The 72,089-nt window shown below is 36.7% G+C and overlaps 1 protein-coding gene across 1 annotated transcript; it reads right to left on the bottom strand.

Moving 5' to 3' along the window:
• Positions 1–37,420: 37,420 nt before the first annotated feature.
• LOC147604180 (uncharacterized) lies at positions 37,421–38,192 on the bottom strand. Its single transcript, XM_086795417.1, has one exon. It carries the CDS (start codon positions 38,091–38,093, stop codon positions 37,587–37,589), a length of 507 nt encoding a protein of 168 aa, XP_086651543.1. The 5' UTR covers positions 38,094–38,192; the 3' UTR covers positions 37,421–37,586.
• Positions 38,193–72,089: the final 33,897 nt, after the last annotated feature.

The following is a 72,089-nucleotide window of genomic DNA, read 5'->3' as shown; positions in this document are numbered from 1 at the left end:
TTATAAACCTTGGATGTCCAGCTATCAGGCTATCATGGGCTTCTCTCGGGATTCTTCCCTTTATTCCCTCATCATTGGGGATACATAGTCGATTATTATAATACATGCATCCTTCATCCGATTTGTACCCAAGAACTCGACTCAATTCTTGAGGAGTCGATTATTATAATACATGCATCCTTCATCCGATTTGTACCCAAGAACTCGACTCAATTCTTGAGGAGTCTTGCTTTTGATTGCATCATAAGGGTAGCAATAGGGGCAAAGAATTTGTCCTGCATGATTTTCTCCTTTGCTTCACTGAGCAGTGGATTTGACACCACTGTAATTGCAAGCAAGGAGGCTTTTTTGCTGAGCACATCTGCAACCACATTTTCTTTCCCCGGTCGATACTTAATTTCAAAATCAAATTCCTGTAGGGTCTGCATCCATCTCCTTTGACTCATGTTGAGATCCCTTTGGGTGAAGATCCACTTCAAACTTTGATGATCTGTCATCAAGGTGAACCTTTGTTCCAAAAGATAATGTCTCCACAACTTCAAAGCATACACTACTGAGAGTAACTCCAAGTCATGGACAACATAATTTCTCTCATGTGTTCTGAGTTTTCTAGATTCATAGGCCACTGCATGACCTTCCTTCATAAGAGCACCACCTAAGGCAAACCCATTGGCATCAATAAACTACCTCAAAGGGTTTGGTAAGATCTGGCAGCTTAAGGACAGGGTTGGTTACTAAGGCTGTCTTCAGCTTGTCAAAGGCACTCTGACACATTGCAGTCCACTGAAAAATTTTACTCTTCTTGAAAAGATTAGTTAAAGGGGATGCTATCGGAGCATACCTAGGTATAAAGATCCTATACCATCCGGTTAATTCTAGGAATCCTCTGACTTCCTTTACAATCTTGGGTTCCGGCCATTCTATGACTGCTTGGATCTTTGCAGGGTCAGGAGAAATCCCATCCTTTGACACTATGAATCCCAAGTATTCCATTTGGTTGGAGAGAGAAAGAACACTTGCTCTTTTTTGCAAAGAGTTGGTGCTTCCTTAGGACTTCCACGACCTTGCGCACATGATCTTCATGATCTGCAGCATTCTTTGAGTATACCAAGATATCATCAAAGAAGACAAGAACAAAATCATCCAAGTATTCTCTCTGAGAATATCCTGCATAAGACGATTAAACATCACTGGGGCATTAGTCAATCCAAACGGCATGACTGTGAACTCATAATGCCCATAGCGAGTATTGAATGTTGTCTTTGGGATGTCCTGCTCCTTGATTCTGATCTGGTAGTACCCGGATTTGAGATCTATCTTTGTAAACATTTGGTTCCCACTTAACCAATCCAGAAGTTCATCAATCCTAGGAATAGGATACTTATTTTTAATTGTTAATTGATTTAATCCTCTGTAGTCAATACAGAGGACTGAAGTCCTCTGTAGTCAATACAGAGTCTTAACGTTCCATCTTTCTTCTTTTGAAAAGAGAACGGGTGCACCCTAAGGTGAGACACTGGGTCTGACGAATCCCTGCTCTAGCAGTTATCTTATCTGCTCCTTAAGTTCTATGGCTTCAGGGACTGGCATTTTGTATGCACGCTGGGCTACTAGCTGAGCTCCGAGGGTTAATTCGATCTCATGATCTACTTCTCGAGATGGAGGCATCTCAGACAGCTCTTCAGGAAAACACATCTGCATACTCACTTAACTCTGGTTCTTTAGCCTTGCATTTTATATATACTGGATTCATCTTAACAACATAAACAGCTTGCCTCTTTCTGAGCCCTTTTAATAATTTGGAAGCCTTGACTAATTGTAGCACTGGGGATCTGGAAATTTCAATTCCTTGAACTTTATTCCTGTGAAGGTGAAGGAAAGAGATGGTTCCTTTGTGACAATGAATGTCAGCCTGATTCTTATGGAGCCAATCCATTCCAAGGATTCCATCATAGACTCCCAAGGGTAGGACTCTTAACTGGCACTCTGTCACGTTCCCATTTAGGCTAAACTGAATAAGATTTGTCTCAAGGTGTGTGAAAAGAATCTTTCCACTGGACAATTCCACTTGCATAGGTTTCCCTAATTTTTGATTTAGGACTAATTTACGCAGACATCTTGGGGAAATAAATGAATGAGTATTGCCTAAATCAATCAAAAGCTTGAATTGCTTACCTTGGTACTCTGTTGGAGTTTGGAGGACTAAGAATTGACGGTTATTCCCCTGATGCGGACCTTGGTGTCTCTTTAGAGGCGGAAGGTTGGAAGAACTTTCCGGTGTCTAAAATCTCTTGAAGGATGAGGGAGCTAGCTTTGGCGGGACTTTCACGCGATGAAAGCTTTGGCGGGACTTTCACGATGAAAGCTTTGGCAAAGTCCTTTGCCATTTTGATAGCTTCTGCCATGGACACTGGCTTGGCATTCTTGACCAATTTATCTAAAGGTTCGTTCATTCCTCAAATGAACCTGGCCATGAGTTGCTCTTCATCTAGAGGTGGTGAATACTTGAGTAGAAGAGCAAATGCCTGGTGATATTCCTCAATGGTTTTGCTCCCCTAATTTAGCTCTAAGAATTCATTCATTTTGGTTTCTAAAAACCTGGGAGGACAAAATCTCTTCCTCAAATAGGTTTTAAGGTCATTCCAAGACTGAGTATTCCTATCCAGATGGTTAGTGTCACAATGGTTCTCCTCCATGCCACCCTGGCTGTTTCCACAATTTTCAGCCTGGCAAGAGCCATTTTTCTCCACTCATTGTAGCCTGTGACATCAAAATACTCTTCCATAGCTTCCACCCATTTCTCCACAGCCTCACCTAGGTTCTCCCCTTCTCCTTTGAAGGGTCCTGCGGGCTGAGTTCTTTGAAGAGCCTTGCGAATGTCGGGGTCAAGCTTTTCATCTTCAAAGAGAGGGTTTGGCTGACAGCCACAGTTTCCTCGTCTCATGATTCGGCCAAAAATGATATATTATTAAATTTTTATTTTGATATCGTCCACGAGATCCTAAGACTTAAGAGATTCAGAAAATAATTTCTTAAAAACAAGATAAATGATCTTTTTGGAGATCTATGACATATGTCCGATAACAATTTCTACTTTATCAGTTCGTCCATAAACAATCACTTATACAACAGGGAATTTTTCTCCACAAAACATTTCTTTATTTATAGAAAGGTTGCAATATGTACATAGAGCAACTCGTCTCCAGAAGTCAAAATCTCCTCGGAAGACACATAAGATGACCGTACTAAGACTATAGACATGCCCTGATACAAATGTTCCCTTACTGCCAAGGGAGCTACTATCTTCTCCTTAGGGAATAAAGTGACTAAGGAGTCTATAGATTTGGCAGGAAAGTCTAAAATTTTGAGGCCTGGGAGTGATATAAAATGACACCATGTATCACTTTCAGCTTCATCAGAATCATGGCTAATGAGAGATTCTGCCTCAGCATCGCACGCTGGTCGCAAGAGGCGTGGACATACTGCCCTCCTGCAAACCACTTGTGCTGCCATCTCTCCGTTGGGTCAGGAAAATATAGATCCTCAAAATGGCGTGCGAGTCTGACTCGGCTTGTTTGAGTTGTAGCGGAAGAGATGAGGTGCTCGAAGGTGAACGCAATCATGTCTTGTGAGACTGGGTGAGGTCGTAATACCAGATAAGTGTGGAACTTCCATCTATAAAAATAATTTCTTTGATTATTCTTCATTAATGAAGCTTACGGAATGAAAATACAATATGTAAATTCTTTTTTTGAGTTTTTATTTTCAATTTCTAATAAGAATTTGGTTGTCCTTATTAGCTTTCAACAAAGCCCTGATACCAACTGTGAGACCCCTATCCCCTCCGCGTGGTTCCCTGGCGACGGAAGCGACGTCGGCCTCCCGCGCGGGGCAGGGATCCACACTCGGGGCCTCGTCCGCGGATGTCTGGACGAGAGACTAGCTCGGCGGTTCCTTTGAAACCGAGGTCGGAAAAACTCCCCTTGCCTGGAAAGGCACGGGCAATTCTGCCATGGGAAAATCTTCTAACGGGGGAATTACTCTAACGAGTCAAAGTCTTAACTAGTTAAACTGATCTGACCAAACCTGAAGTCACATGGTCAGATCAAGAAGAGACTTGCACATGGTCCATGGAATCACCACTTTTTTCCTCCTTTAACGAGGCACAGCCGTTGATCCCCTCCCACAAAACAAGGTCTTCTTAGGACTTAATCTAGCTATCGTAAACTAATCGCATCTAGTTGTTTCGCAAGAATCCTTCGTCGATCCACCCCAACCGGCCCATGGGTTTAGCCAACCACCCGACCACTATATTGGTGGGATTCCTTTATAAAGATTTGATTGTGTTTTGCTTGGGTACTGAGAAAAAGAGTTCCCAGGCCCCCTAGCCGGCGATTCATGCAAAAATTAAGGTAGGCATACCACATACACACCCAATATGAAATTGCCAACTATAACAGATTCGGCTGGCTTTAAACAATAGAAGTCATAATATTACTAATCATCATCCTCCAAAATTTTGAGTCCATTGTATTACAAAATATATCCTTTGGACTCTCCGTTGAAGACCAGCTAGCCAACCAACAAGATCCAGTATCAAAATGTGATTCACAAATATCTTTCTTTTTAGTCCATCCAAATCTTCCTTGACATACACATGGGTGTCCTAGCAACCGCGAGCCCGTGCATCGCCAAGTCAGAACCCTCTAGGATCCTCCTTAGGTGTCCTAGAACTTCACTCAGGGACCACTTCGTCGGTCCTCGCCCATCGTACCAGAAGCGCACCATTTTAACCGTACCAAGACTAGTCAAGACCTCGGCAGGCTTTGCCGCGAGCGACATCCCTTGACGACTCCCCGCCAGTTGTTCTAATGAACCTCATCTTAGTAAAACACATGCCAAATGCTTCCTCTAGCATTCTAGCGTAAAATAGTCCTTTAAATGAAAAAGAGAGGTTCCAATGCAAGTAAAATTTCCAGTTTGAGATTGGTTCCACAAAACCCCTTTTTCCATAATTCTCAGTTTCATAATGAGGATCCTTGATCTTTGATTAGGGTAATCTACCCATCGTCTAACTGATTGTCCAACTAGATTCTTGATGAGTTCGGTCAAAGGAAAACTAGTTTAGGTAGTCTATTCTCTATATTTAGGAACTAAAATTGGTTACGAAGTTTTTACTTAATTCAGATCGAGAGATAGACAAGTAGGTTTATTGTCCGTCTAACCAAATTCATTCGGTTTAGTTCAAACAAGGATTCTCTTCAGATAAACATCTATTTTTGGGTAAATACCGATTCAGTGATTCAACCAATTAAAATATATAAAGATATTCTTTCTTCCACATAGTTTCTCGATCTTAATTCCTTGGGTAGAATTATGGTGGAAATTCATCTTTTGACATTAATTCAAATCCTTCTTTTCTTAAATATCATAAAAATTCTTCTTTTGACTAAATACCAATTCCAAATATGGTGGGAATTCCTCTTTCATCATTTAAATCTATTCATGCATAAAATAATTTCTCTTAAAATGTACATAAAAATATCCATTAATTCCATTATACTAGAAATTAAACTTTTCTCATTTAAATGATTGAATTCCAAAAAAGGTGGGAATTCCTCTTTCATCATTTAAATCTATCTATGCATAAAAATAAATTTAACTGAATTTTCTCTTAAAAATTTAACTAAATTTTCTCTTAAAAATTAAATAAAAATCCCCATTAACTCCTTTACACTAGAAATTCCACTTTTCCCATTTAAATGATTGAATTCCAAATATGGTGGGAACTCCTCTTTCATCATTTAAATCTATTCATGCATAAAATAATAAATTTAACTAAAATTCTTGTTTAATTTTTAAATAAAATATCCATTATTTTAATATTCCATATTTTCTCTTTCTTCATTGGATTAGATGGATTTCCATCGTCATGGGAATTTCTCTTTTATCATAAAAATGAATTACTAGAAATTCCTCTTTTTCTCTAATTAACTAATTATGCATAAACATTCAAATCAAATTTTCCATGGTTATAATGAGAATTATTCAATTAACCTAGGATGACTAATCCTAGAATATGGTAGGAAGTCCCCTTTTCAAATTATGCATGAAATTGATTTATGTGTTAATGTTTAAACAATTTTACCATAGCCTCGCTGCTGCTATTACTGATAATTTTTAATAATTTTAAAAAGCATAAAGTTTAATAATACAATATGATAGACTAACTATCATTTGGATCAATATCCAATTATGGACTTGATTCTTAAGTTTTTCATAATTTAAGTAGCATAAAAGCATAATTTAAGTAGCATAAAAGCATTAAAAAGCCACTTCTTTGGCCTCTAATTTGACAAGCATAGAGTTTACTCTTAGAATTAAGAATTTCTCCATGAGAAGCATCATTTGAATATAGAATAGGTCATAGGAATGACCATTCTTTGGGGGGGAGAGAGATATGCTTAAAAAATATTTTAATTTAAGCATAAATGTAAACTTTATGTTATTGATCATTAAAATTCATTAGAGAACTTCATTTATATTGAAGAACCATTCAATTGAATACTTCTCAAGCTTGAGAGGGGTTGAGAAGTGAAAAACATTTAGAAGAAGAAAAAAATCATAAAGTCACACTTTACCTCTTGTTTTTCTTGATTCTTTAGTCTCTTTGGAGAGGCCCCAAACCAATCAATTGGTTTAGTATGTTGATGAAGACTCCAAAGAAGGTTGAAGAGAGAGAGAAGATCCAATCCCTCTAAATTGTAGAGGATTTTTAGAGGATAATAGAAAATATGTTTATTTTAGAGTATAACTAGCATGGTCTAGTTCACATATGAGAATACAAAATAATGAGGGTCTATTTATAGGTGAGGGAGGCCACTAACTGAGTCCTACTAAGTTCTAGAATTTTCCAGCTTTAGTTTGGTTGAATTTGGACAAGATTTGGACCAGTTTGGCTCCCTTTTTGATCCAGGAGAGAGGAGAGATAAAAATATCTTAATATTTTAGAGTTTAAAACTCCTTCACATGTGTGAAATAGGTGCCTCCTGGAAGGCTCCCCCTTTCCTTTACCAAGGTGTCAAAAATGAATGATTACTGTAAAATATCTCATTTTTTAGTAATATTTCATAATTTTTAACTAATAAATCTTGTACTCAGTCAACTCTTTATCTTATGTGGGCATTTACTCATTTTTGGGTATTTTCTTTTATTCATTGTGTTTATCTCATCCCAACATTTGGATTAATCTTATTGGTCCATAAGAATCTTAATTGGACCATAATCCAAATTTTTTAGTAAATCTTGACCCTTAGGCAAAGGTCTTTTAAATCATTTTTAATTAATTCCAATTGCACCTTGGAAGATTTATTTTGATTTTTTGTTTTAGGGAAATATATTTTTGATATTTTTAGAATTTATATATCCAAAAATATCTCAATATTAATTTACCACTCTCTAGAAATTTTCATCTCACTAGACAAAAGAAGGAAAAAATAATATTTTCTTGTATTTAGAAATAGGGAATGATTACACAGGATTGAAGTAGAGGCTTATTCATTATTCAGGCTAAGGAGGAATCTTAAAATTTTAGGGAAACGAGTACAAAAATCCTTGTTCCTATCTCTTACACTCAAAATAGCTTAAGACTTACCCAAACTAGGGCCAACCCCTATTCCAAGAGACATCGCAGGTCTCTCTTCCTTCCTCTCTTCTCTCAAGTCCAAATCCCTATCAACACCTTGCTCCAAAGTAGCCCAAGTCTATGGAATGATCTAAAGGATTGGATGGAAGGATGCCTCAGGGCAGGCATGCACAAAACTATGGATCCTAACAGATCTAATGAATTTTAGGAAGAAGAAATTCGTACACCCCTTAAGGTAACTGGGACCCCTATGATTTGAGTGAATAAGCTTGGAAAATAATTCAAAGGTGATGAACTCAATGTAGCTTTGCCAATAACCTTTGATGGCCTCCAAGTTATAGAAATCTTGGATGAAGGAGGAGGAGTGAGCTTTGCTACAAAACAATGCTGGGAAAAATGGGGAGCACCCACCTTGGATACACAACCTTGTTGGTTAAACTTTTTTGATGGAGCCATAGCTAGACCCATTGGTCTACTAAGGGATCTTAAGATTAAGGTCATGGGAACTACTTACCGCCACACCTTTGTGGTGATAAAATTTGGACGTCAGCGAGTCTCTCATGATTTCATCCTTGGCAAACCATTCATGAGAGAGTCAAAAAGATTCATGATTGGGATACCAATCACATATACATTCAACGATAAGATCTAACATTCAAGATCAATCTACGGACGTGGAAGGTCCACCCCATGAGCAGCATACCATTCGCATAGGACTCTGTCACAATGACACGATCTACTGCAGTCCACCTATGCCAAGCATGCCATAAGTTACTTAAAGATGAAAGGGAGAGTGAGGGGTGTGCACCACTTCTCCAGAGCCTGAAGAGTCTAAGAATTGGATGCATGTCCTTGCTACCCTAAACATTTTGCCTAGACACATTGGTACAAGGTTTGCTATGGCAAACGGGCAAGAGATTACATTGTTATACATGCTCAATTCAGCATACTTGCCCAATGTTGCCACCCAAGAACTTGAACAAGCTATTAGAGGAAAGTCATTAGGGGGTACACGCTCCCATAGAACACAGAGGCCTAAGGGATTCCCTGGGCTAGAACGATATGTCTTCCCAAACAATTTATATACCCATTGGTTGAAGTATGTGGGGGCTATGGAAGCACATAACCACTTCAATGACGTGGCAAAAAGAGTTTGCAAACAACTCTCTTTTGGTCCACTCTACCATCCCACAGCTAGCAGAACCCACTGAACCCAAACCAGAGACTCAGAAAAGCTTTGTCGCTCAGCGTGCAAATCACGCAAGAAGAAGCTAGCAAAATCTAAAAAAGAAGTTAAAAGGCTAATTTATGAATAAATTGCTAAAGCTAAAGATACCAGACAGGTACCTAAACATTTCAAGACCTTCTAGAAGGCTAACTGATTTGTCCAGTATGATTCGGCTCAAAGGTCTGACAATGGGCTGACAATGGGCAACCAAGGACCTCGTATGATGGTCCACCAACTAAAGTCATGGAGATAAATTTGGCATGCCGAGGGGAAGACCCGAGGCCGGTGTATATTGGTGAAAACATCTCTACAAAGGAAGAGACCAAGCTTATCGCTCTACTCATAGAATTCTAGGATTGCTTCACTTGGAAGTACATGGACATGAAAGGTGTACCTCCAAAAGTTGTCCATTGTAAGATTCCTCCCCCCAGCTTTTGAGGTGTATGAGTGTAAGAACCTCCCCTTATGATATTGTAATTATTCCCCCCTCTGAAATAAAAGAAAGATTTTGTTTTATCTTGTTTTGACCTAGAGAGAGAAAATGTCTAGAGAGAGATAGTCCAAAAATGAGATATTTTTGGATATAAAAATCCTCCTAGTATCTAAAATGGTTTCCCCTGAAACAAAAATTCAAAAAGAACTTTCCAATGTGCAATTGGAATTAATTAGAAATGGGTATAAAGGACCTTAGCCTAAGGGTCTAGATTTTCAGAAATTTTTGGATTATGGTCCAATTAAGATTCCTATGGGCCAATAGGATCAATCCAAGTGTGGGGAGGAGATAAATACAATTTATAAAAGAAAAATACCAAAAAATGAGTAAATGTCCTCATAAGATGAAGAGTTGACTGAGTACAAGGTTTATTAGTAAAAAAAACTATGAGTATTACTAAAAAAATGAGATATTTTTGGTATAATGATTCATTTTTGACACGTATAATGAAAAGGGGGCCCTTCAAGGAGGCCCTATTTCACATGTGTGGTTGAGTTTTAAACTCAAAAATATTGTGATATTTTTATCTCTCTTCTCTCTTGGATCAAACCAAATCAAAAGGGAACCAAACTAGGTCCAAATCTTATCCAAATTCAACCAAACTAAACCTGGAAAATTCTAGAAATTAGTTGGACTTGGTTAGAGGCCTCCCTCACCTATAAATAGATCCTTAGCTCTTTGTAAAAATATATGAGAACTATACTATGCCAGTATTATGCTGAAATAATGATATTTTCTATTATCCTCTAAGAACCTCTACAAAATTGAAGAGATTGGAGCTTCTCTCTCTCTTTAATCTTCCTTGGTGACTCCTACAACATACCATGTTGAAATATGGAAGCAAGAGCTAGAAACTAAAAGACTAGAAGTAAAATAATAAGAACAAGATAGAAGGACAAAGAGTTACCTTGAGATGAGTGTAGACAAGACACAAGCTTGATTGATTGCAATGATGTGACCCATGAATATATGGGCCAAAGTACAAGACATAGAGCAAGAGTGCTTATGGGATAATTGTAGAGGTGCCACATGGCACACACTCAAGACACAAAGACTCAACTGAGACTAGACAAATGTAGACTAGGGAAATAGTACACCTAGTGTGCACTTATCTCCAACACCCTCCTTAAGTGGACACTAGGAGAAAGACAGAAAGACAAGACTAGAAGACGGACATAAAGACCGATAGACTGAGAGACAAGACAGAAGACATGACAGACAAAGATCCTGAGACACCCCTCCTCAAGTGATATCCTCATATGGGTCCACAAGGATAGGGACAAGATGGATCTAAAACAAGACACAGTCAGATTGATAGACAAATAGACAGACAGACAAGACTAGATAGACAGAAGACTGACTGTAGACAAACAGATGGACCTTGAAGACATCCCCTCCTCAAGGGAAATCTCTGCCTCTCGGGGGTAGGGACAAGAGAGAGGTCCTAAAGCAGAATGAGTAAGACATAGAACCCCTTGACCTACATCATCGGTGGTCAAAGTGGTAGACAAGGAAGATGAAGTAATCAGAAAGCCCACTCCTCCCTATCTTTGGCTACCTTTATATCTTTACGGATTGATTGCATTTGCTGGTCCATGTCATCAAGCATTTGTTTGGACATCTCGACTCTGATCAATGGGTCGGACTAAGTCAACGGTGTAAGGCAATCTTGTCCATACAAAGCTTTGAAAGGACTCATCCCAATGCTTTGATGATAAGAAGCGTTGTAAGCAAATTCAATTAGATGCAAATTCAATTAGATGCAAATGGCTTAACCACTTCTTGGGTTCCATGCTGCAACATGACCGAAGGATATCTTCTATTACCTAGTTCACTCTCTCAGTCTGGCCATCTGTTTCGGGGTGACAGGTTGTGCTGAGATCCAAGAAAGTTCCTACTACTTCGAAGAATGTAGTCCAGAATTTTGATGTGAATTTGGGATCTTTGTCACTTACTATCCTCCTGGTGGGTAAGCCATGCAATCTAAAGATCTCTTTAAGGAAAACTCTGGCAACATCCACTGCAGTGTATGTTTCTTTCATTGGAATCAGATGGGCAACTTTGGTTAGCCTGTCAACTACCACAAAAATGGAGTTGTAACCTGATTGCACTGAAGGTAATCCAGTGACAAAGTCCATACTGATACACTCCCACTTCATTTGTGGAATGTCTAGAGGCTGCACTTTCCCTGGCATCTTGACTCTCTTTGCCTTGGCTCTCTGACACATTAAGCATTTCCACACATGATCAAGTACATCCTTTTTCAGTCCTGGCTAGAAGAAGCTTTTCTTCACAGACATATAGGTTATCAGGCTATCATGGGCTATCATGGGCTTCTCTCAGAATTCTTCCCTTAATTCCCTCATCATTGGGAATACATAGTCGATTATTATAATACATGCATCCTTCATCTAATTTGTACCCAAGAACTCGACTCATTTCCTGAGGAGTCTTGCTTTCCTCCATTAGAAGGGTAGCAATAAGGGCAAAGAATTTGTCCTACATGATTTTCTCCTTCGCTTCACTGGTCAATGGATTTGACACCACTGTAATTGCAAGCAAGGAGGCTTTTCTGCTGAGCGCATCTACCACCACATTTTCTTTCCCCGGTCGATACTTAATTTCAAAATCGAATTCCTACAAAGTTTGCATCCATCTCCTTTGACGCATGTTGAGATCCCTTTGGGTGAAGATCCACTTCCGACTTTGATGATGTGTCATCAAGGTGAACCTCTGTCCCAAAAGATAATGTCTCCACAACTTCAGAGCATAAACTACTGAGAGTAACTCCAAGTCACGTGGACGACATAATTTCTCTCATGTGTTCTGAGGCTCACAAAGGGGTCACAACATACGATAAATAAATCCTAAAAGGTAATTCTTCTGTACATGATTCTTGCACTAATGTGATGAGTCAGTTTGTCACTGTGTACCATAGTCCATGGGTGCATGTGACATAGACTTTGACTTTGATTGCTCAAAAGATGCAGCCTTAGAAGGCTACCGCTAGGCCTCAAACAGGTTGCTCTACTAGTTGTTAAATTTGCAGCAATGTGATGAGCTATGGCCCTCTAGGATCCTTTGCACGTCACCTAGCACTTCACTCATAGGCCGCTTCCTTGGTCCCTCATCCACCGTACCGAAAGCTCACCATTTAAATCGAACCGAGGCTGATCAAGACCTCGGCCGACCTTGCTACGCGAGACATCCTCCGTTGACTCTCCGTCAGCTGTTGCAACTTTATCAGTTAGGTCTCCACGACCTTGTGAATAAGGTCTCCACGACCTTATTCACAAGACGGTCAAAATGCTTCCCCAACATTCTTGACATAAAAATAGTCATTTACAAATAGGTCACAAATACAGTTTCTATAATGAACTCTCGTCTTTCCACATTGTTCCACATCAATCCATATTACTTAATCCACATCCAATTCATATGTGTACCCATTCTCATCTAATCACATCGTTTTCCATCTCATCACATCAGATTCATTCACATCACATATCATCCATTCACATCCCATATCATTCATTCACATTTTGATTCACATGACATCACATCTCATTCATTCTCATCCCGATTCACATCACATTACATCTCATCCATTCACTCACATCGACATCACATCCTTTCGCATACACATCCTCATTCATTTTTTCCACATACACATCCAAATCCATACATCCACATCCATATCCACATGCATACATCCACATCCATATCCATATCTATACATCCACATCCACATCCACATCCATACATCCACATCCATTCTTCCATATACACATCCACATCCACATCCATACATCTACATCCATATCCACATACACATACATATCCATACATCCACATCCATACATCCACATCCACATCCATACATCTACATCCATGTCACATCCATACATCCACATCCCACATCCGCATCCATACATCTACATCCATATCCACATCCATACATCCACATCCACATCCACATCCACATCCATTCTTCCACATACACATCCACATCCACATCCACATCCATACATCCACATCCATATCCACATCCATACATCCACATCCACATCCTCATCCATACATCCACATCCATATCCACATCCATACACCTACATCCATATCCACATACATACATATCCACATACACATCCATACACCTACATCCATATCCACATACACATCCACATCCACATCCATACATCCATATCCATACATCCACATCCATAGCCACATCCACATCCACATCCACATCCACATTAATATCCACATCCATACATCTACATCCATATCCACATCCATACATCCACATCCACATCCACATCCATATCCACATCCATACATCTACATCCATATCCACATCCACATCCACATCCATACATCTACATCCATATCCACATCCATACATCCACATCCACATCCACATCCACATCCACATCCACATCCATACATCCACATCCACATCCATTCTTCCACGTACACATCCACATCCATACATCCACATCCACATCCTCATCCATACATCTACATCCATATCCACATACACATCCACATCCATATCCACATCCATACATCCACATCCACATCCACATCCACATCCATACATCCACATCCATATCCACATCCATACATCCACATCCACATCCACATCCACATCCATACATCCACATCCACATCCATACATCCACATCCACATCCACATCCATACATCCACATCCACATCCACATCCACATCCATACATCCACATCCATACATTCACATACACATCTACATCCATACATCCACATTCATACATTCACATACACATCTACATCCATACATTCACATACATCCACATCCATACATTCACATACACATCTACATCCATACATCCACATTCATACATTCACATACACATCTACATCCATATCCACATTTATTCATTCTCATACACATGCATACCCTTTCTTTCACATATACATCCGTATTCACATCCAATCACATCCCATACTCATCTTATCGCATCTGTTCTCATCCTATCACATCCCATACATATCTTATCGCATCCCATTTACATCTTATCGCATCCCATACACATCTTATCACATTCATTCACACGCTATTCCCATTTAATAGCTTTTTCTAGATTGATACCGATAATAGGACTTTTTCTAAATTTTTACCAATTGCTTGGCCTATTTAAAGATTCTTTTTCTGACAACTATTTCCATATTCCTTCTCAATTCCTCAATTGAATTATATTCAATATTCTTCTTTTGAATAAAAGAATTCATGGGATTTGTAGAAATCAATTCTACCCATATTTCCACTTTTGGTAAATAATCATAAATCAAATTATACTAAAAATTCCTCTTCTTCCCATTTAATTTCTTGGATCCCAATTACCATGGGAATTCCTCTTTTTGCATTTAAATATTTACATTCCATTGTCATGGGAATTCCTCTTTTTCCATCAATTATTTCTCATAAAATAAATTTATCTAAATTAAAATATCCATTATTTCAATATGCTAGAAATTTCTCTTTGCCCGTCTAAATGATGGAATTCCAAATGTCATAAGAATTTCTCTTTTGACATTTAAATATTTCTCATAGATAAATAAATTTATCTAAAAATTTATCTTTGAATTTAAATAAATTATCTTATAATTCCAATGTGATAGGAATTTCTCTTTTCCCATGCAATTGATGGAATTCCAAATGTAATAGGAATTCCTCTTTTAACATTTAATTATTTCTCAAAGATAAATAAATTTATCTAAAAATTCATCTTTGAATTTAAATGAATTATCCAATAATTCCAATGTGATAGGAATTTCTCTTTTTCCATCCAATTTATGGAATTCCAAATGTAATAGGAATTCCTCTTTTATCATTTAAACTTATCTATGAAAAAAGATAAATTTAACTAAATTTTCTCTTGAAAATTAAATAAAAATTTTCATTCATTCCTTTGCACTAGGAATTATACTTTCCTTATTTAAATATTTGAATTTCAATATTGTGAAAATTTCTCTTTCATCATAAAAATTTATCTATACAAAAAGATAAATTTAACTAAAATCTTTCTTTAATTTTTACATAAAATATACATTATATTAGTATTCCAATTTTTTCTCTTAATTATTTGGAATACATGGATTTCCATTATCATGGGGATTACTCTTTTAACATAAAAATAAATTACTAGAATTCTTCTTTTTTCTAATTTATTAATTAAGCATAAACATAAAAATCAATTTCTCCATGATTTCAAAATGAGAGTCATTCAATTAATCTAGGATGATAATTCCTAGAATATGGTAGGAAGTCCTCTTTTCATATTATGAATGAAAATGTTTTATGTGTTTATTTTACATAAATTTTACCATAGCTCCGCTGCTATTACTGATAATTCTCAATTTAATTGAAAGAATGAAGTTTAATATTATTGATATGATTAGAATGACCACTAATTGGATCATTATCCAATTATGGATTGATTCATAATTTCTCTATGAAATAAATATCTTAAAAGCATTAAAAAGCCATTATTTTGGCCTCCAATTAGACAAGCATAGAAATTACTTTTGGATTAGAGAAATGCTTCATGAGAAGCTTCATTTGGATATTGAGAATAGGTCATAGGAATGACCTTTCTTTGGGGGGAGAGAGAGAAATGCTTAAAAACCATTAAAATTAAGCATAAATGGACATTTATGTGTTTCTTTATTACAATTCATAAAAGAACTTCAATAGTAATCAAAAGCCATTCAAATTGAAGCTTCTCAAGCTTGAGAGGGGTTGAGAAGAGAATCATTTGGAGTTTTAATAAGAAAAAGATAATAATCGACACTTTACCTTCTAATTTACTTGTTTCTTTGATCATAGTAGAGGCCCCCAACCAATTAATTGGTTTGGTATGCTGGAGATAAGTGCACACTAGGTGTACTATTTCCCTAGTCTACATTTGTCTAGTCTCAATTGAGTCTTTGTGTCTTGAGTGTGTGCCATGTGGCACCTCTACAATTATCCCATAAGCACTCTTGCTCTATGTCTTGTACTTTGGCCCATATATTCATGGGTCACATCATTGCAATCAATCAAGCTTGTGTCTTGTTTACACTCATCTCAAGGTAACTCTTTGTCCTCATATCTTGTTCTTATTTTACTTCTAGTCTTCTAGTTTCTAGCTCTTGCTTCCATATTTCAACATGGTATCAGAGCAAGTTGCTCCTGCCCTGTGTTGCCCACCATAGCTTCAGGCCACCATCTCCCTAGCTGCGCTCAGCTTTTAGGACCAGCCGCACCTATTCTACTTCAGTTCTGCCCTGCTGCCTGCTGCTGCAGGCCTTTCTTTTTACCTCAACCTATTCACATTCAGTTTTTAGGACCAGCCGCACCTATTCTACTTCAGTTCTGCCCTGCTGCCTGCTGCTGCAGGCCTTTCTTTTTACCTCAACCTATTCACATTCAGTTCAGGCCGGGCCTGTTCAGTTGCTGTCCGGCCACTTTCTTGCTGTCGCCCTGTTCCAGAGGCTGTTCCGGTCTGTTTTCCAGCAGCTGCTACGGACTCCCGTACATGTTCAGGCTCATACAGCTCTTGGCCGACCTGTTTTTGACATTGCAGCCCGACTTGGACCTTCGTGGGTATTTGCTATAGCTGTCTATTTCTACAACAGTCTGCTCACGCCCTGATTACAGCCGCTATCTATTTTTTCCCCTTCAGGCCCGCCTAACTATTCAGTTCTGCCATCGCTTCCTCTTAAAGAGTCTACAAGGTACTGTGCATTGTCTCCTTTTGTTCATGCTCATATCTGCAATTTGCTGGTTCCTCATGCTTCGATGGGCTGTCACATGCTATGGCCTTGACAAGTGGTGAGAGAGCCGGCTTCTAAAAACAATTTTGGATCTCTTCTTTCATTCATTTCTACAATCTTGTAAGGGAATAGACACTGCCCTTGCATTTTAGCAAGAGGTAAGACCTTCCCACATGGCCTCTTCTACTCATTCTCTCATGTCTATCAACAAATTCAATGGGTCCAACTTTCATACTTGGCAAATCAAAATCAAGTGCCATCTTATGAAAGAAAGTCTTTGGGACGTTGTTCACCATGCTGCTCCTGAAGATTTCGACATTGAGCAAGTTGTCACTTATGTTCCCACTACCAAGAATGACAAAGCCTATGCTATCATCTTGCTCGGTCTTGGAGATGATTACATTCATCACATCTCCGACATACAGTCTGCTTCTCGAGCATGGATCACTTTGGATACCCTTTTTGGACCCTGCTTTAAAAACTCTAAGATTGCACTTATGATCTCATTCTTTGATCTATATATGCAGGAGGGAGCTACTATAGCCTCTCATGTCAATTATCTTCGCAGTCTTATGGTTTAGCTTGCATCAGTGAAGTCCCCCATCTCCGAAGATATTGCTATTGTTGTGCTTCTCAAAAGCTTACCTGACACCTATGCTACTCTTGTCACTACCTTCAAGTATCACAATAATCCTACTCTTGAAGGTATCATCAATGCTCTCCAAGAAGAGGAAAGAACTCAACTACAAAAGGTAACTGACACTGCATTTTTAGCAAAGAAAGGAAGTTCTAAGGTAAGAAAGCCTTGCACCCATTGTGGCAAAACTAATCATATGGAGAAGGACTGCTTCAAGGCTCATCCATGCACCATTTGTGGTCGTGATAATCACCGGGAGAAGGACTGCTACTCTAAACCCTCTACATCAGCCCCTACATCTACCTCAACCCATGTTGTTGCAGCATCTCCATCAGCAGATCTTGCTGTTCATTCCTCATATGATTACAAGGGATTGAAGTAAAGCTTATTCATTATTCAGGTTGAGGAGGAATTTTACATCCTCTCCCACTTGCAAAATGCAAGATGCCTCATCTCGCAAGGTGGAGGTAATCTTTCGCCAACTCTTCTTCTTTCTCCCAGGTGGTCTTCTAGAGGGAAGAACTTCCACTTGACTAAAAATTCTCTGAGGACTCTGCTCCTGAGATAAGCAAAATGACATGGAATACATTATGTACCTTGAGATGGGGAGGCAGAAGAAGTTTATAGGCTAGATTGCCCACTTTCTTTATAACAGCATACGGTCCACAGTATCTGGGAGAGAGCTTCTTGTACTTCCCTAAGGATAAGGAGCTTCTTTTTGGTCATAACTCGACCAAAAAGAAGCTCCTTATCCTTAGGGAAGTACAAGAAGCTCTCTCGCAGATACTGTGGACCGTATGCTGTTATAAAGAAAGTGGGCAATCTAGCCTATAAACTTCTTCTGCCTCCCCATCTCAAGGTACATAATGTATTCCATGTCATTTTGCTTATCTCAGGAGCAGAGTCCTCAGAGAATTTTTAGTCAAGTGGAAGTTCTTCCCTCTAGAAGACCACCTGGGAGAAAGAAGAAGAGTTGGCGAAAGATTACCTCCACCTTGCGAGATGAGGCATCTTGCATTTTGCAAGTGGGAGAGGATGTAAAATTCCTCCTCAACCTGAATAATGAATAAGCTTTACTTCAATCCCTTGTAATCATTCCCTATTTCTGAATACAAGAAAATATTATTTTTCCTTGTTTTTGTCTAGAGAGAAGAAAAATTCTAGAGCGAGATAATTAAATATTGAGATATTTTTGGATAAACAAATTCTCCTAATATCAAAAATATATTTCCTTGAAACAAAAGTTCAAAATAAATTCTCCAAGGTGCATTAGGAATCAAATAAAAATGATATAAGTGACCTTAGCCTAAGGGTCAAGATTTTCTAAAATTTTTGGACTACGGTCCAATTAAGGTTCCTATGGGCCAATAAGATTAATCCAAGTGTTAGGATGAGATAAATCCAATGAATGAAAGAAAATACCCAAAAATGAGTAAATGCTCACATAAGATGAAGAGTTGATTGAGTACAAGGTTTATTAGTTAAAAATTATGAGATATTACTAAAAAAATGAGATATTTTGGAGGGATGGTGAATTTTTGACACCTTGGTAAGGAGGGGGAGACCTTTGAGGTAGGCACCTCCTTCACATGTGTGGGGGGTTTTTAATTAAAAAATATTAAGATACTGGATCAAAATGGGAGCTAAACTTGTCCAAATCTTGTCCAAATTCAACCAAACTGAAGCTGAAAATTTCTAAAACTTAGATGGACTTAGTTAGTGGCCTCCAACACCTATAAATAGGCCTTCATTCTTTTGTATTCTCATCTGTGAGAGCTAGACCATGCGAGTATTACATTAAAATAATCATATTTTCTATTATCCCTTAAAAATCCTCTACTTTTGGAGAGATTGGAGCTTCTCTCTCTCTCTTCAACAATCCTTGTAGCTTTCCTCTCAACACACTAAACCAATTGATTGGTTGGGGGCTTCCTTCTAAGAGAAAGAAGCAGCAAAATCAAGAGGTAAGATGTAATTTCATGGTTTTCTTTAATATTCTCAATGATTTCACTTCTCAACCCCTCTCAAGCTTGAGAAGTTTCAAATGAACTATTTTTTAATGCAAATTAAGCTTTCTATAAGAATTCTAATGATTAATTACAAAAAGTTTATATTTATGCTTAATTAGGATACTTTTTATGTAAATCTCTCTCTCCCCAAAAGAATGGTCATTCCTATGACTAATTCTTATTCAAATGGATGCTTCTCATTGATAAATTCTTAATTCAAAAATCAAACTCTATGCTAGTTAAGCTAGAGGTTAGAAAATGATATTTTTTTGCTTTTATGCTAGTAAGCTTATAGTTAACTTATGATTTAACTCCATAAATTGGATTTAGGTCCGATGATAGTTAATCTATCATAATTGTATTATAAAGTCTTATTCTTTCCAAAAATATTAAAAATTATCAGTAATAGCAGTGGAGCTATGGCAAAATTTTTAGAAATTAATACATAACTCATTTTATGCATGATGTGAAAAGAGGACTTCCTACCATATTCTAGGATTAGTCATCCTATGCTAAAAGAAGAATTTTTGTAGAACTAATTTTTAGTATTCATGCGTAAATAATTAATTGGAGAAATGAGAATTTTTTTGTATTTCTATTTTTATACAAAAAGAGGAATATTTTTAGAAGAATTGTAGATAATTTTATTTTTATGCATGAGAAAATTTAAATGATCAAAGAGGAATTCCCATGACATTTGGAATTCAATCATTTAAATGGTAAAAGTGTAATTCTTGGCATAATTGAATTAATAGATATTTTTATTTAAATTTTAAAGAAGAATTTTGATAAATTTATGCATGAGAAAATTTATTTTTTGATAAAAGAGGAATTCCCATGACATTTGGAATTCAATCATTTAAATGGTAAAAGTGGAATTCTTGGTTTATTTGAATTAATGGATATTTTTATTAATTTAAAAAGAAATTTTAGATAAATTGATTTTATGATAAAAGAGGAATTCCCATGACAATTGTAATCCAATCATTAAATGAGAAAAAAGAGAATTTTAAGCTTATTCAAAAAAATAGATATTGGTATTTAGTTAAAAGAAGAATTTTTATGGTATTTAAGTAGAGAAAGAATTGAATTAAATTTTGGTGACAAAAGAGGAATTTTCACAAAAATTCCACCTAGAGAATTAGGGTCGATAAATTAAGTGGTAGAAAGAATATCTTTAGATATTTTATGTGGTTAAGTCACTAAATTGGTATTTACCCAAAATTAGATTAAATGGAAGAAGAGTATTTACATTAAAATCGGATATTCTCATATAAAACCAATTCTTAATCTATTATGGTTAAGAAGGAAGAAATTCACAAAGTTGGAATTTCCTTACGGTTAGAAGTTCAGTAGATGTTTATCTGAAGAAAATCCTTGGAATCAAAGCTAGAACTAAACCGAATGATTTTGGTTAGACCACGACTATGAGAGGGACGGTTAGCAAACTACTTGTCCATCTCTCGATCTGAATCAAGCAAAAACCTCGTGAGACCGATTCCAGTTATTAATACAAAGAATATACTACCATTGAATTAACTAGTTTTCCCTTAATCGAAATCACCAAGAATCTAGTTGGATAGTCAGTCAAATGATAGGTAGATTACCTTGATGAGAGATCAAGGATTCTCATTATGAAATTGTGGATTAAAGAAAAAGGGTTTTTGTGGAACCAATCTCAAAGAAGGAATTTTACTTGCATAGAACCTCTGTTTTCTTTTAAAGGACTATTTTACACCAGAATACTAGAGGAAGCATTTGGTATGTGTTTAATCTAAGAAGAGGCCCATTTAATAGCTGCTGGGGCGGGGAGTCGTCGAGGGACGTCACTTGTGGCAAAGCCTACCGAGGTCTTGACCAGCCTCGGTACGGTTAAAATGGTGTGCTTCTGGTTTGATGGGCAAGGACTGACGAAGCGGTCCGTGAGTGAAGTTCTAGGACACCTAAGTAGGATCCTAGAGGGTTCTGACCAGGTGATGCATGGGCTCGGTTGCTAGGACACCCATGCGTGCGTCGAGGAAGATTCGGATGGACTAAAAAGAATGACTTTTGTGAATCAAATTTTGATATTGGATCTCGTTGGTTGGCTAGCTGGTCTTCAATGGAGAGTCCAGATGATATATTTTGTAATACAATGGACTCAGAATTTTGGAGGATGATGATCAGTAATACAATGGACTCAGAATTTTGGAGGATGATGATCAGTAATAATATGATTTTCATTAAAAGATTGTTTTAAAGACAGTCGATTCTGTTATAATGGCAATTTCATATTGGGTGTGTACGTGGTATGCCTACCTTAATTTTTGCATGAAACGCCGGCTAGGGGGCTTGGGAACTCTTTTCCTCGGTACCCAGGAAAAACATATCCCACCAATAGAGTGGTCGGGGGCGGTTGGCTAACCCATGGGCCGGTTGGGCTGGATCGGGGGATTCCTGCAATACCATTAAGTTACGATTAGTTACGTTAGATAGATTAAGTCCTCAGAAGATCCTTGTTCTATGGGAGGGAATCAGTGGTTGTGCCTCATTAAAGGAGGAAAAAGCGGTGATTCTATGGACCAAGTACAAGTCTCTTCTTTGATCTGACCATGTGACTTCAGGTTCGGTCTGATCAGTTTGAATAGTTAAGACTTTGACCCGTTAGATTAATCTCCCGTTTGAAGATTTTCCCTGGAGGAATCACCCGTGCCTTCTAAACAAGGGAAGCTTTTCCGGGTTCAGTTTTGGAGGAACCGCCGGACTAGTCTCTTGTGCGGACATCCGTGGGGGAGGCCCCAGTGTGGATCCCTACCCTGCGCGAGAGGCTAACCCTGCTTCCACCATCAGTGCCCTCAGAGGGGGCACTGTGGAAGAGGCGGGGGTCTCATAATGAGGAAATTGATGAAGAGGATGTTGATGCAATGCAAGTAAGGTGGTGCTATGCATTGTCAATACCTAGTGGTGGGGGAGAAATGAGCACTTCGATGTCCTTTAGGCAAGATTTCTTTGATACAAAGATACAAAGATCTCAAGAGGGGACAAGTGCATTGAGGATTCCTATGCAATAATGTGGGACAAATGAGAATGATATACCCATGTATCAAGTTGATGTACATGATGAGACACATAGTCAAATTTTATTTTTTTTAAAGGGAGTGATTGGAAGAAGGAAATGTGTAAAGATTGATGTTAAAACCTCCACAAGTGAAGCTAAGAAAAACAAGGTAATATTTGTGAATTGTTGATACTACCTACACTTGGTTTTCCTCTTGCTTTGAGTGGGGATAGAAGATCTACTATGCACTCAATGTTGCAATATTTTGGCTTGAGAAAATGCAAAAGAATACTTCCATTCACTATCACATTTGGACATTGCATAGAGTATGACTATGTGGGTCTTTATGCACACATTGTGGGTGTTGAAGTGGATGAGACACTTGTTGTAATTTATGGATAGCAAGAAGATGAAGATACTTTGTTGCCAAATCTTTCTTGACAAATCACCAATGTATCCATGGTGGTTAAAAGGGATACACAAGCTAAAAATGGGTATGATTGGAAAGCTTTCATAAGTGCTTTGATTAATGAATTTTCAGCTCATGATATGACACCACGAGATTATGAGGACATGGTCATTGATGACATTTTGGATGAGTACTCATTTGTTGAATGATAAATGGGATGATGACTCATTTGTTGGTGATACATATGATGACCCTACTTTGGATGATCATACATTAGGTGACACATTGAGTGGTTCGTGGAAGATTCATGAGAATGCATTGTATGATCCATTTTCAAGTTCATCTTGGAAGACATATGATTGTCTCTTGTTTGATTATGAAGGCTTAGAAGATGTGGATCATGATGCATACAATAAGTTTTTTCCTAGTTTATCCTAAGTTTGTCTTCATATTGTGCTATGGCAAGAGATCATGGAGTAGTATTTACTTTTGCATGTCCTATTCATGGTGGATACATAATTTGGGTGGCATGCTTGATTGAACAACCAAACAAGTATGCCAATTTAAGTGTTGAGAAGAAATATTTATCAATGTTTATATCCTCTCATTTCTTCCTTATTTATAAAGCATTACTTCTCATGAACTTATGTTTTGTTGGGATGATGGATCAATGAAGAAACTAGTATGTTGTTTGCATGCACGTGCCATGGAGAGACTAACCTTGAAGGGATCACCAAGTAAGTTTGTAGTAGCAAATTTTGTTTGGGCCGATCTACCAACATCATTGATACCCTAACAGCTCCACATTGAGGGGGGCACTCCCTTATGGAATATTCAAAGTAGAGAGATTGTGGAGTTGGTTTTTCGATTAGAAGATTGGTTCTTGTGTGACCAGGGTGGTTTGTGGTGGTCACCACCATTATGGAGCATGTGTCTATGGCCTGTTGGGATTTATGGTACCTCCTACAAGAAGCTAATTAGACTAATGACACACTTAGAACACACTAATGACACATGGTTAACTTAATCCTAAGGTGGATTATGCTTAAGTAAGATCATGATGAGAGTATGTGAAACAAAGCGATGATCACAAGCTATGCAAGATAGATTAACTTGCACTCATAGAGAAACTTGAGATGTGCTTGTACTTTCATTGCTTGAAAATGATCGCTTTTATATGGCTAGAGTACATATTTGCTTATTCCATGCATGTGGGATAATCCAGTTTTGACATATGGCTTCATGCTCACCTACTCACTCCATGCCTCTACATTTGCTCTATGGCACCACACTTCTCAACAACCTCCCTTGGTGCTATATCTTTGGGCTCCTCAAGGTGGTTGGATGTGAGTTACAAAACAAACATTACCTCGCCTAGGTTCTCAACTAGCTACTCTCATGTGGCCAGGTAGATACACACAACAAATAAGATGAAATGATAAGATGGGTGTCTACTCATATAGTGACCCCTCTTTTAAAATAGATGGCTAGGGTAGTGGTGGTGTTTTCATCCTTGCTCTTTAGAAGAGATGATCACTAGGGGTCTCTTTGTACTTGGTGGTTGAAGTAGTCCCCCCATAAAGTTTCCTTTACTTTTCTTCAATCTGCAATATTCTTCTTTGTGCCCAAACTTGTTGAGCAATAGTTACACTTTGGCTTGCCTTTAAACATGCATTCATTTTGAAAGTGTCCTTTCCTACCAGAATTGTGACACTTCACATTGCTTTTGTTGAACAATGCATTCTCAACGGTGTTGAGATTGCTTCTTTTAATTCTCTCTCCTTCTCCAAAAGGGAGGAGACACATCCATCAAATGTTGGCTCTAGTAGATTCCTCAAGGTTGCAAAAAGTGCATTATATTCCTTTGGCATGCTTTTTAAGATTATTGCAGGTGCATCTTTATCTCTAATCTTAGCATCTATGCCATCTAACTAGGTCATGATGCTTTTTATTTTACTAACAAATTGAGCCAAAGATTCATTAAAGTTCATTTCTAGACCATAGAACTCAATCTTCAAGTGAATTTCCTGGTTCTTTGCCTTAGCCTCCAAACATGAGATTCAATGTATTCCATGCATCTTTTGCATGCTCCTTAGAGTTAATGTGATGAATAAGACTAGTTCCTAGGTGTAAACCAATAAGTAATAATGATTGCTCATCTTTTTCAATCTGCCCTTCACTTGGTTCATCGGGCACATTTTCCTTAATGATTTTCCATAATTTCTTATGCATTAGAAGATACTTCATCTGTGTAGCCTAGGTGTGGAATCCTTCCCCATTGAACTTCTTTACATGCAAAGTGATGGTTGTTGATGTTGCCATAATGAGAAGGTCTTACCAATGATCTTATTATTTTTCAATTGGTAGTGTCTATTCTCGTACAACTTGGCAAATGTGGGTGCTTTAAACAAGATGAAATGCAAGTAGTGCATGTACTTCCAATTTTCATTTTTTTTTGCTTCTAGAGCTTCCTGAGGATAGGGTCCTAATACAAAATTAGTGATTTTGATGTGTAAACACACTAAATGCAACCCTAATTGCTTAATTTTATCGCCAATTGCACCAACTTTCTACAAATTACCTATTAATTTATCTAGATTAGTCTTAATCATAATGATTAATACTAATCTACCCTCTACTTTTTTGACTGCTTAGTGATTAAGCGGTCAAGAAAGTGGAGGCTCAAATTGAGCTTGTGGAATTGAAGGGGGTTTTTGCATGGGGGTGATGTAATTCTCCTTGAATTATAAGCTTGAGGATTTGTAAGACAAGGACCTTGATTCTTAACCCAACCATATCCCAAATAGTCCCTTACCTCATGGTTATATAGGCCTAGATGGTGCATGACCTTCCAACTTTAGCCCCTTGACCTATCACTGTGGCTACACATTGCCTTTTCCTTGTCCAATGCCTCTTCAACTATCCCTATGTCCCTTGGGCTCCAATTGTGCACCATTTACTTCCCTTTTTACTTTAACTTTAATGCCTATTAACCATTGCTTAGGTATTTCCTATTTGAAATCCCCTGAACCTTATTTATATGCGACCTTTTATATATAAATAATCTTTCCTAGTATTACCTTTTAGTATTACTTGTCAGTCTCATAACATTTCCTCCCCCTTGAAAGAAATGTTTTTGTCCTCAAAAACAAAACTCACTAACTTCTTTTTTAGTATGTCAACCTTCTCTTAAAGTTTAATCACACTCAATCTTTTAAGTATCGTCAAATATCTCAAAACCTTCAAGCACAATACTTTGGAGAAAGATTAGAACCTTTCCCCCTTTTAAAAGAAACAGAGTTCTCCTGAACTCATTGGTTTACCTTATTGCTATCTCAGAATATAATCTTCTCTTTTTTAAGGTCTCATACTTCACTTCTTTTCAAGAGAGTACTTTTACTCTCTTATACTAGAGCATGCTTATAGTCATAATAGAAATCTTGTTTAAAGATTTCTAACTTTTCCTTTTAAATCAAACTTAAACAAGTCTTTAACTTGGAATAAGTTCTCTTTTATAAGTATTTCAATTAGAGAAACACTTCCTTTAGTGTAGAGGAATATTACTTCGTCATTCATGTGCCCTTAAACTCCCTTTCTACTATGAGAGAGTATCTTTTTCTTTTAAGAAAACCTAATGTCCATGTAAGTGTCATTACATCATACAGACTTGACACGGTGTTGAACTTTATATTATCCTTAAAATAATGAGGTTGGCTTTAACACATTGTTCTAAGATGAATACTTTATTTTGGTTGACGCTAAACATGAGGACAAACCAATATGATTATGTCCACCAACTTTTCATATGTCCTTGATTAGAGACTTGTATGTAGTTAATGTTTCATTTCTCTTTTTTACTTCTCGAGTGTCATGATCACTCACAGAAGCTTTACTTGGTTACCATCAACCTTTTTCTAGTGTACACTTGTATACACTTAACTAGAACCATGTCTACCATTATGGAATCCATGAGCATAACCACTTTTTTACTTCATCAACCTTTTTCTAGTGTACTCTTGTATACACTTAACTAGAACCATGTCTACCATTATGGAATCCATGAGCATAACCACTCGTAATTGTGCCTCTCTTTAATATGGTTAACTTTTGATTTCACAAATGAGTACGTCATCTCATTACAAGCACATACTTATACCTTTACGATGTGGCCGAAGGAGACATCACTTTATTATGTCACCACCATGAGAGTTTATAGTCTTTCCTCTTTTCCAAGGAGTTAGACTCTAATTTGTAGATAGACATGCCATTTTTACCAAGAATTAACTATCTTTACTGTCCCAAATCAACATTGGTAACATGTTTTTATTCATGACCCAAAGTGGTACTTTTTGATAAGTCATAATTTTAAACGAATCTAAAAAAGATTACGTTTGAAGCACCATGTGACCATTCATTAAGGTTAAACTTTGTAAATGAAGTTACCTAATAGTATATGTGAGTTGTACTGCATTATGAACCAACTCACCTAAATCAAGATCAAATGCTTCAGTTATAACCAACCTTTAAGCGCTTGTACACTACATAAACACTAGAAGAATTCAACATTAAAGTGCTTATATGTGCAATAATTAATCATCAACATTTATCTTTAGATAACATTTTAAAATCAATGAAAAATAAATGATCAAAGGAATATCCCCTTAAGTAACAAACTTCTTTGGAAAGGTAAGACCACATTGGAATATGTTCGTTTTGAGCACATGACACATAACTTTTGATATTGAAGTCTGTTATACTAACTAACAACCTCGGGGGGGTCACTCGTATAAATATGTAAGTATCACGTGGGTTCAACAGAAGGACATTTTAAATATTTAAAACTTACAGAAATATATTTACAGAGGGGATTTATTTATTGTATTTTTTTAAAAAATTTACAGATTTGAATAGGAAAGGATACATTATATTCACTAAAAAATTCACAGATAAGGGACTTTTTAAATAGGCCTTGAATGCACGTGATATAGAGGATTTACATATAGTGACCCCCCCGAGCTAACAACAAACACAAATTGTGTTTTCTCAATAAGTTAGCCACATAACATTGTGAAATGTCCTCGACCATAAGTTTCCAAAGGAATATGATCGACACAATAGGATCTTATGATACAAATTCACAAACTAGCTTATTTGATGTGAACTCAACATAACAACACAAACATACATGTGATATGCATACTTTAGGGCCAACAACTCTATGTCCCTTTGAAAACCCTATTGCATTGGTTTCTCAACCATGCAAAAACTCGTTTACTTTTGTCCACTTGCAGTTAGATCTTGGCTCTTTGCACTTACATCCTTGGCAGTTTAATGTCTTAGTTTCAACCATGCAAGCCATTCCTTAAACTTTCCAAAAGCTTGAGAGTTTTTCTTAAGAAAATACACCCAAATCTTCCTATTGTAACCATCTATCAATGTAGAAATTTAGGAAAAACTTCGAAGTGTAATTGTACTCATCTTTCCACAACGATCAACATGTGTGATCTGAAGAGAAGCCTTGGCCCTAAAATTGACCTCTTGTGGAAAGGGTTTCCAGTGTTATTTACCCATCATGTAAGCCTTATATAATTTTAAAATATCAAAAATTAGTGGAAAATGCTTAATTAATTAGCTTACCTTTCGAGAGTTTAAATACTTAGATGATGTCCATATCTCTCATGCCAAAGTTTATTGCTATCCAAATCAACGTGGATTGCAAATGCCGACAAAAGCTCATACACGTCGTTCCTCTGAATTCCCTTTACAATGACCTTATCGTCTCCAAGAAGAATTATTGTACCATTCTTGTCAAAGTGAACCTCCAAGTCATGGCATGTGATGGCCAAGACAGAAAGGAGGTTCCCCTTCATATGTAAAACAAAAATAATATTTGAAAGACTTTTTATAGAACCTTATTCAGACAGAATTAAAATAGTACATAAACCTTTTCTTGGAACCTTTTCATCATTGCTCCACTTCCACCATGATGTCGTCTCCCATACATAGGCTTTAGGGATGAATACCAATCCTCACTAGTCATATGCCTAAAATCCCCAATATCGATGATCCAAGAATCATTATCCTGTGATACAACATTAGCAATCTCAACTGCATAGTTCTTCAATGTAGTATGATTGTATTTTTCCTTGGTCTTTATAGTGTGTAAACATCAATGCCAATAATAGTTTCCCATAGCTTATAGGAGAAAAGAATAGCATTAAGCTTGAACTTATAGAGAGGATATATGGTTATGTTAAGCTTTCCATTAGCACCGGCTGAGAGATACCATTGCTCTAAGGAGCTGCTATAGACAACAAAGAAGTTTTAAATTGAGAAGTGAAGCTCTGGTACCATGTAAGAGGATGCAATGTGAGGTGTGCGTACAAGAGAAATAAGAGAACACTCACAAAGTAGAATCTTTCATAGCACAAAACTTTAAAATACTCAAATATATAATTACAGAGATAGACAAGAACATTGTATTACTAAATTGATAATGCCTGCACCTGTGTGCTCTTGTGAAGGGAGCTTTGATGGCTAATCTGAAAATTCTAAGACAAAGGTTGTATGCTAGTAGAAACACTAATGAACTGTGTGCAAAAGGAGCCTCGCGGTGTATATAAGCTTTTATACATGGGGTGACCATGACTATGACTATATAGGTCCATGGTCATAGTTGGAGCCACCATTTGTGATGTAGAATCAGCCGATAAGGATGAACTAGAAACTATATAGTAGATTCCCCACCTCCCATGCCCTTCTGAGATCATATTGGGCCCTGTCGAGACCAAAATGTTAGGAGAGGGTTTCCAAGAGTAAACCGGAAACTACGTAGTAGGTACCCCACCTCTCATGCCCATCCGAGCTCATCTTGGGCCCCATTTAGGCCTTGCAATGTTAGGACAGTGTGTCCCAAGAGTAAAATGTACCTACTCTATGTGTGGATTGTTATGATATAATGGTCTAGTATAGCATGTAGCCTATTTGGTATTGTGCAAAATCTATTCCAAGCCCTCTCTAAACCATCTACCCTCCTAAGCCACGTTCCCATGTGAATATGAGGATACCAAGCTACTCAACCATGGCTATTCCTCATAGTGGGGGCCCTATAAACATGAGCCAGCTGGTATAATACTAACACGAGGGTGTAGCATTGATATCCAACATAAGTTTCTCATCCACATGATTAGTAAGCCAATAAGCCAAAATAGGATCCACATGATCAACAAGCCAACAAGTCTACTTCTACCAAGGATCCCAAACTAGGTGAAACCTAAAGGAAAGGCATAGAAGGCCAACTGCCACCGCAGCTTCCACCACCACCACCAGATCTTTGGGCATATTTTGTTTTAAATCCTACAATGGATTAGTGTGGAGAAGGGGGGAAGAGAGAGGGGAGAGGGAGAGGAGGGCTTGAACGAAGGGCGTGACTAGGTCGGGATGGAAATGGGTGTGAACGGAGGTGTTACTAGTACGCCTCTACAAAGAGACCTTGCAATATAGTATTGTCTACAAACAAAGATTTTAGATAAAAACTTGGATTCATTGTACAAAATAGCATATTAAACACCACATCATACCAAATAGCATATTGTTTCCAATAAAATATTAAAGACATATACATGAGCACCGCACATGGATTTCTTGTGCATTTTAAAAGTAACTTTATGGCTTTTCCATTGGTGACCCAAACACTAGTTCCGTATAGTTGTGTACTAATCCCCCAACCCGTCCTTCAGACAGGGAGGAATTGATACCATGGAGGCAGGCCCCTTAATTTATAGCCCATAGAGCACTTGTGCTGCTCTTTTGCAAGCATCATTCATTTGATATGCATGTCCACCAAGGCATTGCCCAAGAATCCTTGACAGACAATTGCATTAGGAATTTGTTTGTCCTTGTCACTTGCTCCTCTACCGCCCACATGGCTAATATGCAAGTGACATTGACCATGTCTAGACGAAGGCCCTCAAATTGTATAACCATTAAAAAAAGTTCACTTTTCCTTGACCTCCTCTTGTTGGGCACATTGTGCAAATAGTGCACACCACCCAGCACTACATTGAGTGGGTAGACCCGTCTATAAAGGGGTAAAAGTACACATGTTATCTACTAATAACAACTATTAAAATGAGTACAAATATGTGGGTTTGGTCCTACTAGTCTACCACCGAAAAAAACATGCACATGTGTATACATAGGAAGAAAACACACACACACACACACACACACACACGCACACACACACACGCACACACACACACACACACACATGCACACACATTATATCAACTTTGGTATTTAAAAAAAAACCTAATGGGCGTATCGTCCATAACAAATCTGTCACCACATCCACACACATCCACACACACACACACACATACACACATTATATCAGCTTTGGTATTAAAAAAAATCATGATGGGCATATCGTCCACAAAAAATATGTGTCACCGCATCCACACCAACGGTCCAAAAATAAAAAACAAGTACAAAAATAAAAGCTTCAAAATGTTTAAATATTATTTTGCCAACCAAATGCACCTTTTAAAAAAACCCAACTTTAATATTGAAAAAAAAGTACGTTTAAACTCCCCAAGGACTATTTTGATAGCTCAAATGAGATTAAATTACTCAGCTAAAAAAACCCAAATAATATTATGTGATATTTTTTTATTCCTTGATTATCTTAATATACTCGGTATGATTATCTAATTAGAATAGTAATTACTTAATGATCATCAAAATAGTGCTGGGTACAACACCCAATTAGCGTTGTGTTAATCTAGCATAAATTGCACTCTTGCGATAGCCCAAGATCAAGAGGATGAGAGACATGTTGTGATCATGTCTTGCAGTTTGATGTCATCTTCAAGATTTGTTCAATCGACGGAATGTGTTGATGTTCTGTTGATCCTCCCATATGTTACCTCCGTCTCGCTGCCTTCACCCTTTTGTTGTCAAAGAAAAAGCAAAAGACACCCACATCACAAAACAGACATAAATCCATGCAACCTTTAAAGGGTGTACTTAGCATTCAAAAAACCCAGAGAGAGGAGCCCTAACATTGGCGGAGAGCTTTTGGAGCATGTATTCCATGCATTCTATCAGCTTCTCCTCCTCGCTCAACTGGTTGGATGGCGGAGAAACCAAAACGCTCAACTTTTAAAAAAGCTCTCTCTCTCTCTCTCTCTCTCTCTCTCTCTCTCTCTCTCTCTCTCTCTCTCTCTCTCTCTCTCTCTCTATGCTAACATTTTCTACTTTTATTATTAAGAAAAAAAAACAAAAACAAAAACAAACTAAAACATGGCAATATTTTTTTACTTAACAAATCTAACAAATCTAAAAAATCTAACAAATCTAAAACATGGCAATATTTTTTTACTTAACAAATCTAAAAAATCTCTCTCTCCATTAACATTCTCTATATTTTATTATTGTTAAACAAACTAAAAATGAAAAAAAAGCTCTCTCTCTCTCTCTCTCTCTCTCTCTCTCCACCACTAACATTTTTTGTTTTTTATTATTAAACAAACTAAAAATGAAAAAAAAGTCTCTCACGCTCTCGTCCCCCAAAACTATTCTATTTCTTAATTACTAAACAAACTTTTTAAAATAAAACAAATATATCTCTCTCTCTCCACCCACTAACATTTTTGTTTGTTGCTATTAAATTAAAAAAATAGAAAATATTATATATAGAGAGAGAGAAGGCGTAGAGTAGAGCAACTGCATTTAGAGGGCACAGAACAGGTGACTATAGGGGATAGAGCAGCAGGACGAAGTCTATCTACAAGATGAAGCAACTCCCTTTTATTATGGATACCCCATCCGAAGGCCATAGCTACACAGATGCGAGTGAAGCTGGCTGCTAAGAATGCATTCTCCCACCGATAGCCCACTCTTAGAACCCAATGCTGGCCTGCACCTCTTGACGTCTTGTGCACACTGGCTTCCTCTCTACCATTCCCATCATCAACATTTGCATCAATAGAGTGCCAACCACCCTGGCTCGATACGGATACCCCATCCGAAGGCCATAGCTACACAGATGTGAGTGAAGCTGGCTGCTAAGAATGCATTCTCCCACCGATAGCCCACTCTTAGAACCCAATGCTGACCTACACCTCTTGACGCCTTGTGCACACTGGCTTCCTCTTTACCATTCCCATCATCAACATTTGCATCAATAGAGTGCCAACCACCCACCTTGCAGCCTTGATCAAATAGGTATTTCCTCCTCACCTGTGGTGGCTAAAACAAAACCACCATGCTTGCACGTTAAACATGAACCCAAAGTATGCAACAATGTGCAAGCAAAGAGCTAACTAGGCAAGTGAAGTGTGCAAGTGAAGAGAAAACCGACCTTCTCAATATGAAGTGGTCATTGTAGGAGGTCCAGGAAGGGGAAGGCCGCCGCTGCTAAACCTAAAGGGGATGGAGCTGTGTGCGAATGTGGGGAGGTGTACGGGAAGAAGAATCAAATTGGACAACGTCTCTCTCTCTCTCACGATCAGAGTCCTCATTATTGACTGCCACCTGACACTGTTGAAATAAAGTTTGAATTCAAAATTCGAATTCTTAAGGCTAGTCTACTAAGATATCTAAAATTTTTTCCACGTGTCTCCTAGCAAGCAAAGCCCTATACTGTATATATAGATGACATATTTTCAACTCTTACTTCTTATTTTTATATCTTTAACACTAGTACCAAAACAGGACACTTGAGTGTCCTTTTTTGGGGGTTGCAAAAAAAAATCAAACTCCTAATGTAGGCTTTAAAAACCAAAATGCTTCATTGGGCATGTAGAACATAACCCTATGCTTATGTAAAAAATGCTAAACATATAAAATGCCTTTTTATTTGAAGTACATAAGCAACAAAGTAGCATATCTCTTGAAAATGAACATTTTTCAAGATTTTTCCAAATATGCAAGCATCATTCTCTCAAAAAAAAAATCCAATGATATCAATAGCATTTTTCCCAAGATATTTTGATAGCATACATCAGTCCAAGGAGGTAGAAGTTCACCAAAAAAATCATTTTCCTTTCCTAGAATTTTTTCCAAAAAAGTTACATAAAATCAACAAAAGTAACGCGTATCATCAAAACTCAATCACGCCACTAAAAAATAATGTAGCCCTATCAATGAGAATGTTGATTATTGGTTTTCATGTTTGAGATGAGATAAATAAGCCATAATTTGATGTGTATGACACTAACTTAGCCTCCACTTAAGTAGGTTCTTATCGCCTAGTACTAAAAAAAACTGTAAAAAATAAAAATATAAAATTTGATCATCTTTTATCAAAAACTAATCATAACTATGCTTGCACAAGTAGTCTACACCTATAGTTACAACAAATAATGCACTTACACAGCTTTTCCCTTTGATGAAAATCAAAATTAGGCTCATAATTAGACATTTTATGTATTAAAAATAGGTTGCACAAAAGGCCATGTATGAGAAGAGGCCCAAAAAGTGGCTTTAAAGTTTTGGAAAATTTAAAACAAAGTAGTATTTACCCTATATAATATGGGTGCACCTCAAGTTTTACATTATTAGCTTGCATATGGAAGGGAAAAAATTCATGCTCCACCTGTATAAAAAACGTCATTTCAATATTAGCGAGTCAAAAATTTATCCAATAATTGTCGTTTGATGATTCCAGGATTTAGTTTACATCATGGGATTTCCATCAAGCCAAGTTTCATGATCAAACTATGTCCCTTCTAAAAGTTATGTCTAAATTACTACTATTTTGAAAACAGCAAAAATCATGCATTTTATCAGCATGTGTCTAAGAAAATTAAAATATTGCCTTGCAATAGCTAAGAAAAGTGCAATTTAAAAAATCTCAAGGATTTTTTGGGTCTTGAGGAACATCTGTGGATGTTAAGCATTTCAAAACTCTTAATACATTGCCCACAAAAATTCAAGAAAAATGCTAACTTTTCAGGATACTTTAGTGTCCAATTAGAACTAGTGTTAAGATAGAATATTCTTTTGTACTTTTTGTAAAGTTTTCTAGTGTTACTATAATAAATACATTTCTCTAAAAAACAAATATTCTCAAATGCAATTATGCACTCAACATACACACACTTTAAGATAGAGATTTATCAATTGTAATTATGAACTCAACACACACATACTCTCTCTCTCTCTCTCTCTCTCTCTCTCTCTCTCTCTCTCTCTCTCCATAAAACATAACACAAAAACCTGTACGTGTCAATAACATCTTCTAACAAAAATAATGATAAAGAGTATACAAAACCTGTACCTATGTGTGTGTGTGTGTGTGTGTGTGTGTGTGCATGTGCGTGCACGTGCATACGCGCACATATATAATATCTATGTGTGTGTGTGTATATGTATATGAATGTATGCGTACGTGTGTGTGTGTGTGTGTGTGTGTGCATTGTAAAAGTGTAGCTACATGTTGCAAGTTGTACGCACTCTTTAGTTATCCCAATACTCTATGCATCAATCGTATATCATAAGGAAGTTGACTTTTAAGACTAAACAACTATGAAAGCCTAAAAGAAGAGATAGGCACCCATGGTAAATTACTCTAGGCATCAAAGTGAGACTAAGTACATAAGCTAGTCTTTGATGATGTAAATAGTTTATTTCTATTTATGTAATAGAACTTAATGTTCTCTCTACTCTCTCTTACCACTCTATGCTAACATGTGTGGATATATATGCCTAGAGGTTGAGAAAAAATAGTATAATTTCATAACTTGGTTGTTTCTCTCTTCACCCTTCTTGTTCTTCGTCTCATTGTAATCCAAATTAGCACCATAGCCAGTACATAATAAAACTTTAGTAATGTGACAATATATGATGTTATAAGAGTGGTAAGGAATATTAACACCCATTAATAGGCTAGTTAAATCTTTGAGTTTTGGGAATATGGTAGATTCTCAACAACACCTGTTTTTCATCAATGTTTAACAATCACCACTTTAGAAATTTTATTGTTAAAATAGTACTTCCATTGTATCTTTTGTGGTGTCTAGACCTCAAATAATTGTAATCAAATAATTACCCTTGAAAAAAGCTACCTAGTTAGCTATCCCTATTATTAGCCTCTTCATTGTGATAGCAACGAAGGATTATTTTTAACTTCAAGTAGTTGTCAATCAAGAAATCGTGTCTTCAAAAAGTTTCTCATTTGGCTACCCAATTAGCATTACTTCATTTTTAGGTTAGTTTTCAAGCCTTAAGCAGCCGTAGTCTAAGAAGCCAATACTTATAAAAAGCTACATATTTAGCTACCCCTATTAGCTTCTTTTTAGTGATAACCCTCATAGTTATTTTTTCACCTCATGAAATCACATAAATCATGCCTCCAAAAGTAACATCATTTGGCTCCTTGATTAGCACTTCTTTAATTGTGGCTTTTAAGATTATTTTTATACTTCAACTAATTGTAGCCCTAGAAATTGCATAAAAGTTACCCATTTAGCTCCTCTTATTTAGGTACTCACTTAGTGGGCACCTACTCACCCTCAAGGAGCATTGAAGAAATGTTTGGTACGTCGCGTGGAGAGTGGAGAAGGTGAGGAAACAAATGTGTTATAGCACTAGGCAAAATTTGGACTCAGAAAGAGACCCTCTCCGAATTACTATGTCAGCTTTTCTTAAAAATGAGCAAGTGATTAAATTTTTACAAATCAAACCAAAATTTGTCAAAGATTAAAGATTGAGAATCTACTCTTCGAGATCTTTTCAGTGATATATAGCATGATGGACAATTTTGCATATTCAAGAAGTTTCTAAATTAGTGGTGATCTTTCCAATGATGTCACTGCAACAATGTCCACACTAACCATAGTGCCTAATGTGAACTACAAAGGCATGTAGGACAACATTTGACTACCACTTTGCCGATGCAATAGGCTACAAGAGAAATCAAGGCGACTACCTCTCAAAGATATGAGGTAGCTAAAATCACGTCGGGAGAGGAACATGATGCACCTCTACCAAAGAGGCAACATTAGAGAACACTGAGGAGTTTGATAAAGAGTCATCAACATTAGAGAACACTGAGGAGTTTGATAAAGAGTCATGCATGCCATGCCATTGGGTGTAACACTGAGGAGTTTGATAAAGAGTCATGCATGCCATGCCATTGATACACCAGATCCTTGATATGATGTTCATAGAAAAGTAATATGTAATCAAAAGTTAACACAAGGACTGGAGCAGTGCTTGTCAAATAAATACACCACCTAGCAGAACTACCTTACTGATAAATACAGGGAGATCAAAGCGAGATTGAACATTCTCACACGCCTTACATATGATTTCACTCGCAGCTCACAGCTTGGATCGACGCCCCGGAAGTTGAGAAGCCTTAGACAAAGTGATGGCCACCACACCTGCAACCTTGGCGGCAGCCGAGGCAGTGACCTGGGCTGCCTTGGCAGCAGTCGGGGCGGCACGATTCGCTCCAGCACTGACAGCTGAACCAGCCGCGCGCCCAACGCGCGCAAGGCCCGCGCCAGCGCCCTGTGCAGCCTTTGCAGCCAGTACTGTCGAGCTGGTGAGCTTCACGCCGGCTGCGATGCCGGCGCCTGCTGCTGCACCAGCCAACGTCCCGGCGGTGGCGATGCCTGCGGCGCCTACGCTCTGCAGAATGGCGCACGTGCTGCCGGCGCCCACCGCCCCGCCGTAGCTGCTCATAAAGCCGGCTGCCCAGGACCCCGCAGCTATGCCCCCTGATGTGAAGCCCATGGCATGCACTGCCGCCGGTATAACAAGGGGAGAAGCGAGAGCTCCAACGGCCGCCGCAGCTCCCACTGCCACCACCAGATCTTTGGACATATTTCGTTTCAGCTCCTACAATGGCTTAGTGGAGAAGGGGGGAGAGAGAGATGGGAGAGGGACGGGGCATGACCAGGTCGTGAGGGCTGTAAATGGGGCGTGAACGGAGGCGTGACCATTACGCCTCTACAAAGCGGTATAGTACTAGTTGTCTACAAACCTTTGGATATCTACACTAGACAAAAACATGGATAAAATAGCATATTAAACACCACATCATACCAAATAGCATATTGTTTCCAATAAAATGTCAGACATATACAAGGAGCAGATTTCTTGTGCGTTTTAAAAAGTAACTTTATGGCTTTTCCATTGGTGACCGAGACAGTAGTGGGGTACAATTGTGTATGACATATTTTCAACTCTTGTTTCTTATTTTTATACCTTTAAGATAGAATATTCTCAAGTGCAATTATGCACTCAACATACACACACTTTAAGAAATATGTAATTATGAACTCAACACACACATACACACACACACACACACACACACACACAATTTCCTTCTCTCTCTCTCTCTCTCTCTCTCTCTCTCTCTCTCTCTCTCTCTCTCTCTCTCTCTCTCATTATGATGATTGCCCGCATGATTCGGAGCAAATCATCAATACCACATGAGATTGTTCGGGCTGCGCTGGGTGCCGCATCCAGTAGTAACCGAGGCCCTATTCCAGGCAGTTACCTTTTACATCGGCTATGGGAGCTCCCTCGGCAGAGGTACTCCCGATTGGCATTGACCTCATCCATAAAGTTGGCAGAGGATGGAGATACTCATTGCTGGTATGCTCAGATAAGATCATGGTTTGACCTACATGGTTTGCGGATAGCGGCACTACCACCCTTTCAGTACAGTCTGGATTGTCCATTTTTGGATCTCACCTGCTAAAAAAAAACCGTGTGATCAGGATGGATATCATCGGAGTGGACACATAGAGGACATGGACTAGCCCCCTTGAGCCCTTAGGCATGAAAATGGCTCATTTACAAGAGCCATTTTCTACACCTCTCACCAGATGATTTATCACCCGCCCGGCGTACATGGATGTACACCTATCACATGGGATACGTTGTGCCATTGGACAGATCGAGACCTCATCACACCAGCTGGGATGAACTAAATAATTGAATGGTCCCAAAGATGAACTCCTATAACTAAATGAACTCCTATAACTGAATGGTCTCATAAATAACTTTCACTATAAATGTATCAACTAATGGTAGAATCCTTAAAAAACTTAAAAATAATAAAGCTATATAACAAAATGTATAAACATTCATATAAGCACATGAATGGTAAAATCCTTTAAAAATAGAAAATAATGGAGCTATATAACAAAATGTACAAACATTTATATAATCACATGATTCATGTATAGTTGCCCATCTTTATGGCTGTCAATCATGATGCTAGCGATATGTGTTTAACATAAAGGTGCACATCAAAGTGGTGGTTCTATAGAAAACCAAGTTATATAATGCATATTTCAAAAGAAAGTTTAGCTTCGAATAAATAAGAGACATAAATGCAAAAATATTAACCCGGAATGTTACGCTCCCATGCATATCCAACGTAAATTCAATATCAAACATGATTTTTCCTAAATTGGAACAATAAATTAGTAAACATCGACACAAAAGAAGTAGACTCACAACCACTCACATCCACATCAATACAAAAACACACATATTCATACATAGACATGCACTACACACTAATATAGTACACACATAACAATCCATATAATGAGAGACCATTAGTATATATTATTATTTTAGATATCTCTCTGTAGATAGCATATAGACAGTCTTAAACTAACACAAAAGAAATAGACCTAAAACCATACACAAGCACATTGATAAACACATACACAGATACAAATATACATAGACACCCCATTGATAAACACATACATAGATACAAATATACATAGACACCCCATTCAACCACACCATTTTGCCCATGGTCATGGTGCCTCATCTTGTATTATTAGTTAAGCTAGCTTCAAAACATCCATAAACCTTTATATTATAGGTACTAGTTGCACATAGTCGAATGGTATTTTGAACCATGAGTGTGGTGTGCGGCCATTGGCTAGCAGCAAGACCGCAATGCTAGATATTATGCTTGGGCCATGCTCCCCACCATGCTCGTTAATAAAGCTCCCATGTTTTTCTCACATCCAAAGTGAACAAAACCTTGGCCACCACGAAAGCAAAATTAGCCATATTAGAGCTGTCCCTAAAATAAAATAACATACAAGTAAGCTTCATGAAACATACTTATGAAAAAAGATAAATGTATGCATACCCTTGATATCCATATACTCACACCTTTGAAATCCATAATCCATACCCACATACATACTCATGCCTTAATATCCATCCACATGCCAACAATTATGTTACAAACCAATTACCATACAAATAGGCATACACAATATCCACCAAAATAAATGCAGATAAAATCTAAATATGTGTCTGACTTTATCACTAGTAGTATTTAAGATCTCTTTATAAACAATATTAGTTGTCATGATCATATCACTTTTAGAAGAAGAGCATACTCTCACATCATCATTTGAAAAAGAAGAACTCCTTGGAAAGTTGGCACCCATCATAATGCAACATATAGTTACGTATGTGTAAAAATAGTGTGGCCAAATATACACGTAGTGTTTGTCCTTGTACCTTATTGATAGTCATTCCAAGTGCCAAATGCACTAGAAATTGCCTATATATCATGTTAAACGGGAACTCTATTGAGATATCGAGCTCAACTAGTGTTGCAGACTAGGTGATGGCTTTTGCACTTATGCCACTAGCATGGGTGGTGAGATTATGGGCTATTAATATACCACTAGTGGTTTACAGGCTGTATGACAACCACTTTGGTATACTAGAGTCATGGAATAGTTATCGGTGGGGCCATCTCATGTAGTCGAGCTCACACTATGGACCAATGTTTATATGTTATAGTAGGAGAGTACTTTCCCTTATAGGATATACTCTTATCTCTTTAGTTTATGGTTGTAAAGAAAAGAGAATAGAATAAAATTCAGCGATCCATCTCTTTTGTGTGCTTGTCGACTCTTGTATGTGTGGTTGCTTGTTGCAAGGAGCTCATGCTCACCCTCTCTCTCACCTTCTTCTCATGGTATCAGTTCAGAGCATCAATTCACATGAAGAGCTCCACAGCCAAGAAAAGGAACTGGTACATGGGTAAGGTAATTTCACATGTTTCCCTCTTTGATTTTGGGGCAACACCTTCGGGGAACTATGAGAGCTACATGTAAACAAGGAAGTCATTGTATCAAATTGAGGCAAAGTGGAGAGTCTTTGCTACATTCTAAGCACACAGAACCATGGTTTCTTGCTCACGAATCATGCCTACCAGGCTACCACCTTTTGCTACAATTCCTGGTGTTTTGGAGAGCTACAAGTTTTGATTAATGCCTAGCAATGCATCGAATCCTTGGCAAGAAAGGTAATAAACAAGTTAAACATGAGTATTACACTCAATAACTAATGTTATACACGATTTCATGGATATGAGGATGTAGTGGGATGCGCAGGGGTTTTGGAGAAATCTCTACTTCTACCATTGAATATCACACCAACACTAGACTTGGTACTCACGCATCTCAATTTCTAGAAGACTAGTGATGTGTGAGGGTACCTTGGTATATGGTTCTTCTTCCCATACATGTACTCAATGCTTGATTCCAACCTTGATTTAGGGTTTCTTTACCTTCTTGAAATATTTGGGGTCTTTTCTTGAAATTTAGGGTTTCATCATTAAGTTTTGAGATTCATGCTAATGAGCCTCTTCCCTATGCATTACTCTTCCTACCAATACATTGCACATATAAATTGGATGAGTATTTTGGGGTTTCTTGAAGGATTACGGTTTTGAGGGCCATAATCTTGATTTTAATGCTTTTCTTCATCAAGCCTTGATCAATTATTGATGCCTTGCACTTAATCAAGCCTCTTTCAATCCCATTTCAATTGCAGGGATTCTATTTTGGGACATTTGGGGCTTTTTGTGAAGAGCTGTTTATAATATGGTCACATGGTCCACTTCATATGGGAATTCATATGGACTTATTGTGAAGAGTTGTTGATGATATGCTCACATGGGACTTCATATGGCTAACACATTCTATTAAGAGAGTATAAATGGTGGTTATTGGTTTTGCCTTTGATGTTAGAAGCTACTACTATGCAATGGAAGGAAGCATAAGAATGGATGTGGATGAATGAGATGAGATGTGTATGAATGAGATATGATGTGGATATAAGTGATGTGATATAATGCTGATGAGAATGAATCTCATGGATATGAATGAATGTGATGTGATGGATATGAATGAATGTGATGTGGATATAAGTGATGTGATATAAGTGATGTGGATATAAGTGATGTGATATAATGGTGATGTGATATAATGGTGATGAGAATGAATGAATGTGATGTGGATATAAGTGATGTGATATAATGGTGATGAGAATGAATGTGATGGATATGAATGTGATGTGGATATAAGTGATATGATATAATGGTGATGAGAATGAATGTGATGGATATGAATGAATGTGAATGTGATGGATATGAATGAATGTGATGTGATGGGATGTGAATCGGGATAGATGTGAATGAACGAGATGTGAGGTAAAATGAATGAGATGTGATGTGGTCTTAATGGATGAGATGTGAATGAATGTGATGTAATCAGATGTGGATATGGGTAGATGCGAGTGGATGAGATCTGATGAGGATAAATTGAAGAAAGATGTGATGAGATGAAAATGATGTGATTGAATGAGAATAGGAATACTGATGAAATGGTTGTGGAATTAAATAATGTGGATTGATGTGGAACAATGTGGAAAGACGAGAGTTCGTTATAGAAACTGTATTGATGACCTATTTTCAAATGATTGTTTTATGTCAAGAATGTTGGGGAAGCATTTTGACCATCTTATGAATGAGGTCGTGTGGAGACCTAATCTGATAAAGTTGCAACAGCTGACGGAGAGTCAATGGAGGACGTCTCGTGTAGCAAGGTCGCGGCGAGGTCTTGGACGAGCCTCAGTTCGATTAAAATGGTGAGCTTCTGGTATAGTGGATGGGGGACCAAGGAAGCATCCTATGAGTGAAGCGCTAGGTCACCTGCAAAGGACCATACGGTGCTCGGGCTCTTGGTAGCCGACAATACCTACGCGTGCGTCGAGAAAGATATTGGAACAAGGAGTAAGAGTTCTTTTCTGAATTCGGGCATGGATCTAGTTGATTGACCTTGCTGGTCCTCAAAACGGATGAGTCCATGGCTCTTTTATATGGATCCGTTGGTTAATTTTGCTGATCTTCAATGGAGATTCCATTTTGTTATGTGAATATATTATCGATTACTATGAGCTAGGAACTATTGAAAAGGCCCCTGAGTGGACAGGTGGTGAGCGTTCTGGTTGCCAATTATGCCATAGGTACACCGATGAAGGAATGATTCAACCGGAGATTTTGAGGATTATGATCAGTGACACTATGATTTCATTAAATGATTGTTTTAAAGACAGCTGAATCTGTGAAAAAGGCAATTTCATATTGGGTGTGTAAGTGGTGTGACTAGTTTCAAGTTTGCATGAATATCCTGCTAGGGGGCCTGGAAACTCTTTTCCCTGGTACTCGGGACAAAACCTAACCAAATTCTTAATTGGATCCCATCACTAACAGTGGTTGGGCGGTTGGCTAACCCATGGGACTGGATCCCTAAAATGAGACTCAATTCTGTTATGGTACGATAGATGAAGTAAATCCTGGAAAAGAATCAATGGATGTGCCTCTCAATAAGGAAAAAAAAACGTTGGTCTCTATGATCGAAGTGCAATCTTTTCCTTAATCTGACTATGATACTTATGGGTTCGGTCAGATCAGTTCAGTTAGTTAAGGCTCTTGATTAGGTTAGAGAAAAAAAAATCCTGGAGGAATCGCCCGTGCTTTTCGGGTGAGGGAAGTTTTTTCGGGTTCGATTTTGGAAGAACCGAGGGATTAGTCTCTTGTCCGGATATCCGTGGTGGGCGAGGCCCCAAGTGAGGGACCCTGCCCCGCGCAAGAAGTGCTACTTCCACTGCTAGCACCCCCCCTGAATTCATTGCGCAGTGGGGACAAGGATCTTTCACCTAGTATCAGAGTGAATTGGCTAAAGTTGATCAACTGAGAAGCCAAAAATGTCAAAAATTTATAAAGTAATAGTAAAAAGTTAGAAATGTGTGATGAAATTCATACAAATTAATATTCAGACTGAAATTCATAAATTAGTAATTGGGTCTTCAGATGGAAGTACCGCAATTGCATGGAATCCCTGACTTGCTTGAGGCCTAGACATGATGGTATTTACCTTGTAGTTCCAAGGACCGTGACTACCCGTATATACCGAGGGTATAACTGCAGCTCTTTACTCGCAGTATATACGAATAAAACTAAGACTTGAAATTATAAAGATGATGAATTCGAATGTGTTTGATATGATTTTAAAAAACTCTGGTTGAGAACTGATGAGTTAAATTGGATTCTGATTGAAAAAAAATGATGATTCCTAAGTTTTGATTGAAAAGCGATAAGCTGAGCAAAACCACAATGAGGATGAATGGGGCGAGTCCCTGGGATGATGTTCGTAACTGGAATGACGATAATGACTTCAGCAAATCACTATGAGATTAGTGGATTGTGCAGATTGCTACTGTTAACACTTGACCCAGTGAATCAAATTAAGGGATGACAAATAAAAAACCTGTATAATTGAAATTTCCCTTGGAGAACTGTTCAGATGGAAATTTTGGTCTAATGGACCATAATTGTGTTAAGGATATGAATGATATGATCTGAAGGAATTGTTATCTGATGATGAGTTCTATATAAGAGATCTTTATCCCACGATTCTGTTGGGTTGACCAGACTATAAGGAAACCCATAATCAGTTGGATCTTAAGGGAAAGAGTTGTTCTCTAGTTTGCGAGATAAGGACAGGATTAAAGCAAATTCTAATACTATGCCTTGATGAAAAGGCCTCCCCCTTCTCTTCTTTACAATTCAGCCTTTCTTTATCCTAGAATGTTTAATAAAAAGATTAATTAAACTTTTCTTATTGTTTACTCTCTTGGAAATTGAAAATTGTGTAGATTATAGTCCTTTACATCTAATTAGGATTAATTTAAATTAAAAACAGAATGTTAAAAATGAGAAATGATCACCCATACAAAGGAGGTTTTGGCAAAATTTTCTAGAAATTTATGGAAAAGAAAGTTTATTTTTATATTATTCCAAAAAGTAATATCCACCATTTGTGCATTCTAAAAGAAATATTCTAATTTAGTCCATGTACATATTCACTTATGAATATGCATGGATATTATTGATATTGATTATTGAATTTAATTTCTATGCATAGAAAGATGTATAAAGGAATTATTTTATTTCAAAAGTGTTATTCTCATTGAAATTGATTTTATACATAGAAAGATGCATAAAGGAATTATTTTTATTTCAAAAGTGTTATTCTCATTAAAATTAATTTTCTGCATAGAAAGATGCATAAAGGAATTTTTTTATTTCAAAAAAGTTATTCTCATTAAAATTGATTTTATGCATAGAAAGATGCATAAAGGAATTATTTTTATTTCAAAAGTGTTATTCTAATTAAAATTGATTTTTATGCATAGAAAGATGCATAAAGGAATTATTTTTATTTCAAAAGTGATATTCTCTTAAAATTGCTTTTATGCATAGAAAGATGCATACATAAAGGAAATATTTTTATTTCAAAAGTGATATTCTCATTAAAATTGATTTTTATGCATAGAAAGATGCATAAAGGAACTATTTTTATTGCAAAAGTGTTATTCTCATTAAAATTGATTTTATGCATAGAAAGATGCATAAAGGAACTATTTTTATTTCAAAAGTGATATTCTCATTAAAATTAATTTCATGCATAGAAAGATGCATAAAGGAATTATTTTTATTTCAAAAGTGATATTCTCATTAAAATTGATTTTATGCATAGAAAGATGCATAAAAGAATTATTTTATTTCAAAAGTGATATTCTCATTGAAATTGATTTTATGCATAGAAAGATGCATAAAGGATTATTTTTATTTCAAAAGTGTTATTATCATTGAAATTGATTTTATGCATAGAAAGATGCACAAAGGATTTTTTTTATTTCAAAAGTGTTATTCTCATTGAAATTGATTTTATGCATAGAAAGAGGCATAAAGGATTTATTTTTATTTCAAAAGTGTTATTCTCATTGAAATTGATTTTATGCATAGAAAGATGCATAAAGGATTTATTTTGATTTCAAAAGTGTTATTCCCACTGAAGTTGATTTTTATGCATACATAGATGCGTAAAGAATCTTTAAATCAAAATCTTTATGCATAAATAGATGTGAATGAATGGATGGATGGATGTGATGTAAATAGAAGTGATGAGAATGTGAGGTGAATAGATGTGATGTGAATCAGATAAATGTGAATGGATGGATGGATGTGATGTAAATAGAGGTGATGAGAATGTGAGGTGAATAGATGTGATGTGAATCAGATAAATGTGAATGGATGGATGGATGTGATGTGAATAGAGGTGATGAGATGTGATGAGATGTGATGTGAATTAGATAGATGTGAATGAATGGATGGATGGATGTGATGTAAATAGTGGTGATGAGAATGTGAGGTGAATAGATGTGATGTGAATCAGATAGATGGGAATGAATGGATGGATGGATGTGATGTGAATAGAGGTGATGAGATGTGAGGTGAATAGATGTGATGAGATGTGTTGTGAATCAGATAAATGTGAATGGATGGATGGATGGATGGATGGATGGATGGATGGATGTGATGTGAATAGAGGTGATGAGATGTGAGGTGAATAGATGTGATGAGAATCAGATAGATGTGAATGTGAGGTGAATAGATGTGATGTGAATCAGATAGATAGGAATGAATGGATGGATGGATGTGATGTGAATAAAGGTGATGAGATGTGAGGTGAATAGATGTGATGAGATGTGAATAAAGGTGATGAGATGTGAATAAAGGTGATGAGATGTGAGATGAATAGATGTGATGAGATGTGATGAGATGTGATGTGAATAAGATAAATGTGAATGAATGGATGAGATGTCATGTCATGTGAATCAGAATGTAAATGAATGATATTGGATGTGAGTGAATGTGTATGTGAAGAATGGATGTGAATGTGTACGTGTATGTGAAGAATGGATGTGGATGAATGAGATGAGATGTGTATGAATGAGATATGCATCTTTCTATGAATGTGTATGTGAAGAATGGATGTGAATGAGTATGTGAAAGAATGGATATGGATGAATGAGATGAATGAGATGAGATGTGTATGAATGAGATATGCATGAATGAGATGTGTATGAATGAGATATGCATCTTTCTATGCATAAAAATCAAATTTAATGAGAATAACACTTTTGTAATAAAAAATTTCCTTTGTGCATCTTTCTATGCATAAAAGTCAAAATTAATAAGAATAACACCTTTTAAATAAAAAAATTTCTTTATGCATCTTTCTATGCATAGAAATCAATTTTAATGAGAATAATACTTTTGTAATTAAAAAAATTCCTTTATGCATCTTTCTATGCATAAAAATCAAATCTAATGAGAATAACACTTTTGTGATAAAAAAAATTTCTTTATGCATCTTTCTATGCATAAAAATCAAATTTAATGAGAATAACACTTTTGTAATTTAAAAAAATTCCTTTATGCATCTTTCTATGCATAGAAATCAATTTTAATGAGAATAACACTTTTGTAATTAAAAAATTTCCTTTATGCATCTTTCTATGCATAAAAATCAAATCTAATGAGAATAACACTTTTGTAATAAAAAATATTCCTTTATGCATCTTTCTATGCATAAAAATCAAATTTAATGAGAATAACACTTTTTTAATTAAAAAATCCTTTATGCATCTTTCGATGCATAAAAATCAAATTTAATGAGAATAACACTTTTGTAATTAAAAAAATTCCTTTATGCATCTTTCTATGCATAGAAATCAATTTTAATGAGAATAACACTTTTTTAATAAAAAAAATCCTTTATGCATCTTTCTATGCATAGAAATCAATTTTAATGAGAATAGCACTTTTGTAATAAAAACATTTCCTTTATGCATCTTTCTATGCATAGAAATCAATTTTAATAATTAATATCAGTGAAATCCATGCATATTCATAGGTGAATATGTACATGGAGTAATTAGAATATTTCTTTTAGATGCAAAAATGGTGGGAATTACTCTTTTGGAATAACATAAAAATAAACTTTCTTTTCCTCAAAATTCTGGAAAATTTTGCCATAACCTCCTTTGTATGGTTGACCATTTCTCAATTTTATCATTCTTTATTTAACTTAAATTAAACCAAATTATATTTATGGAACTCTAATCTACACAATTCTCTAAATTCAAGAGAGTAAACATTAAAAAGAGTTTAATTAATCCTTAAGTTAATCTTTCTAGGATTGAGAAAGGTTGGAATGTAAAGAGGAGAAGGGGGTGGACTTTTTATCAAAGGCATAGCATTTGAATTTAATTCAACATCTGTAAAACATAAAAATTAAGAAAACCATAGATTCTTTATTAAACAAGTAACAAAATTAGGTTACATGGAGCTTGTAAGCTCTCCTTTGGCTTGAGGGATTGAGGGTTCTACTCTTGTTTGAAGCAAGAGTGGCCACCAATTCACTTTGGTGGAGAGGATTAGGCCAAAATGTAGATGGCTCAAGACAGGAGTAGAGTAATAGTGCATAAACACCATTAAGCTTTTACAAAGGGGGAGGCTTCTATGTATAGGAAAAAGTGAGCCTCTAACCAAGCAAATTGATTCTAGAATTTTCCAGATCAGTTTGGTCAATTTTTGACCATTTTTGGGTCAGTTTAGCTTACTTTTTGGATCTAGTTTTGAAATAGGAGAGAGGAGAGATAAAAATATCTCATTTTATTGATTAAAAATTGGGGGTAATGATGAGAAAAAAAGGTGTCTACTTCATGAGGGGAGATCCCCACACTGAGGTGTCAAAATGCAGTTTTTTAATTCTTTTCTTTGGTCCTTAGTCCACTCTTCATCTTATGTGAGCATTTACTCATTTTTGGGGGGTTTTTCTTTTATTCTTCAATTTATCTCCTCCCTACATTTGGATTAATCTTATTGGTCCATAGAAACCTTAATTGGACCATAATCTAAAAGTTTCTGAAAATCTGGACCCTTAGGCTAAGGTCCTTTATACCTATTTTTAATTAATTCCAATTGCACATTGGAAAGTTCTTTTTGAATTTTTGTTTTCAAGGGAAATCATTTTAGACACTAGGAGGATTTTTATATCCAAAAATATCTCAATTTTGAATTACCTTCCTCTAGACATTTTCTCTCTCTAGGTCAAAACAGGGTAAAACAAGATCTTTCTTTTATTTCAGAGAGGGAAATAATTATAAGATCAGAAGGGGAGGTTCTTACACCTGCACACCTCAAAATCTGGACGGAGGAATCTTACATTCATAGACATATAGTTTTTTATAAACCCTGGATGTCTAGCTATCAGGCTATCATGGGCTTCTCTCAGAATCCTTCCCTTTATTCCTGCATCATTGGGAATGCATATTTGATTATTATAATACATTCATCCTTCATCCAATTTGTACCCAAGAACTCGACTCATTTCCTGAGGAGTCTTGCTTTCTTGCATCAGAAGTGTAGCAATAATAGGGGCAAAAAATTTATCCTGCATGATTCTCTCCCTTGCTTCATTGATTAATGGATTTGACACCATTGTAATTACAAGCAAGGAGGCTTTTCTGCTGAGCGCATCTACCACCACATTTTCTTTCCCTAGCCGATACTTAATTTCAAAATCGAATTCCTACAGGGTCTACATCCATCTCCTGTGACACATGTTGAGATCCCTTTGGGTGAAGATCCACTTCAGACTTTGATGATCTGTCATCAAGGTGAACCTCTGTCCCAAAAGATAATGTCTCCACAACTTTAGAGCATAAGCTATTGAGAGTAACTCCAAGTCATGGATGGCATAATTTCTCTCATGTGTTCTGAGCTTTTTGGATTCATAGGCCACTGCATGACCTTCCTGCTGCATAATTTCTCTCATGTGTTCTGAGCTTTTTGGATTCATAGGCCACTGCATGACCTTCCTGCTGCATAAGAGCACCGCCTAAGGCAAAACCCACTGGCATCAGTAACTACTTCAAAAGGTTTGGTAGAATCTGGCAATTTAAGGACAAGGTTGGTTACTAAGGCCGTCTTCAGCTTATCACTCTGACACATAACAGACCATTAAAATAGGGTAATCTTCTTGAGAAGGTTAGTTAAAGGGGATACTATCTGAGCATACCTGGGTATAAAGATCCTATACCATCCGGTTAATCCTACGAATCCTCTGACTTCCTTTATCGTCTTGGGTTTCGGCCAATCTACGACTGCTTAGATCTTTGTGGGGTCAGGAGAAATCCCATCTTTAGACACTATGAATCCTAAGTATTCTACCTGGTCAACAGAAAAAGAACATTTACTCTTTTTTGCAAAGAGTTGGTGCTTTCTTAGGATTTCCAGGACCTTGCGCACATGATCTTCATGATCTATAGCATTCTTTGAGTATACCAAGATATCATCAAAGAAGACAAGAACAAAATCATCCAAGTAGTCTCTGAGAATATCCTGCATAAGATGATTAAACATTGCTGGGGCATTAGTCAATCCAAATAGCATGATTGTGAACTCATAATGCCCATAGCGAGTATTGAATGCTGTCTTTGGGATGTCCTGTTCCTTGATTCTAATCTGGTTTGAGATCTATCTTTGTGAACATTTGGGTCCCACTTAATCGATCCAAAAGTTCATCAATCCTTGGGATAAGATACTTATTTTTAATTGTTAATTGATTCAATCCTTTGTAGTCAATACAAAGTCTTGATGTTCCATCTTTCTTCTTTTGAAAGAGAATGAGCGCACCCCAAGGTGAGACACTGGGTCTGACGAATCCCTACTCTAACAGTTGTCTTAACTGCTCCTTAAGTTCTATGGCTTCAGGGACTAGCATTTTGTATGCACGTTGGGCTACTGGCTGAGCTTCGAGGGTTAACTCGATCTCATGATCTACTTTGCGAGACGAAGGCATCTCAGTCAGCTCTTCTGGGAACACATCTGCATACTCACTTAACCACTCTGGTTCTTTAGACTTGCATTTTATATCTACCGGATTCATCTTAACGACATAAATAGCTTGCCTCTTTTTGAGCCCTTTTAACAATTTAGAAGCCTTGACTAATTGCAGCACAGGGGATCCAAAAATTCCAGTTCCTTGAACTCTATTCCCACCGCGAAGGTCAAGGAAAGAGATGGTTCCATTGTGACAATGAATGTCAGCCTGATTCTTATGGAGCCAATCCATTCCAAGGATTCCATCATAGATTCCCAAGGGTAGGACTCTGAACTGGCACTCTGTTACGTTCCCATCTAGATTAAATTGAATAAGGTCTGTCTCAAGGTGTGTGAAAAGAATCTTTCCACTAGCCAATTCCACTTGCATAGGTTTCCCTGATTTTTGATTTAGGACTAACTTACACAGACATCCTGGGAAAATAAAAGAATGAGTACTGGTTGAATCAATCAAAAGTTTGAATTGCTTACCCTGGTACTGTGCTAGAGTCTGGAGGACTGAAAATTGACGATTATTCCCCTGATGCTCAATTGCGGCATAGATCTATCCTTTTCCTTCCTCCACTTCCTCAGCTATAGTGATGGCTCTAGCTACTGTAGTCTAAGGGGTGGAACTCTCTCTCTTTGGTTTTCCCAATTCTGGGAGGGAGTTCGGAGACTGCTTTGCATGGAGGCTGCAAGCTGAGCTGGCACTTTTCTGGGGTTGCCCTGATTTTGGCGTGGGGATCCTAATTGGACTGATATGAAGGAGTTTGTCTCTGAACTCTAGGACTCTGGCTTCCTTGGCCCACAGAAGGAGATGGGCAATCCTTGAGCTGGTGCCCAAACCCCTGACATCCAAAGCACTTGTTCTCACTTCGAAGCTCTTCCCTCTGCATTCTTGAAAGAGCCGGAGTTCCTGAGAAAGAGCTTCGAGGAAAAGGTCTTCCTTCATTCCTGAAACTTCCTGACTCCAGATTCTGGTTTGGGACCTTGGTGTCTCTTTGGAGGCGGAAGGGTGGAAGAACTTCCCGGTGTCTAGAATCTCTTGAAGTGTAAGATTCCTCCCTAGACCCTCAAGATGTCCAATTTATTCCCCTGTAATCAATCCCCTTTTCAGAATAATAAAAGATCTTGTTATCAATATCATTAACAAAGTGATTAGCAAATAATTAAGATGTAATTAGTGGGTAATTAACAAATAGATTAATGTAATTAGTGGGTAATTAACAAATAGATTAATGTAATTAGTGGTGGGTAATTAACAAATAGATTAATGTAGGCATGGATACTCAAAAACTAGCAAATTCTCATTAGGGTAATGCCTCAATTTATAGAGCTTACATCAAAGCATCTAATCCCACTGATTTCTCCTTGATTCACTCCACCTCTTTTCCATGATTCTCTCCACCTCTTCACTTTTCCCAGAATATCTCCACACTTCCTAGAATATCTCCACACTTCCTAAATCTTCTCATGCTACCCTTTATTCTCTCCCAGTAGATTCTTCTCACCTTTTCATAGGTTCTTTCACATTTACACATCCTCTTTTACAGCCTCTAACCAAGGGCTTGTTCCCGCACACACCCTATTCACTTGTATTTTCAACAAGCCTAAGAGTCCCTATTTTCAGAAAATTTTGGATTAAGGTTCAAACAAAGGTTTGACAGGCCAATGAGATTATTCCAAATGTAGGAAGGAGATAAATTGAAGAATAAAAGAAAAACCCCCCAAAAAATGAGTAAATGCTGACATAAGATGAAGAGTGGACTAAGGACCAAAGAAAAGAATTTAAAAACTGAATTTTGACACCTTAGTGTGGGGATCTCCCCTCATGAAGTAGGCGCCTTTTTTTTCTCATCATTACTCCCAATTTTTAATCAATAAAATATTCATCTCTTCTCTCTCCTGTTTTCAAATCTAGATCCAAAAAGTAAGCTGAACTGACCCAAAAATGGTCAAAAATGGTCAAAAAATTTTGACCCAAAAATGGTCAAAAATTAACCAAACTGATCTGGAAAATTCTAGAATCAGTTTGCTTGGTTAGAGGTTCACTTTTTCCTTTAAATAGAAGCCTCCCCATTTTGTAAAAGCTTAATGGTGTTTATGCATTGTTACTCTACTCCTGTCCTGAGCAATCTACATTAAATTTTTTAATAATTTAATTTTTTTGGCCTAATCCTCTCCAAAGTGAATTGGTGGCCACTATTGTTTCAAACAAAAGCAGAACCCTCAATCCCTCAAGCCAAAGGAGAGCTTACAAGCTCCATGTAAGCTAATTTTCTTACTTGTTTTCGAATTTTAATGAAAAATCTATGGTTTTCTTAATTTTTATGTTTTGCAAATGATTGAATCAAATTCAAATGCTATGCCTTTGATGAAAAGGCCACCCCCTTCGCTTCTTTACATTTCAACCTTTCTTAATCCTAGAAAGATTAATTAAGTGATTAATTAAACTCTTCTTATTGTTTACTCTCTTGAATTCAAAAAATTATGTAGATTAGAGTTTTATAATTCTAAATTGGGTTAATTAAGTTAAGTGAAGAAAGATAAAAATGAGAAATGGTTAGCCATACAAAGGAGGTTATGGTAAAATTTTCCAGAATTATGTGAAAAAGAAAGTTTGTTTTTATGTTATTCCAAAAGAGTAATTCCCCACCATTTTTGCATCTAAAAGAAATATTCTAAATTACTCCATGTGCATATTCACCTATGAATATGCATGGATATCACTGATATTAATTATTAAATTTGATTTTTATGCATAGAAAGATGCATAAAGGAAAACATTTTATTATAAAAGTGTAATTCTTATTAAATTTTATTTCTATGCATAGAAAGATGCATAAAGGAATTTTTTTTATTATAAAAGTGTTATTCTTATTAAATTTGATTTCTATGCAAAGAAAGATGCATAAAGAAAATTTTTTATTACAAAAGTGTTATTCTTATTAAATTTGATTTTTATGCATAGAAAGATGCATAAAGAAATTTTTTATTATAAAAGCGTTATTCTTATAAAAATTGATTTTTATGCATAAATAGATGCATTAAGAAATTTTTTTTATTTTAAAAGTGTTATTCCTATTAAATTTGATTTTATGCATAAACAGATACATAAAAGGATTTTTTTTATAAAAGTGTTATTCCCATTGAAGTTGATTTTTATGCATAAATAGATGCATAAAGAATTTTTATATCAAAATTAGAACTCTCTTAAATTCTATGTTTAAATTCTATGAGTATTTGATAAATGAATAATTAAATACTCTAAGAGAGAAATTTCTATCGTTTTATATTCACACGGATTGTAACGCATCTAATTAGGCATAAAGACGACTTTAGTAGGAATAACACTTTTATAAAAATCCTTTTATGCATCTATTTATGCATAATTTTAATTTTAAGAAAAATAACACTTTCAAATTTTAAACAAAAACCTTTTATGCATTTTACTATGCATAAATTCCATTTTAATGAGAATAACACTTTCAAAATAAAAATAAATCTTTTATGCATCTATCTATGCATAAATTTAATTTCAATGAAAATAATACTTTCAAAATAAAAATAAATCTTTTATGCATCTTTCTATGCATAAAATCAAAATTGATAAGAATAACTCTTTTGGAATAAAAATAAAATTCTTTATGCTTCTATTTATGCATAGAATCAAAATTGATGAAAATAACTCTTTTGAATTAAAAATAAAATTCTTTATGCCTCTATTTATGCATAAAATCAAAATTGATAAGAATAACTCTTTTGGAATAAAAATAAAATTCTTTATGCATCTATTTATGCATAAAATCAAAATTGATGAAAATGCATCTTTTGAATTTAAAATAAAATTCTTTATGCATCTTTCTATGCATAAAATCAAAATTGATGAAAATAACTCTTTTGAATTAAAAATAAAATTCTTTATGCATCTATTTATGCATAAAATCAAAATTGATAAGAAAAACTCTTTTGGAATAAAAATAAAATTCTTTATGCATCTATTTATGCATAAAATCAAAATTGATGAAAATAACTCTTTTGAATTTAAAATAAAATTCTTTATGCATCTATTTATGCATAAAATCAAAATTGATAAGAATAACTCTTTTGGAATAAAAATAAAATTCTTTATGCATCTATTTATGCATAAAATCAAAATTGATGAAAATAACTCTTTTGAATTTAAAATAAAATTCTTTATGCATCTTTCTATGCATAAAATCAAAATTAATAAGAATAACTCTTTTGGAATAAAAATAAAATTCTTTATGCATCTATTTATGCATAAAATCAAAATTGATGAAAATAACTTTTTTAAAATAAAAATAGATTTCTTTATGCATCATTCTATGCACAAAATCAAAATTGATGAAAATAACTCTTTTGAAATAAAAATAGATTTCTTTATGCATCTTTCTATGCATGAATCCAATTTAGTAGGAATTACACTTTTAGAATAAAAGAATTTCTCTTATGCATCTTCCTATGCATAAAAACTAAATCCAATGAAAAATAACTCTTTTAAAATAAAAACTTTCTTTTATACATCTATTTATGCATAAATTCAATTCTGATTCAATTCTGATGAAAGTCACACTTTTATAATAAAACAATTTCTTTTATGCATCTAATTCATGCAAAAATCCATTTATGATGAAAATTATACTTTTAATATAAAAAAATCTTTTATGCATACAAATCATTTATGAATGAAAATCACTCTTTTAATATAAAATAATTTTTTTTATGCATCCATTTATGCATAAAAACCATTTATGATGAAAATAACACTTTTATATAATCAAAATAACAATTTCAATATGCTTCCTTCTATGCATAGAATTTAATTCTAAAGAAAGTAACACTTTTTTAATAAAATATTTTTAGTATGCATTTTTCTATACCTAGGATGAAAAATAACACTTTAAGAATACATATACGATGGGAATTACTCTTTTTGTGAATAATAAAAGGTAAAACTTATTTTACACAATTTTTAGAAAATTTTGCCATAACCTCCTTTGTATGGCTGACCATTTTTCAATTTTTAACTCTCTAAAATCCACTAGAATTTCACCAAGAGTATTTAAATAATTCTAATGTAAACATTTTCTACTTATTTAAGAAAAACATTATGAAAAACTTGATTTTATCCAATAATCATTCATCTAGGATAAAGAATGGTTGGATTTACTAAAGAAGAGAGGGGAATGCCTTTTTTCAATGAGGCATAACATCATAATCATTTTAGAGAAGACAAAAATCATTAAAAACCATAAAATGAATTAGAAAAGAGAAGAATCTCCTTACAAGGAAAATTTGAGAGCTTTCCTTTGGCTTGATGATTTGAGGGATCTACTCTTGTTTGAAACAAGAGTGGCCACCAATCTTTAGAAGAGGGAAGGTCAAAAACTAATGAATTATGAGTAAATTCACAGTTTTTGTCTCTTGGCAGAAGCAGGGTAACAGTGCAAAAAACACTATTAAGCCTCAACAAAGGGAAAGGCTTCTATTTATAGGAAAAAGTGAGCCTCTAACCAAGCAAATTGATTCTAGAATTTTCCAAATCAAATTGGTCAATTTTTGACCAATTTTAGGTCAGTTTAGCTCACTTTTTGGATCTAGTTGAAACAGGAGAGAGGAGAGATAAAAATATCTCATTATTTGGGAGTTTAAAACTCTCCCCCACATGTGAAATAGGCACCTCCTTCATGAGGGGAGTTCCCCCATACTACTGAGGTGTCAAAAATGCATCATTTCTTCTAAATATCTCTCTTTTTTAACTATTAACCTTGTCCTTAGTCAACTCTTCATCTTATGTGAGTATTTACTCATTTTTGGGGGGATTTTCTTTATTTCTTCCATTTATCTCCTCCACACATTTGGATGGATCTGATTGGCCCCTCAAAACCTTAATTTAAAATTTTCAAAAAATCTGGACCCCCAGGATAAGGCCTTTTGAACAGATTATAATTTATTTCGAATGCACCTTCTGAAAATCTTTTTGAACTTTTGTTTCGGGGGAACTTATTTAAATATGAAGATATATTTTTCCATCCAAAAATATCCAAAATCTGAATAATCTCTCTCTAGAATATTTTCTCTCTCTAGACCAAAACAGGTAAAAACAAGATCTTTTATATTTCTAAAGAGGGATTTGACTACAGGGGAAGATACTGGACATCCTAAGAGGCTGGGGAGGAATCTTACATTCTATCCCACTTAAAAAACGCGAGATGTTCTCATCTCGCAGGTGGGGTATGATCTCTTTCATCTTCTTCTTCTTCTTCAATCACTTCGAGCGTTGCTACCTTGGAAATGGACGGTCGATTTGGGAACAAATCTCTTTGACTTCCCCTATTTTGAGGTGGAGGTCTTGCATTACTTTGGATTGAAACTGCAGGTTGGATAGAGGGTCTACTTGTGGGATGATTTTGGCGGATAGAACCCTGATTACTCTGGAAGGAAGGGGCTAGAGTCTGGAATCTTGATCCCTGATTTCCCTGCCCTAAAAACCTTGATCCAAAAGGAGTTGGGCAATCCATACTGTGATGTCCAAATCCTTGACAGTTATAGCATTTCACTCTCTTGTTCAAGGGTGGAACTTCTGAAGTTGAAATCCAGGGGATTGAGTTTTGGGAAAAGGACATTTCTTCCATTCTGGAACTTTCCATATCCTGGGTTTGTTGACCCTGATATCTCTTAGGCGGAGGAAGGTTGGAATCATCTTCTGGGAATAAAAACCTTTTGAAAGGTGATGGTGCTGGCTTTGGCGGGACTTTGACATCAAAGGCTTTGGCGGGACTTTGACATCAAAGGCTTTGGCGAAATCCTTCGCCATCCGAACTACTTCGGCCATGGAAATAGGTTTGGCATTCTTGACTAAAGTATCCAATGGCTCGTTTATTCCCCGAATGAACCTGGCCATCAGCTGCTCTTCATCCAATTGAGGGGAATATTTAAGGAGAAGGGCAAAAGCCTGATGGTACTCTTCAATTGTCCGGCTTTCCTGCTTTAGTTCCAAGAACTCATTCATCTTAGTTTCAAGAAAGCCTAGGGGACAAAACCTCTTTCTGAGGTAAGCCTTGAGATCGGTCCTGGTTTGGGTATTTTGGTCGAGATGGTTTGTCTTGCAGTGGAATATTCCTCCACGCAACCCTGGCCGTTTTCACAATCTTTAACCTGGCAAGAGCCATCTTGCTTCTCTCATTGTAGCCAGTTACATCAAAGTATTCCTCCATGGCCTCAATCCACTTTTCTACAACTTCACCTAACTGTTCCCCTTCATCCTTGAAGGGACCAGGCTGCAAACTATGAAGAGTTTTACGAACATCCAGGTTGATCTCTTCTTCATCGAGTTGGGGGTTAACATTTCTATCACGACGACCTCGATCCATGTTCCTATCAATACAAAAATTCTTGTTAAGTTTCTTTATTTATGATTCAATCCAATTTTTTATTCAATTGATTCTGAGGTTCTTTAAATAGGTCAGCTCCCCACATAATCATGGGGTAAAGATACTCATATAGAACGCATTATCAAATAACAATTCATTCAGAATATCTTATTCATATCTTTAACACAATAATGGTCCATCAGACTGAATTTTTCTATCTGAACAATCCTCCATGGGGATTTCAATTTTTCAGATTTTTAATTTATCAACCCTTAACTTGATCCACTGATCAAAAGTTAACAGTAGTAATCTGCCAGCACAATCCACTAATCTCATAGTGATTTGTTGAAGTTATTAACGTCATTCCAGTTATGAACATCATCACATGGACTCGTCCCATTCATCCTCATTGTGGTTTTGCTCGGCTTATTACATTTCAACCAAATTTCAGGAATCATCATTTTCAATCAGAATCCAAATGAATTCATCAGTTCACAACCAGAATTTAAAAATCATATCAACCACATTCGAATTCATCATCTGGATAGCATTAATGCTTATAATTTCAAGATTTAGATTTACTTGTATATACTGCCAGTAGTAAAGAGCTGCAGTTATACCCTCGGTATATACGGGTAGTCATGGTCCTTATAAGATAAAGACCATCATGTCTAGGCCTCAAGCAAGTTAGGGATTCCATGCAATTGTGGTACTTCCATCTGAAGACCCAATTACTAATTTATGAATTTCAGTTCAAATAACAATTTGTATGAATTTCATCACACAATTTTGATCTTATACTGCTACTTCATAAATTTTTGACATTTTTGGCTTTTTGGTTGATCCTCATTAGCCAATTCGCTTTGATACCAACTGTAAGATCCCTGTCCCCACCGCGCAACAATTCTCAGGGATCCTAGCAGCGAAAGTAGCACTTCTTGCACGCGACAGGGTCCCACATTCGGGGCCTCGCCCACGGATATCCGGACAAGAGACTAATCCATCGGTTCTTCCAAAACCAAAGCCGAAAAAACTTCCTTTGCCCGGAAAGCACGGGCGCTTCCACCAAGATAACCTTTCCCTAACGTAGTCAAAAGCCTTAACTAACTGAGCTCATCTGACCGAACCCGTAAGTCCCATAGTCAGATCAGGGAAAAAGACTGTACTTGGATCATAGAGACCAACGCTTTTTTCCTCATTGAGAGGCACAGCCGTTGATTCTTTTCCATAGAACAATTTTTTTGTCCGGAATTTACTTCATCTATCAAACTAAACAATTTTTGTTCAGAATTTACTTCATCTATCGAACTAAACAGAAATTGAGTCTCGATTTACAGATCCATCAGTCCAGCCTCAGTCCCATGGGTTAGCCAACCACCCAACCACTGTAGTGATGGGATCCAATTAGGAATTTGGTTAGGTTTTGTCTCGGGTACCAGGGAAAAGAGTTCCTAGGCCCCCTAGCTGGATGTTCATGCAAACATAAAACTAGTCACACCACTTACACACCCAATATGAAATTGCCTTTTTCTCAGCATCAGTTATCTTTAAAACAATCCTTTAATGAAACCATTGAGTCACTGATCACAATCCTCAAAATCTCTGGTTGAATCCTTATTTCCAATCATTCCTTCATCGATGTACTTATGGCATCATTGGCAAGCAGAACGCTCACCACCTATTCACTCAGGGGCCTTTTCGATAATTCCTAGCTCATAGTAACTGGCAATATATTCACATAACAAAATGGAATCTCCGTGGAAGATCAGCAAGATCAACCAACAAATCCATATAAAAGAGTGATGGACTCATCCATTGAGGACCAGCAAGGTCAATCAACCAGATCCACACCCGAATTCAGAAAACAACTCTTACTCCTTGATCCAATATCTTCCACGATGCACATGTGGGTATCTTCGGCGACCCAGAGCCCGAGCACCGTATGGTCAGCACCCTCTAGGATCCTTCGCGCAAGTCACCTAGCGCTTCACTCATAGGCCGCTTCCTTGGTCCCTCATCCACCGTACCAGAAGCTCACCATTTAAATCGAACCGAGGCTGACCTCGACCGACCATGCTACGCGAGACGTCCTCCGTTGACTCTCCGTCAGCTGTTGCAACTTTATCAGTTAGGTCTCCATGACCTTAATCACAAGACGGTCAAAATGCTTCCCCAGCATTCTTGACATAAAACAGTCATTTACAAACAGGTCACAAATACAGTTTCGATAATGAACTCTTGTCTTTCACATTATCCTCATCAGTCCACATTAATTATTCCACATTCCATTCATATGTGTACTCATTTTCATCCAATCACATCATTTTCCATCTCATCACATCAGATTCATTCACATCATTTTCATCCAATCACATCATTTTCCATCTCATCACATCAGATTCATTCACATCACATATCATTTATTCACATCCCAATTCATATGTCATCACATCTCATCCATTCACTCATATCGACGTCTCATCATTTCACATGCACATCACATATCATTTATTCACATCCCAATTCATATGTCATCACATCTCATCCATTCACTCATATCGACGTCTCATCATTTCACATGCACATTTGCATTCATTATTCCACATACACATCCACATTCGTACATCCCATTCCATACATCTAATTCTATATCCGTATTCATACATACACATCCATACATCCACATCCACATTCATACATCCATATCCACATCCACATTCATACATCCATATCCACATCCACATCCATTTCCATACATCCATTTCCACATCCACATCCACATCCATACATCCATTTCCACATCCGCATTCATACATCCATATCCACATCCACATTTATACATCCACATCCACATTCCATATCTACATCCATACATCCACATCCATATCCACATCCATACATCCACATCCATATCCACATTCATACATCCATTTCCACATCCACATCCACATCCATACATCCACACCCACATCTACATTCATACATCCACATCCACATCCACATCCATACATCCATATCCACATTCATACATCCATTTCCACATCCACATCCACATCCATACATCCACATCCACATCCACATCCATACATCCATATCCACATTCCACATTCATACATCCACATCCACATCCATACATCCACATCCATATCTACATTCATACATCCACATCCACATCCACATCCATACATCCATATCCACATTCCACATTTATACATCCATATCCACATTCCGCATTCATACATCCACATCCACATTCCACATCCATACATCCATATCCACATTCCACATTCATACATCCACATCCACATTCACATCCATACATCCATTTACATCTATCTGATTCCTATCACATCTCATCACATCTATTTATAGAATGTAAGAGAATTCTAATTTTTTGATATAAAGATTCTTTACGCATCTAATTAGGCATAAAGACGACTTTAGTAGGAATAACACTTTTATAAAAATCCTTTTATGCATCTATTTATGCATAATTTTAATTTTAAGGAAAATAACACTTTCGAATTTTAAACAAAAACCTTTTATGCATTTTACTATGCATAAATTCTATTTTAATCAGAATAATACTTTCAAAATAAAAATAAATCTTTTATGCATCTATCTATGCATAAATTTAATTTCAATGAAAATAATACTTTTGAAATAAAAATAAATCTTTTATGCATCTTTCTATGCATAAAATCAAAATTGATAAGAATAACTCTTTTGGAATTAAAAAAAATTCTTTATGCTTCTATTTATGCATAAAATCAAAATTGATGAAAATAACTCTTTTGAATTAAAAATAAAATTCTTTATGCATCTATTTATGCATAAAATCAAAATTGATAAGAATAACTCTTTTGGAATAAAAATAAAATTCTTTATAAATCTATTTATGCATAAAATCAAAATTGATGAAAATACATCTTTTGAATTTAAAATAAAATTCTTTATGCATCTTTCTATGCATAAAATCAAAATTGATGAAAATAACCCTTTTGAATTAAAAATAAAATTCTTTATGCATCTTTTTATGCATAAAATCAAAATTGATAAGAATAACTCTTTTGGAATAAAAATAAAATTCTTTATGCATCTATTTATGCATAAAATCAAAATTGATGAAAATAACTCTTTTGAATTTAAAATAAAATTCTTTATGCATCTTTCTATGCATAAAATCAAAATTGATAAGAATAACTCTTTTGGAATTAAAATAAAATTCTTTATGCATCTATTTATGCATAAAATCAAAATTGATGAAAATAACTTTTTTGAAATAAAAATAGATTTCTTTATGCATCATTCTATGCATAAAATCAAAATTGATGAAAATAACTCTTTTGAAATAAAAATAGATTTCTTTATGCATCTTTCTATGCATGAATCCAATTTAGTAGGAATTACACTTTTAGAATAAAAGAATTTCTCTTATGCATCTTCCCATGCATAAAAACTAAATCCAATGAAAAATAACTCTTTTAAAATAAAAACTTTCTTTTATACATCTATTTATGCATAAATTCAATTCTGATGAAAGTCACACTTTTATAATAAAACAATTTCTTTTATGCATCTAATTCATTCAAAAATCCATTTATGATGAAAATCGTACTTTTAATATAAAAAAATATTTTATGCATACAAATCATTTATGATGAAAATCACTCTTTTAATATAAAATAATTTCTTTTATGCATCCATTTATGCATAAAAACCATTTATGATGAAAATAACACTTTTATATAATCAAAATAACAATTTTAATATGCTTCCTTCTATATGCATAGAATTTAATTCTAAAGAAAGTAACACTTTTTTAATAAAATATTTTTAGTATGCATTTTTCTATACCTAGGATGAAAAATAACACTTTAAGAATACATATACGATGGGAATTACTCTTTTTGTGAATAATAAAAGGTAAAACTTATTTTACACAATTTTTAGAAAATTTCGCCATAACCTCCTTTGTATGGCTGACCATTTTTCAATTTTTAACTCTCTAAAATCAACTAGAATTTCACCAAGAGTATTTAAATCATTCTAATGTAAATATTTTCTACTTATTAAGAAAAACATTATGAAAAACTTGATTTTATCCAATAATCATTCATCTAGGATAAAGAATGGTTGGATTTACTAAAGAAGAGAGGGGAATGCCTTTTTTCAATGAGACATAACATCATAATCATTTTAGAGAAGACAAAAATCATTAAAAACCATAAAATAAATTAGAAAAGAGAAGAATCTCCAACTTACAAGGAAAATTTGAGAGCTTTCCTTTGGCTTGATGATTTGAGGGATCTAATCTTGTTTGAAACAAGAGTGGCCACCAATCTTTAGAAGAGGGAAGGTCAAAAACTAATGAATTATGAGTAAATTCAAAGTTTTTGTCTCTTGGGAGAAGCAGGGTAATAGTGCAAAAAACACTATTAAGCCTCAACAAAGGGGAAGGTTTCTTTTTATAGGAAAAGTGAGCCTCTAACCAAGCAAACTGATTCTAGAATTTTCCAGATCAGTTTGGTCAATTTTTGATCAATTTTAGGTCAGTTTAGCTCACTTTTTGGATCTAGTTGAAACAGGAGAGAGGAGAGATAAAAATATCTCATTATTTGAGAGTTTAAAACTCTCTCCCACATGTGAAATAGGCGCCTCCTTCATGAGGGAAATTCCCCCATACTGAGGTGTCAAAAATGCATCATTTCTTCTAAATATCTCTCTTTTTTAACTATTAACCTTGTCCTTAGTCAACTCTTCATCTTATGTGAGTATTTACTCATTTTTGGGGGGGATTTTCTTTATTTCTTCCATTTATCTCCTCCACACATTTGGATGAATCTGATTGGCCCCTCAAAACCTTAATTTAAAATTTTTAGAAAATTTGGACCCCCGGGATAAGGCCTTTTGAATAGATTATAATTTATTTCGAATGCACCTTCTAAAAATCTTTTTGAAATTCTGTTTCGAGGGAACTTATTTAAATATGAAGAGATATTTTTCCATCCAAAAATATCCAAAATCTGAATAACCTCTCTCTAGAACATTTTCTCTCTGTAGGCCAAAATAGGTAAAAACAAGATCTTTTATATTTCTGAAGAGGGATTTGACTACAGGGGAAGATACTGGACATCCTGAGAGGTTGGGGAGGAAACTTACACAACTGCTGCATCCGTTGGTTAACGGATTCGTTAGGGTTAAGTTTTTCTACCAGGGCAATTCTTAGGCTAGGCACCACAAACTCCATAGGGACCACAGCTTCTAGTCCATACACTAGTGAGAAAGGTGTGAATCGAGTACTTACCTTGAAGGCTGTATGGAATTCCCATAATGCTAAATGAAGTTTTTGATCCCAGTCTGTTCTGTTTTGGTTTACAATATTTATTAGTATCCGATGGAGCACCTGATTGGTTGATTCTACCTGATTGGTTGATTCCGCCTGATTGGTTGATTCTGCCTGACCATTTGCTTGATGGTAATACATAGTGGACTTCTTGTGCATGATCATGTGGTGCTGAGTTAGCTGTCGTATCACATCATTGATGAAATGGCAACCTTGATCACACTGACTAGCTCCACTAGGCATCCAAACCTCGTCATGATGTTTTCATACAAGAATTTGGCTACTGATTGTGTTGAATTATCCTTGAGAGCTTTCGCCTCCACCCATTTTGTGCAATAGTCTATTGCCATGAGGATGTACTTGTTTCCAGTTTGCATGGTAAGGGGTTTGAATGGTTTGACAAAGTCTAGCCCCCATTTTTGGAAAGGTTCTAGTGGGAGTATGGGCTGGTGGGGCATTCTATCAGTGGGCTGACCCAACCTCTGACACACATCACATTGTTTTGCATGATTCCATGCATCTTTTATCACTGTCGGCGGCCACCATAGGCCTGCTTGCATGATCTTTTTCCCCGTTGTGTCTCCAAAATAATGTCCGCCTAATACTCCCTAGTGTGCTTCTGTCAGCACAACGGATTGTTCATGATCAGGCAAACATTTTCTAATTACCTAATCTATCCCATCTTTGTATAGGGCTCCTGTTATTTCCAAGAAGCTCTTGCTTCAGAGTTCAATCTTCTTTCGCTGATCTTTGGTCATGCCAGTTGGGAAGGTACATTCTGAAACAAATTGCAGCATGTCATAGTACCAGTTTCTCTCGGTGTCTATGATCTGTACTCCAAACAGGTGTGCATCCGAGAACTGGTCGGGTACTCCTGTTGCCTCTTCTCCTGTATCTATGCGGCTGAGAAAGTCAGCGGTTGCATTCTGATTGTTGCCTGGTGTGTGCATGATTGTGAAATCAAACTCTTGCAGCAGTAGCATCCACCTGGACAGCTTTTCCTCGTGAGGTCTGGCTTCTTAACTAGGTATAGCAGGGCCTAATGATCAACGTGAAATGCAAACTGGTTGCCCAACAAGTAGTGTCTGAACTTGCTGACATAGTAAATTAGTCATAGGGCTTCTCTTTCTGTTGTGCTGTAATTTTTTTTTGCTCGAGATAGCCTCTTGCTAGCATAGTAGATGGGTCTATACCATCCTTCCTCCATCTGCTGCATCAACACACTTCCTATTGCAGTGTTGGATGCATCCACAAACACGTGGAAGGCCTTATCCCACTCCGGTGGCTGGATCACCGGAGCACTTGCAAGCATTCTTCTTAGGTCTTAGAATGCCTTTTGGTTTCCTTCAGTCCATATGTATTCTGCCCCCTTTTTGGTGAGACCATAGAGTGGGTTTGGAATGTTTGCCAGATAGCGGAGGAATCTGTTGTGCCATTTGATCATCTGACCCAAGAATCTATTGAGCTCTTTCAAATTCTGAGGTGGCTGCTTCTGGATCATGCTGACCTTGGAGGGATCTATGGCAATGCCATCTTTGGACACGTGTCCTAGGAGGACTCCACTTGTAACTACAAAGGCACACTTGGCGGGATTCAGTTTTCAACTGTGTCTGTCGGCACCTTTCTAAGCATAACACCAAGTGATGCAAGTGTTCCATCCTTTTGCCAAAAACACTGAAGTCATCCACAAACACTTGCATCATGAAGTCAGTGAGGTAAACATAAAAGATTTCTTGGACCATGCGCTAAAAGGTTTGCGAGTGCATTGCGGGGTCTGAATGTCATTACATTTGAAGCGAAGGCTCCCCACCATTATGTGATGAATGCTGGTTTTTCCTTGTCCTCTGGTGCCATTCTGACCTGGTTACACCCACGGCCACTACATCTAACATTGAGTCTATGAAGGGTAGCAAAAAAGGATCCAATATAGTTGCAGCGCTCAATTTCTTGTAATGTACACAGACTCTCAGCTTCCCATTTTTCTTGGGCACAATTACAATCGGACTCAGTCAGTGAGCCTTCTCAATTGGGTATATTCAAATCCCACTACCAATAGCTTATCTATTTCTTCCTTTACTTGTTTGGCATAATTGGGGTTCATTCTGTATCTCTGTTGTCTAATTGGAACGGCATCCTCCCTTAGGTTTATCTTATGCTGATAGAAGCTTGGGTCTATGCGTGGCATGTCTGTGTAGATCCATGCAAAGACATCCTTGTATCTCCATAAAAACTCATGGAGCTCAGTCTTCATTTGTCCCTCCAGCTTAGCAATGACCTTGACAATTTTGGGTTGCTCTGCATTAACCAAGTTGAGCTTTGTCAATTCATCCTCTTGTACTCTGATGCCTTTTTGTTGTTCCTTGTCCTTGCATCTTAAGGCTTCCATCCATTCCTTAATCCCTTGTTCTAACTGTTCATCCCCCTCACGTGTTTTCTCACTAGCTCTGTGTTGTGTTTGGGCTATGTCCTCCTTGGTATCCACCACCTCATTGTTATCTGCACATTAAATGTGTCTACTACATATTTTATTATTCCCTCCACATCCAATTGCAATAATGAAATTATCTTTGGATTTTCTCTGATAATTCTTTCCTCCTCATCCTCTTCTATTCCATCCAATAGGTTCAATCCTTCTACATGCAATGGTCTGACTGCTAGATCTATGTCCACCTTAGCTAGTGTGCTGACTCTGACTGCTGCTAGATCTATGTCCACCTTAGCTAGTGTGCTGACTCTAATCTTCTTCTTTCCCCTCCTGATGGTGATGCTTTCTCTCAGCCCAGCCAGTCATGTTTGATTTTCCCATGTCTTATCCATGGTCTACCCAACAACATGGGATATGATTCCAAGTTTCCCACCATTCGAAGAACCAAAAACACAATGGGGAAGTTGCATCCGGCTACAGTGATCTGTTCTCCTCGGACAAATCCGAGCAGCCTTGCTCTAATTGGCCATGTGTACTAAGAAAGGAGCTGGGTGGAACTCGATGATCCCTAATTCCCTGGCTATTGATTTTGGAAGTATGTTTACTCCTGACCCACCATCTACAATGGCTCCTCTGATTTCTTTTTTCCTCAGATGTACCGTTATTTGGGGCACCACATTATCTACTTCTGGAACATCCTCTGTCTCCACACTGCCTGACATTCTACTTCTTTTGCTGATTAATTTAGCTTCGCTCTATGAGTGGTCAGACTCTTCTGTTCACCCCTTAGGACTCAGTAGCTTCTTGATGAGCTGCTTCCTGTAATTAGGCACTAATGGCAGTAGTAGCTAATCAAGGGTTATATCCAATTTCATGGTTTTGAGGTCCTCCCACCGGTCATACTGCACCTCATTGTCTAGTTTGCTGCCTCGTTGGGTGCTTTTCTTTTCTCTCCTCTCTCTTTCTTCGGCTTTTTCCTGAGGGGTCGCCTGTTCTGTGTAAGATTCCTCCCTCCATCTTTTGAGGTGTAAAGGTGTAAGAACCTCCCCTTTTGTTCTTGAAATTATTCCCCTCTCTGAAATAAGAGAAAGATCTTGTTTTACCCTGTTTTGGCCTAGAGAGAGAAAATGTCTAGAGAGAGATAATCTAAAATTTAGATATCTTTGGATATAAAAATCCTCCTAGTGTCTAAAATGGATTCCCCTAAAACAGAAGTTCAAAATAAACTTTCCAATGTGCATTAGGAATTAATTGAAAATGGTATAAGGAACCTTAGCCTAAGGGTCTACATTTTCAAAAAAAATTAGATTATGGTCCAACAATTAAGGTTCCAATAGGCCAATTGGATTAATCCAAGTGTTGGGATGAGATAAATCCAAAGAATAAAAGAAAATACCCAAAAATGAGTAAATGATCACATAAGATGAAGAGTTGACTGAGTATAAGGTTTATTAGTTAAAAATTATGTGAGATATTACTTAAAAAATGAGATATTTTGGAATAATGATGCATTTTTGACACTTTGGTAAGAAGAGGGGGACTCTTGAGGTAGGCGCCTATTTTGCATGTGTGGAAGGATTTTTAATTTAAAAAAATTATGATATTTTTATCCCACTGGCCGCATATCACCCAAGATCTCACCAACCATGCCAGTGGTGTAAGTGTGGGACCTATCCCCCAGGCGGATCATCAGTGTCCACCGCCTCACTAGACGAGCTCGATATCTCAACACTCCCCCTCGAGTTCAACTCCATCTCATGTACACCAAGTGAAGCTCTGAATCTGCGGAGCTTTCTGTACCCAATGCTTTGGTGAAGATGTCAGCTACCTGATCCTCTGTACTGACATAAACAAGGTCAAGGTCTCCTGCCGCCAAGACCTTCTCTTTGACGAAATGGTAGTGGACCTCTATAGGCTTCGTGTGAGCATGAAAAACTGGGTTCCTGGCCAACTGTATGCTAATGTTGTCACAGAAAATGACAACTTGTCTATCCACTGATAGACCCAAATCTGCAACAAGTAGCTTTCTCAACCAAGCTACCTCACATGCTGCCATAGCAGCTCCTCTGTACTCGGCCTGTGTACTGGATAGAGCAACCGTAGGCTGCTTCTTGTTGCTCCAAGTCACAGCAGCACTCCCCAAAGAAAACATGAAGCCACTAGTAGATCTTCTATCTGAGATACTACCAACCCAATCAGCATCTGTGTACACATGTACACATATCTCTGTCCCAGTCTCATAGAATAGTCCACAATGCAAAGTAGATCTCACATACCTCAGTATGCATCTCAATGCATCCAAATGCGGTTTTCGTGGAACCTGCATAAACTGACTCACCAACCCAACAGCATAGCTCAAATTTGGTCTGGTGATCATCATGTAGATCAAGCTTCCTACTATGCGTCTATACATAGTAGGATCCTCCAAGATCTCTCCTGAATCTGCACTCAACTTACCATTCTGATCCAATGGCACAGAAATAGGCTTACAGCCTTTCATACCATACTTGGACAACATGTCCAAGACATACTGTCTCTGCAGTAATCCAATACCATGTGGTGACCTAAGGGTTATTGCAAGATCAGGGTGTCCAGTTTTATCCATGGACTGGGATAATGCTTGGAGAGCAAATTTTGGTGGGAAAGGTACTTAAAATGAGATCAAGCAAATAATAGAAAATACGCTTGCCCTTAAATTAACCCAATATAACTTAAATTAATATAAATTAGTCTAATTAATTAAAATTAATCAAAAATATGATGAAATGATAAACAAATGATCTTTCCATACTTAGAGTGATCCAATTTATTTTTCCATAGATGCACCATTACAAGTACACTAGTCCCTATAGGTTTTAGATGATTCACATCAAAAATGTAATTTTACTAATTAGATTATTAATATTTGTAGGCCTTCTGATAGTCTGGAAGAATTTTAAAAAAGAGATCATTAAATCCAACCATTGGATTTGCAATTTTTACTAACCACCACATTCTACTAATGTCTCAGTATCTACCCACTCTTTTGATCTACAAGATTGAGGATTTTAAGTGGTATCTATTGTGGGTACAAAAAGTGTCGTATATAATAACACTTTAAAGACTTTGAAATATTTAAAGAAAATAGACAAATATCTTAAAATTTTCTCGAAAAATCAAGTTAAGCTCCATATTATGTGACGATCTAAGGTACAAAGTGGGAATCTTATATGAGCTTATATGTAAAAGATATTAGCATTTTATGGAATCAGTTTCAAATTTGGGACAGGGTGTATACATTGACTTTGTACCTAAGAAAATGAGGACTTTTGACTATCTAATGCTTAATCAAATTATGCAACTATATTTCCAACTTTGAATATGATGTTCCAACAAAAGAACTTGAAACGAAATTGGGAGAGATTAGCCACTAAAGGTAAACAAATGCCTGTTTTTTTACTGTTTACGGGGTGCCTGAGTGGACAAAACTGGGCACCCTGATCTTGCAACCACCCCTAATCACCTCAATGCCCAAGAAATATCTGAGCTCCCCCAGATCCTTCATCTCAAACTTCTGTCTAAGCAAGATCTTTACATCAAAGATCTCTGCATCATGGTCCCCCGTAATGATCAAGTCATCTACATAGATGACAACAAGCACAACCCCTCTATCACCATGTCTCACATACAGCGAGAAATCTGCATTGGCTACATGAAAACCAATAGTGACAAGATATTCAAAAATCTTGTCAAACCATGCTCTTGGTGCTTGTTTTAAGCCATACAAGGCTTTCTTCAACCTGCAAACATGCTCGGGGTGACTCACATCCTCATAACCAGGTGGTTGCAACATATACACCTCTTCTTGCAAATCCCCATGCAAGAATGCATTCTTTACATCCATCTAATGGAAAGACCATTGCTTTGACGCAGCCACTACTATCACAACTCTCACTGTTGCCATCTTGGCAACTGGGATGAAAGTTTCCTCATAATCAATGCCATATGTCTGCGCATACCCTTTGGCTACCAATCTAGCCTTGTACCTGTTTATGCTTCCATCACTGTTATGTTTTACTTTGTATACCCACTTGCATCCAATGGCTTTCTTGCCTTCAGGCAATTGCACTAAATCCCAAGTTTCATTTCCATATAGTGCATCCATCTCCTCATCCATAGCTTTCTCCCAACACACATTTCCAACAGCCTCATCAATGCATGTGGGCTCTACAACCTGCACAACCTTTGCCATATATGCATAGTGATGTGCCACATAACCATCATAGGTAAACCTCTGCACAGGGTTTTTCACTCTCCCAGATCTTCGTAGCTTTTCATTCATGGCTTCCATAGCCTTCTTTACACCAGGTGTTCTCATAGCTGGGATCCCAAGCTCCTCATCAAGGCTCATATGTGAGCCACTAGACTCTCCATTAACATGAGAATGCCCTGCAGAAATGTCAGGCATACCAAGGGGCTCAACCACTTTCTCTTTTCCTTTACGTGATGTACTAATCACATTTGCAGGACTAGTATTATGATGCAGCCTCCCACTCCATGGTCTATCAATAGACCCACTAGATGAGGA

Source organism: Cibotium barometz, chromosome 62, assembly GCF_041138505.1.
Source record: "Cibotium barometz isolate CiBa-2024 chromosome 62, ASM4113850v1, whole genome shotgun sequence".
Lineage (NCBI taxonomy): Eukaryota > Viridiplantae > Streptophyta > Polypodiopsida > Cyatheales > Cibotiaceae > Cibotium > Cibotium barometz.
The sequence above is the reverse complement of the archived record's forward strand: the minus strand, read 5'-3'. Positions and strand labels throughout refer to the sequence as shown.

What these genes read in the sequence shown, in the direction of transcription:
- LOC147604180 (XM_086795417.1), bottom strand. Translation starts at nt 38,093, where the DNA reads ATGTCCAAAGATCTGGTGGTGGCAGTGGGAGCTGCGGCGGCCGTTGGA.